The sequence below is a fragment of the Gastrolobium bilobum genome, unplaced genomic scaffold (genome assembly GCF_033153095.1).
Source record: "Gastrolobium bilobum isolate Gb01-03AN ecotype WA unplaced genomic scaffold, APGP_CSIRO_Gbil_v1 utg6009, whole genome shotgun sequence".
NCBI classification, from domain to species: Eukaryota; Viridiplantae; Streptophyta; class Magnoliopsida; order Fabales; family Fabaceae; genus Gastrolobium; species Gastrolobium bilobum.
Genome location: NW_026897914.1, coordinates 330,214 through 398,896, shown reverse-complemented (window position 1 = coordinate 398,896; position 68,683 = coordinate 330,214). Strand labels below are relative to the sequence as shown.

The 68,683-nt window shown below is 34.3% G+C and overlaps 5 protein-coding genes and 1 pseudogene across 7 annotated transcripts; 3 read left to right on the top strand and 3 right to left on the bottom strand.

Annotated features, from left to right (window-relative positions):
• Nucleotides 1-8,681: 8,681 nt before the first annotated feature.
• On the bottom strand, nucleotides 8,682-8,984 carry LOC133311394 (small ribosomal subunit protein uS11c-like). Its single transcript, XM_061512436.1, has one exon. The coding sequence runs from the start codon at nucleotides 8,982-8,984 to the stop codon at nucleotides 8,682-8,684; it is 303 nt and encodes a 100-aa protein (XP_061368420.1).
• A 3,434-nt stretch (nucleotides 8,985-12,418) lies between these two features.
• On the top strand, nucleotides 12,419-23,123 carry LOC133311393 (uncharacterized; annotated as a pseudogene).
• A 3,076-nt stretch (nucleotides 23,124-26,199) lies between these two features.
• LOC133311397 (uncharacterized) lies at nucleotides 26,200-30,026 on the top strand. Of its 2 annotated transcripts, none has more exons than XM_061512443.1 (5): nucleotides 26,200-26,421; nucleotides 26,524-26,866; nucleotides 27,656-27,924; nucleotides 28,003-28,199; nucleotides 29,447-30,026. In XM_061512443.1, exons 1-5 carry the CDS (start codon nucleotides 26,232-26,234, stop codon nucleotides 29,879-29,881), a joined length of 1,434 nt encoding a protein of 477 aa, XP_061368427.1. In that variant the 5' UTR covers nucleotides 26,200-26,231; the 3' UTR covers nucleotides 29,882-30,026. The 2 variants fall into 2 exon arrangements, with proteins under 2 accessions (XP_061368427.1, XP_061368426.1); XM_061512442.1 differs by having other exon boundaries at nucleotides 27,653-27,924.
• A 1,574-nt stretch (nucleotides 30,027-31,600) lies between these two features.
• Nucleotides 31,601-34,666, bottom strand: LOC133311400 (cyclin-dependent kinase B2-2). Its single transcript, XM_061512448.1, has 8 exons — nucleotides 34,437-34,666; nucleotides 34,126-34,267; nucleotides 33,953-34,014; nucleotides 33,251-33,362; nucleotides 32,971-33,064; nucleotides 32,207-32,276; nucleotides 31,987-32,125; nucleotides 31,601-31,901 (listed from the first exon to the last, which is right to left on the bottom strand). Exons 1-8 carry the CDS (start codon nucleotides 34,658-34,660, stop codon nucleotides 31,809-31,811), a joined length of 936 nt encoding a protein of 311 aa, XP_061368432.1. The 5' UTR covers nucleotides 34,661-34,666; the 3' UTR covers nucleotides 31,601-31,808.
• Nucleotides 34,667-48,516: 13,850 nt separating this feature from the next.
• LOC133311399 (chlorophyll a-b binding protein 7, chloroplastic) lies at nucleotides 48,517-52,215 on the top strand. 2 transcript variants are annotated; one of them, XM_061512446.1, is made up of 6 exons: nucleotides 48,517-48,716; nucleotides 48,811-48,977; nucleotides 49,681-49,827; nucleotides 50,149-50,281; nucleotides 51,136-51,228; nucleotides 51,680-52,215. In XM_061512446.1, exons 1-6 carry the CDS (start codon nucleotides 48,555-48,557, stop codon nucleotides 51,989-51,991), a joined length of 1,014 nt encoding a protein of 337 aa, XP_061368430.1. In that variant the 5' UTR covers nucleotides 48,517-48,554; the 3' UTR covers nucleotides 51,992-52,215. The 2 variants fall into 2 exon arrangements, with proteins under 2 accessions (XP_061368430.1, XP_061368431.1); XM_061512447.1 differs by having other exon boundaries at nucleotides 48,597-48,716; nucleotides 48,836-48,977.
• Nucleotides 52,216-56,083: 3,868 nt separating this feature from the next.
• Nucleotides 56,084-63,162, bottom strand: LOC133311404 (uncharacterized protein At1g76660). Its single transcript, XM_061512453.1, is given in 4 exon segments — nucleotides 56,084-56,482; nucleotides 56,484-56,668; nucleotides 57,431-58,589; nucleotides 62,999-63,162. Coding segments are annotated over 4 exon segments (1,407 nt in total). The 5' UTR covers nucleotides 63,038-63,162; the 3' UTR covers nucleotides 56,084-56,458.
• Between the last annotated feature and the right edge of the window lie 5,521 nt (nucleotides 63,163-68,683).

Genomic DNA, 68,683 nt, shown 5'->3' with positions numbered 1-68,683 from the left:
CATGAGCTAGGAAAATGAAAATGTAGAGAGAAATAATCATCCAATAGGTTCTCCAGATTTTCCTAGGAAAATTCTCTGGAAAACAAGTCGAGTAGATCGACAAGAGAAAAAAAAAAGAGTGAAGTGTTTGATCGGACAGAACAACAGATAAGGTAAACAAGAAAAACAACAAAGAGGGTTTCTTCTTTCTCTGTCTCTCTCACGTTGATGCGTTAGAACGATGGAAACTGAGGCGGTGGGAACCAATTAAAAGGCTAGATTTATAATTTTATAATAGGAAAAAAATTTAATTATTACATTTTAATTAAATAATTACGCATTTATTACAATTTTGGATTGTGATTTGATATAAGAAAATAAATGAAATTTGTGATTTGTGATTTGATTTTTTGCAGTTTTGGATTGTGAACCAATCTGCGTGTGTGAACCAATCTGCGTGTGTGATTTAATATAAAAAATAAATCAAGATTTGATGTGTGATTTAATTTAAAAAATAAATTTTTTTATTTTTATTATAAAAATTTTTTGTTTGTTATTTAAATTAAAAGTAACAATTATTATTAATAAGGAAAATAAAATAAAGATTTGATTTGTGATTTAAACTCAAAAATCAATATGAAAAATCTGTATTAATAAATGAAATAATTCAATAAATATTCTAAATCTCTAAGGAAGAAGGATTACCTAATTTAAATTTAAATTATGTTTGTGAGAAATAAAATATATCAAATGAGATGTCACTGCGTAGATCTCGAAAAGTTATGTGAAATCAAAAAAACAATTACCTGAATTGGATACCCGAGTCAAAAGTTATGGCCTTCAGAAGTTTTATGATTAAATTATTATTTTTTTTAGAAAAAAAATGACACGTGTCAACCTTAGGTGAGAGACGCCCCATTGGGGCGTCTTCCCTTAGGTGAGAGACCCCTAAATGAGGCGTCACATGTGATGCCCAAAAAAGGCGTCACATTGTGCAATAGATCCGTAATTATTTCCAAAACTGCCATAAATACGTAATTATTTAATTAAAATGTAATAATTAAATTTTTTTTGCCAATTTTATATATCTCAAAGATATGAATTAGTATTATTATATCTCCTTGGAGTGATGGATCAATCAACAAATTAATGACTCTACTAATTTAATTTAATATATTAATTATAATTTGATTTTAAATATATTAATTTATTTAAAATCAAATTAAATCTAATCATGCCAATTATTAAAAAAACTTTAAAATATATTTTGTTTTTAAAATAAAATAAAATAAAAACATAAATGAAATGATAATTAAAATTCATAAAATTTATATTTAATATATTTTAATTTTATTTGTCCTGATGATATAAGCATAGGTTGTGTCAAAATTTCTATATAAATACATAAAATACAAAATTTAAAAGTACACAATACGATAAAGTTTTGTTTCAAAATTTAAAAGTACATAATACAAAATTTAAAAGCACAAATTCTTTTAGTTTTAAAATAATCACTGTTTAAAGTTTTGTACAAAAATTAAATAATTCATTAAATTCTTTACGATTTAATGAAAATATAAGTTTATTTGATTATATTACACCTTCACTCTATTAAATCATTCTTATTCCAATAAGTAGAAATAAAAAAATAAAGTAGAGCTAAGAAAATAATATATTTTTATTTTTTAAAGTGACAAATAATTTAGAATAAATTATAACTTTTTAAATACAATTAGATACATAAAATGTGTCTATCATAGTAGAAAGCAAGTTAAATTCAACACCATATTATTTAAGTGGAAAGTGTTTGTCATTTTAAATGACATAAAGTTATGTCATTTGTAACGTCCGGTCGCTTCAAGAATCAATGATTATCCCACATACTAACACGAGACTTTTCAGTGTGCTTTTTCCTCACTCGCACACTTCTCGGGAAAACTTTCCAGGAGGTCACCCATCCCATAATTGCTCCTAGTCAAGCACACTTAACTATGGAGTTCTTCCGATCCGGGCTACCGAAGAGCAGATGCATCTTGTTAGTATAGGTAGTACCAATTAATTCTTATAAGCTATTCTCAAACTGTGCAGTCTCATACCTGCACAGTCTTTGGAATTCTTCTCTTTCCGGTGTCGATTCGATTCATTCATGCATGTAACCCCACGCTGGAAGCCTGTCAGGAGCCGCTCTTTGTCTGTGCCTCTTTGCACCGGCGATTACTCCCTGCCCTCGTCAGCGCTCTAGATGTTACATCATTTTAATAGAGAGATTGACACAAGAAATTATTTTTTTATTTAAAATTTAAATTAAAAAAATCACTCACTTTCTCTCCCATGATTTTCATTTCTTATGTCTATATCTCTCCAAAAATAATATAACCTATGTCATTTAAAATGACAAACATCAAACTCATTATTTAAACATGGTCCTATCACTTAATTTGTTTTTAGCTTCTTCTTTTTTTAAGAAAAAACCCAAGCAAGACCTGATTATCAAACTTGTGCAGGAAAACAAATTAGACAGGATTAGTTATCAAACTTCAAGACCTAATACGTCAAATGCTTTGACGGGATTAGCCAAAAAATTTAAGTCCATGTTTTTTAATAAATTAATTACGCATTTATTACAGTTTTGGAAATAATTACATATTTATTGCACAATATAACGCCCAATTTGGGCGTCACTCAAGACGCCTAAATTGGGCGTCACTCAAAAGGCAATCATGCTTAATTTAGGCGTCACTCATCAGATATTGACATGTGTCATATTTGTTTTCCAAAAAAATAATAATTTAATCATAAAACTTCTGAAGGCCATAACTTTTGACTCGGGTATCCAAATCAGGTAATTCTTTCTTTAATTCCACATAACTTTTCGAGATCTACGCAATGAGATCTCATTTGACATATTTTATTTCTCACAAACACAATTTAAATTTGCAAGAATGATATTATAAGAAACGTTAAACACCGAAGCCTCTGAGTTCTGGATTTGTGATTTAATATAAATAAATAAATAAATTTTTGATTTTTGATTTAATTTTTTTTTATAATTTTTTTATTATAAAAAAAATTTGGTTTGTGATTTAAATTAAAATTTAAAATTAAAATTATTATTAATAATGAAAACAAAATAAAGATTTGATTGTTATCAAAAAAAAAAATAAAGATTTGATTCGTGATTTAAACTAAAAAATCAATTTGAAAAATCTGTAGAAATAAAGGAAATAATTAAATAAATATTCTAAATCTCTAAGGAAAAAGAGTATTATTTTTGAAATTAATGATAAATGCTATAAGCTTCTGGGTTATTATTTATGGTCTGAAATTAATGATGGCTTATGAAAGTTTTTCAAAAATAAAATTACCTAAATTAGGCGTGATTGCCTCTTGATTGAAACTCAATTTAGACGTCATTGGTGATGTGTCAGGTGTTGACACGTGTTGACGTGTCATATTTTTAAAATCAGAAACTTCTGTGTTCTAGGTTTGTGATTTAATATAAAAAATAAATCAAGATTTGATATGTGATTTAAATTAAAAAAATAACAATTATTATTAATAAAGAAAAATAATAAAGAAGCCCAATTTATTAACAAGATTTGATGTGTGATTTAAGTTAATACTTTTTAATAAATTAATTACGCATTTATTATAGTTTTGAAAATAATTACATATTTATTGCACAATATAACGCCCAATTTGGGTGTCACTAAAGACGTTTAAATTGGGCGTCACTCAAGAGGCAATCATGCTTAATTTAGGCGTCACTCATCAGGTGTTGACACGTGTCATATTTTTTTAAAAAAACATAATAATTTAATCCTAAAACTTCTGAATGCCATAACTATTGACTCGAGTATCCAAATCAAGTAATTCCTTTTTTGATTTCACATAAATTTTCAAGATCTACGCAATGAGATCTCATTTGACATATTTTATTTCTCACAAACGGAATTTAAATTTTGCAAGAATGATATTATAAGAGTCGTTAAACCCGGAAGCATGTGAGTTCTGGATTTGTGATTTAATATAAATAAATAAAATTTTGATTTGTGATTTAAATTTTTTTTAATAATTTTTTTATTATAACAAAAATTTGGTTTGTAATTTATTTTAAAAATTAAAATTATTCTTATTATTAATAAGGAAAACAAAATAAAGATTTGATTTGTGACTTAAACTAAAAAATCATTTTGAAAAATCTGTAGAAATAAAGGAAATAAATAAATAAATATTCTAAATCTCTAAGGAAGAAGAATATTATTTTTGAAATTAATGATTAATGTTATAAGCTTCTAGGTTATTATTTATGGTCTGAAATTAATTATGGCTTATGAATTTTTTTCAAAAGTAAAATTACCTAAATTAGGCGTGATTGCATCTTGATTGAAACCCAATTTAGACGTCATTGGTGACGTGTCAGGTGTTGACACGTGTTGACACGTGTCACATTTTTAAACTCAGAAGCCTTTGTGTTTTGGGTTTGTGATTTAATATAAAAAATAAATCAAGATTTGATGTGTGATTTAAATTAAAAAATAACAATTATTATTAATAAGGAAAACAAAATAAAGATTTGATTTGTGATTTAAAATCAAAAATCAATTTGAAAAATCTGTATTAATAAAGGAAATAATTAAATAAATATTCTAAATCTTTAAGGAAGAAGGATTACCTGATTTAAATTTAAATTATGTTTGTGAGAAATAAAATATATCAAATAAGATGTCATTGCGTTGATCTGAAAAATTTATGTGGAATCAAAAAAAGAATTACCCAATTTGGATACCCGAGTCAAAAATTATGGCCTTCAGAAGTTTTATGATTAAATTATATTTTTTGGAAATAAAATATGACACATGTCAACACCTGATGAGTGACGCCTAAATTAGGCGTGATTGCCTCTTGAGTGACGTCCAATTTCAGCGTCTTTAGTGACGCCCAAATTGAGCGTCATAATTTGCAATAAATGTGTAATTATTTCTAAAACTGTATTAAATGCGTAATTAATTTATTAAAAATAATTAAATTAATTTTTTTGCCGACGGATTAATTTAATTTCATTAGTTGTGTTAGTTTGTCTGACTGGAGTGGTTGTGTCATCAATGTCTCTGAAGGGGCAGGGTGCAGTCAACTTCTTCTCTTATGGAACTGCTTGCACAATCTAACGCGAACCACTAGTTCGTAACAATAGTAACAATACATGAGGAACAGTGACCATTGTGCCATTGTTCCCACACAAATATACCAAAATGCCACGCGCGTGAACTAATTTCCCAAACTGCCATGCATGCAAGGTCGCTTGGAGCAGTAGTGAACTATGCATGATGAGGTGTCAACAAGCTGGTGGTGTCATAGTTCGCTTCTGATACAAGCGACCTCTGTTGCAATTAATGCCTCACCTGCCATGACACGTGGCTTGCATGCAACAGAGGTCGCCCCCCACCTGGGCGACCTGTGTGCAACGGCTAGTGCCACGTGGCTGACATGCGCCTAGGTTAGGTTGTGGGTGTTAACAGTATGAGCTTGGAAAATTTCACACGGCAAAATAATGTATCGATTATGTATAAATTATAATTTGTATATATTTGTTAGTTATGGTTATGATGACTGAAGTTACTGTTTAGACCTCATAATTACTTCTTCATGGATCATGTTATTCATTAATTAATTATAAGTTTTTCAAAAATATGTTTAGTGATATATTTTTATTTATTTTAAATAATTCATATTTCTATCGTCGATTCATACTCTCAATCAAAAACATATAATTGAAAATATTATATTCAATTGTCAAATTATTATTATTATTATTATTATTATTATTATTATTATTATTATTATGAGGTGAAAAGTTTTGGGCGACCTTTGGAGGACAGTAGCCTCATTAAACTATGATGAATATGTAAGTATTTTATTTGAAAATGGTAATTAGTGAAATGATTATAATGTTGATCATCTCAAAATAATTTTTTTTTTGGTGACGATCTCAAAATTATTTACTTCTTAAGAATAGTGTTGTAACAGAGTGCATGTCAAACAAATGGCATAACATATGCCGGAACAAAATTTTGACGTGCATAATTACACCAGATTGTTTTATTTACTCTAAAATCAACGGCAAATTGAGAAGACTAATTTTGTTAGGATGGAGAAAAAAAGATTATAGCGAATTGTGAAGCAGAGAAAGTTATATTTATTATCATTTTAGACTTATTATTGTTATTATCTGATTAGTTACCGTTATATTAATTTGAAATCAACAATAGAAAAATAGAAGAAAAAAATAACTGTTGTTGATTTTGAATTAATCCTTTGATAAATAGAAGAAAAATGCATGTATCTCCAAGAAACTCTCAAAGAAAACTAAAGCGCTCAAAATGTAAAAACTGATTACAACTAAAAACTGAATTCTCTCTTCAACACGAAAATCTGACTTCCACTAAGTCCTGAGCTCCACTCCTTTTTACAAAACAAAGACTACTTTTTTTTAAAAAAAAAAAAAAAAAATCTTCAAATTGATGTTGTCCCTCATATCAAACAAGCATCCAACGGCCTTCAAATTTCCATCTCATCTTCTTCTTTCATCTTTCATTGCCATGTGTCCTTTTCTGTGTATAAAAAGAAAAATAATTTGCAAAAAGTTAAAATTCTTTTTTTTACCTCTTTTTACCAACTTGGGCTTACTTCTTTAAATTTGGCCCAAATTTTACCTGCACTTTAATACAATTCATCCCATAAAACATAAGATAATTATCACTAAATTAAATAGAAATTAAGACTAACACTCGTCAGATTAGGTTTTGGCCTAAATCCGTTAAGTTTATATAAAATATTTTGAACTTGGTTTGACCTATTAATTTGGTGTACTCTACATTATAGGTTTGGTCTTGTCTATATTTAAAAATCAAAATATATGACCTAGGCATATTAGCATATTTAAGCCTACGAATCTTTAATAATTATCAATGTTAAATATATATATATATATATATATATGTGTGTGTGTGTGTGTATATATATATAAAATAAATTTTTATTAGTTAAAATTATATAAATAATTATTTATTTTATTTTAATTAAATTAAATAATACGATATACTGACGTATAGGTCAATCTTTGTAAAAGAAAATGTTTTCTAAACAAGTTTTTTTTTGAGGTCCAAGCCTATTTTATTTTACTAAATATATTAGCTAGGTCAAACCTAACCTACTTAGACCGAATTATAAACACTTAATAGACCATTTGATCCATTTAAATCCCTACATGGAAGTTATGTGTGAGGAAGAACTTGCACTTTGAAACTAATTGGAATCTACTGGTTTATTTTACTTGCCATGGTTAAGACTTAAGACAGCCACTACTATGAATTAAAAAAAAATAAAAATTCAACGTTGTGTTTTTTCTGTTGAGAAAAATTCTTACTATTCATATATGCAAATTATTCTAAGAATGAGTGGGGTTATATTTACAATCTCTTTCAATTTATTTTGCCACCATTAGATTAACTCCAAATCTATGGTTCCTAATTTTTCTTCTCTCTCTACTCTCACACCACCATGTTCCCTTATTTATAGGGATTTGACACAGCAACCTTCCTTCTCTTTCATCTCACCTTCTCACACTTTCTTCCCCCATGCAACATGTTAGAAAGAACATCGTATTTTTCAAATTTGGAGAGTATGGTATAAGCCCTTTTCCCATTAAAATGGATACAATAATGAAATCTGGATTCAATGGATTCAGTTCTTGCTAATGGCAACTAATTGTTATGTTGTATTATGTTATATATTTCTCCAAAGTTGGATTTTTTTTTTTTATCAGTTGGAAAATTGTAATGTTATTGAACTCCCAAAACGGCTTATGTTGAAGCAGTGGGTACAGAATAATTCCAATAGAATCAATAACTACTGGAGTATTGGGAAGATTTATTGAGAGAGATACGTGAATATGTGTATTGCGAACTACTTGCATTTTAAAGTTTAATAACTTTGTATTCCAAAAAAAAAAAAAAGTTTAATAACTTTAAAGAGGAATGTTATATTTACAAACTTTTTTTCTTACAAACTATATTAAGTATGACTGGTCAGACTTCAATCAAGAGTGTATGACCTATAAGACATAACATAATGTAATTTGTAAGAGTTTGTAAACAAAAAATTTGTAAATATAACATTCCCCAACTTTAAAATAGGTTTTAAGAGAAACTTTTTTGTTGTAAATATAAACCTCCTTTTTGGTTGTTGGCTTGTTGCCTTCTTCAGTAAGGGCTTTAACTTTGATAATCTTTGCTTAAATTTAGTTGGCTTTTGTCATAAGCATTTTGTCATGCGTAGAATACCAAGTATTAGCAACTTGAACATACTATGGATCCTACAATTGGGGCATAAGTGCATGGAATATATATTTTTTCTTCCTCTTTCAATATATGTCACTGCTTAATCACAATGCTATGAGGCAAAATGACGGAAGAAATTTGAGATAAACTTAGAAAAATTTGTAATTAGATACAATTTAATATATTTATTTCATAGTTAATGTGTAAAAATATTTGTAATTATGTATCTAATTACAAATATTTTTAGTTTTACACACGTCTTTTTTTTGGAGATCTACATCCATTATGTGGCATAGGGGTTACATCCCGTATAAAATTTAAGACTATACCACTTCTACGAATAGCTCTTAATGTCGCATCTCTTCAGAGACCGAAACCTTTTATCATGACTTCTGCCCGTTGCATGCCTTGATCCGCAACCATTCTAATAGCATTTCCTGCTGCGATTTGAGTTGCAAATGGCGTTCCCCTCCGAGTACCTTTGAACCCAAGAGTACCTGCGGAGGACCAAGAAATCACCTGACCCTGAACATCTGTAACAGTCACAGTGGTACTGATGAAACTAGCTTGAACATGAATAACCCCCTTTGGTATTTTACGAGCATGCTTACGCGAACCAATACGTCCATTTTTACGCGAACCAATTTTTGGTATAGGTTTAGCCATATTTTTTATGATTTCATATTGAAATTTATACTATTTTTTTCTTTAATCTAAATTTATTTTATTTGTGCATCTGGTTTTTAAAAATAAAAATTCCTCTTTTGTGGAAATATTATCCTTGTCTTTGTTTATGTCTCGGATTTGAACAAATTACTATAACGTGTCCCCGCCTGCGGATTAATCGACATTTTTCACAAATTTTACGAGCAAAGGCCCTTATTTTCATATTTATCATTCATTTACTTAATCGCAAATCTATTTATTGAAAGAAAATAAGGTTTATTTATTACATTTTTCCATTTTGAATTTCAAATTGTACCCCCCTCCTTAAAAAGTTGAATAGAAGGTTATCGTATAATTCGTATATCAGAAAAATTACCATATATAAAATAAAATTTCTCCGTCGATTCTTTCTAATCGAGCCTCTTGATCTGTCATTACACCCCTAGAAGTAGAAAAAGTTACAATCCCCATCCCTCCCAAAATTCTAGGAATTCGTTGATAATTCAAATAGATTCGTAGACCGGGTGTACTGATTCGTTTTAAATTTAAAATAATTTTATATGACCCTTTCCTATTTCTTCTATATCGTAGAGTTAAAACTAAAAAATATTTGTTGCTTTCCCTATGTTTTCTGACGTTTTCAACAAAACCCTCCCGTAAAAGTATTTTCATAGTGTTTTCGGTAATGTTAGTAAATGGTATTTGAACCGTTCCTTTTTTATTCATGTCAGCATTTCGTATAGAGGTTATTATGTCAGCGATGATATCCTTACCCATGATAAACGAAAATTATGGTTGCCCTTGACTTTTCATATAATCAACATGCTCTTTTCTCTATGTTTTTTTCTTATTCCATTTTTTTATTGGGTTTTTATGAAATATTAAATAATATTAATATAGATATATCTATCTATCATGGTCTCGTTTTTTTATAATACTTCGGGTGCTAGTGAAACTATTTTAGTGAAATTTAAATGTCTCAATTCACGGGTGATTGCACAAAAAATTCGAGTTCCTTTTGGATTTCCCTCTTGGTCAATAACAACCGCAACATTATCATTATAGTGTATTACTATACCGTTACTGCGTTTGAGTTCTTTACAAGTACGTACATTTACAGCTCTGATCACTTCTGATCTTTCTAAGGACGTATTTGGTACTGCTTCCTTTACTACAGCAACAACAATATCACCAATAGAAGCATATCGTTTATTATTAGCTCCTATAATTCGAATACACATCAATTCTCGGGCTCCACTATTATCCGCTACATTCGAACGGGTTTGAGGTTGAATAATATTATTTTTGGGTTTGTTCTATCCAGTTCAAAAGTTGAAGTGACAAAAATGATAGAACCCGGTACACCGAAGTGAAAAAGAACCAATTTTAATTATTATTATTTTAACCTTGAATAAAATTCATTAAACTAGTAATGAAAAAGAATTGAAGTGAGTAAACATAAACAGAAAAACCAAAATCATGGAGGATGTCAATTTCGCAAACTATGTAGTATACAGACCTGGAGTGGAATCTAGGTTGGTTCGGCTTATGCTGTATTTAGTGTTAAAAAAATATAAAATTATTAATATAAATCACCCAGTGCCTTATAGTTTTGGGTTAAAAAGATTTTTTACCATTAATGTTGCATTATGTAGGTTAGGTTGTGTGTTAACAATATTGAGCTTGGAAAATTTCACACGGCAAAATTTCAAGCCTGACCTAATATAGGCTAGGCCGAAGGCCCTTATAAGCCGGCGTAGTCCATTTACACTCCTACTATTATGGCATGAGCAAGCTAATTTTTTTTTTTCAGTAAAAAATGTGTTCCCCATTATATGCCAATTAAAGACAAGGCAAAGACATTTACCAAAAAAAAAATAAAAAGACAAGGCAAAGAACAAAATAATAAAACAGTGGTATTGCCAGCATATTCATAAGCCATGGAGGAGGAGCACCCTCAGCCATTGCAGGAGCCTTTTTTTTTTTTTAAATTCATTTGAAGTATTGCCTAAAATAAATATATATAAAATGTTGCTGGAGCATACCTCAGATGTCCATTTAATGGAAATAATGAAGGTCATTAAATTTAAAATTAAAAAAACAAACAAAAAGAATAAATACAATAATGAAGGTCAATGCAACCTTTTTATAAACATTTAATTTTCAATAAAGAAACCTAAAAGCGGTAATAATTGAAACGGTAATAAAAAAACAGAATAACGTTATGACGCAAATCAAATCAAATCAAAATCAAAATCAAATTTCAATCTTAGATTTAATAAATCCAGCTAATCAACGCAGAACAACAAGTGACTAAGTGAGGTGCAAATTCTATAAATTATACCACACCACTTCATCTCCTCACAAGTAAACTTTCTCTTCTCTTTCTGTCTGCATATCTCTCTCTCTCTCTCTCTCTGTACATCTATCTGTTTACAACCACAACATGCAGAACAATAATTAATGTAACAGATCAAATTAAGGGGTATAAGTAAACATACATAACGTACGCTAGCTGTTTTTTGCATTCTTGTACTTAGTTTCAGAGGTTGTGGCTAGCTATCTTGTCTCTTAATTTTTTGTATTGTATTGTTCTAGTTCAGTTACTTTTCTTTGTAGTAAGCTAGCTGTTTGGGATTTCTTGGAGACTGTTGCTCTGTCCCATGGATTTGTATGGTTTCCTTTTAATTAGCTTTAGAGGTTGTGGTTCTTGTAAATATTCTTGGTTTTTCTTTTGTCAAAATGCAGTGTAATTGCATCTTTCTTTGTAACATCCTTTTAATTAGTTTTAATCAAGATTTGCTTTCTTTCTTCTTCTTTTTCTTGTAATTAATGGCTGATATGAAGTAATTAATGGCTGATAATGTGATCATCGTAATGAGGTTTATGAATGATCTAAACCCGCTGCTACTGTACTAATGGCTCATGAATACTCTTTTTATAAAAAAAAAAAAAAAAAAATCTCATTCTCCTTTTTATAAAATATTTATATCACACGTACACACACTCATTTACTTAGGACAGTTGTGATTAGAAATTAGAAATTTTGGTTCATTACTTCATTTACATTTTGCTGTGGCATTATCAGGTTTTCTTGTATTGTCTCTTCTGTCTTGGGTCCCTGTCGTCTATGACCTTTTCTCATTTCATGAATTCATTGTTGGCCATCGCGGTTTGGTGTGCTGCTTACATTACTGTTGCAGTTCTTGCCTCTTTTCGAGCCGTCAATTGTCTTTGCACTATCTGAACTTGGGAGGAGGGAAAGGGAAACTGCTTGGAATCTTATAAGGCTATCATGGGTTATGCTCAACTTGTTATAGGTCCTGCTGGTAGTGGCAAGGTAATTTATTGTATTTGCCTCATTTGTTCTGTTAAACTAGATATGTACTTACTTTGTTTGCAATGCTGTTCCCCTTCCCCCTCTTGTTTAAATGATGAGTTTCCATGTTGTGAACCTTGATCCTGCTGCTGAAAATTTTGACTATCCCGTTGCCATGGGTAAACTGATTGTGTTGTTTAGTTATTGCTTTTGTGGGTTAAGATGTTTTGTTTCATGGAGCTTAGCTACTTTGGGTTATGATGCTTGCAGATATAAGGGAACTCATTTCCCTGGATAATGTTATGGAGGAACTTGGATTAGGTCCTAATGGTGGTCTTGTATACTGCATGGAGTATCCTTTTATTTTTATTTTTATCTTTTTAAAATTTTTCTGTTTCTATCTTCTTTACAAGCTTCATTGAAACAGTAATTCTACATCATTGATTATTTCAGGCTGCCTTGAGTAGAGATTCTGTTTAATAGTACAGATTATCTCTATCTATTTCTCTGTTTCTCTTTTTCCCCTTTATTTACTATTTTAGCTATTTGAAAATTTGATTTAAAATCTGTTGCCTTAATTATTTTATTTAGACACCTTGAAGATAACCTAGATGATTGGTTCACTGAGGAACTGGACAATTATTTGGATGATGATTACTTGGTTTTTGACTGCCCTGGTATATGTGCTTGTCTCTACCGTTTTGTATTTTATATATATGTATATTATTATCTAATGATTACAATTATGACAATTTTGTGATTGTGAGGTTATAATATCGTTATAAGATGCAGTCAAATGAGTGCGTAAGGCCACAAAATTAGAATGGGTAGTATAATGCAACTAATGCTTAGATTAAATATTGTCCTTTTAGAAGAAAACGGTTGCTTGGCCAATTTGCATGACCTAAAAGATTATTTTGTTTAATGTGGTTTATAAAGTTTTTTGGTTGCAAGTGACATGACAAATTGGAATCAATCAACTTAGCATTGGAATGTTTTGCAGGTCAGATTGAACTCTATTCACATGTGCCAATGCTTCGGAATTTTGTGGAACATTTGAAACTGAAAAACTTTAATGTCTGTGCTGTGTATTTACTTGATTCACAGGTTTGTGATAGTTTGCTTAAATCATGTTTCCTTTTTAAGCTATTGACTCTCTCATATTCCTTCTGACTTCCTATTATTGTATTCTTACTATTTCTGTTGACACTAATAATTTTAAAACATTTCCAGGTGATGACTGATGTGACCAAATTTATAAGTGGATGCATGGCATGCCTTTCTGCAGTGGTTCAACTTGAACTGCCTCATGTTAATATCCTTTCAAAAATGGACCTTGTGACTAACAAAAAGGATGTTGAAGAGTAATTACTGTTACTACATTTCTTTCCATAATGTTTTAACCAATTTATTCATTTAAATTCTGATGTATTTCTTTTTTATTTACGCTTAGATTCTTGGATCCAGAGCCCACCTTTTTACTGTCTGAATTGAATCAACGGATCATGGCTCCTGAGTTTGCTAAGCTGAATAAAGCTTTGATTGAACTGGTGGGTAATCTATGATTTTTAAAAAATGTTTTTTTTTTTTGTTTTTTTTGGCCAATACTTAGATAAAGTATAAACTGCATTGATTTAATTTGTTTTCAATGGTACACGATTGATTAAAATCTGGGTGATACCGTGATATGATGTGTCATATTGTAGAATGTGAGAGTACTATCAGGGAAAACAGATAACAATTTTATTAGCATTGCTTTAGACTGAAGTGCGGTTGATTTTTGTAGTCAATGATCAAGTAAGTATTCAAGTTGATTGTTATTTTTAAATAGAAAAATTACTTAGGTGATGTTTAGCATGCATGAAAGTGATTGCATTCCATGCGAAATTTCCAGGGAGACATTCTTTGTGTTGGTATGATATTTTGGCTGAGTGCATTCCTAGTTCCTACCCATGATTTTCACATATCTGGAGTGGGCCATTTATTAAAAAATTTATTCCAATTTCTCCAATATATTTCCTTCTTCTAGACTGAAATAACAAGTCATGTGTTCACTACACTGACCCATTGTGCTATAATATCCATGAAGCTCCTCTCCGTTAGTCACTGCACGCATCTTCATCAACTCTTCAAGATATATAATGCTTGCATCCCTTTAAATAATTATTAATTTTTCATACCTGCATTGCATGTTAATTTTAGTGCTTAATTTTTATGTCATTTATTTTGATAATGTATAAATCATGGTATATATATTAACTTTAATACTTAATAACAAGTAAATAATGAATGCAGATGTTTGTAGAACTGTATTGTGAACTATCCAAAATCTTTCTGATTTAATCTGCTATGTTTTTATCTTTTTTTTTATTGGTATTCTATGTTTTTATCTTAAATTTAGTATTTGATGTATTAACTTGGAGGATAATAAATGATTTAGTATAAAAGTAAAAACAGTGTGTTATGAATATGAATATCATATCCCAACTACCTAATAGAATATCTAATCAGATATAGAGTCACCAACATCTCAACAACTCTGAACAGAGCCAAAGGGCACAAGATGAGGATCACATCCCAACAGAAAGGAAGTTGAACCCTATTGCAATTGGGGGAGCTCAAAAGGCCCAAGCCTAGGAAGGTAATCCTATAAATAAGAGCTTAAAGACCCCAGGTAAACACTTTTAACCTATTTACTAATACTGCTCACACTGTGCACACACCCACCCCTTGGCTATAAGCCTATTGCTTGTGCGCAGTGATTGAGACCTCGGCTATAAGCCTAGTATACACTATCTCTGAGCGCATACCCTACGGTATAGCAATACGGTCTATCCAGGACCTAACATTGGCGCCGTCTGTGGGGAACGATAAATTTTGACCCCCATTCCACGATGACGAACACCCGTTCGACGTCTAGCACCGCCCAAATGCCACCGCATCAATCTCAGCCTCAGCCTTATGGCATGCCTCAACACCAATCTGCATTGGAACAGCTCCAATTGGACGCGAACCCGATGCTGGTAGAGGTACAGGTCGGCGAGGTCGGCACTCAGGGACCGACCCCTAGAACCCAGCTCAATACGACAACGGCCTCAGTTCACCCACCTCCACACAGTGAGCCACCGCGAGACGTGACCACGTTGGCCATGAATGCAATCCTTCAAAGGCTGCAAGAGATGGAGAATAGATTCCTGACTCAACAGCGACTAGATACCCAAAGAATGGCGACATTCGAGGCCGAACTAAGAAATCGCAACGTGGAAGGCCAACCCAGAGGAACCGGTCAGGTCGCAAACGACGGATCTCAGCATCAGAATGCTGAAGGCGCCCAACATCAGAATACTGAAGGCGTCCAACATCATAATGTTGAAGGCGTCCAACATCAGAATGCTGAAGACCTCCGACATCAAAATGCTGAAGGCCAACCTGGAAGAAATGGTCGTGCTGTTGATGGTGGCCCGCGACGTCAGAACGCGGCCACAGTTGAAGGACACGCACAGAATGTGCAGAACCCTAACTTCGGCAATGGCCGGAATGGCGGAGGCCCGAACGACAACCATGACGAGAACTACCCAGATGATGAGGAGGCTAATGATAGCCCATTCACTGAGAGGCTCATGAACCTGGCTATACCTCTGAGATTCAAGAGCACCAGGATACCTCCGTATGACGGAAGTCAGGACCCAGAAGCCCATTTAGCGGCTTTCAAGACCGAGATGTTGTTCAACGGGATCACTGGACCTATTAAGGCCAGAATCTTTGCGACAACATTGACTGGTCAGGCGATGACCTGGATAACCAGGCTCCCCAGGAACTCAATCGACTCGTTTGAGGACCTAGCCCGGACTTTCCGACTGAACTTTGCAACAAGCAAGGTGCATCCAATGCCGGCCTACGCTCTGGGAAGAATTCGGCAGAAAGAGAATGAATCGCTGAGGAAATACCTCGACCGGTTCAAGGACGCCGCTCTCAAGGTCCGAGGTTTAACTGAAGCGGGGCACCTCCACTTAACCATCTGGGGATTAGATGGTGACTCTCCACTTGCGAGATCAATCTATAAGAACCCGGTGAATGATCTGGAGGAGTTCCGACGAAGGTCGGATAAATACATTGATGTGGAAGATATGCAAAAGGTCTACGTCGAGTCTCGAGGACGAAGTCCGACACGTCGGAGCTCGAGTAAGAAAAATAACAAAGACCGGGACCAGAAAGGATCCAAAAAAGGGAAGGATTCTCACGATAAGAGGTCAGACGATCGATCTCCAAGAAGGAAGTATGACGATTACACACCCCTGAACATGTCCAGATCCAGGATATGGAAAGAGGTGGCCCAGACCGAGATGCGCAACGTCGAGAGACCTCGACCACTCAAAGCCAAGAGCGGGTTGGACAAAAACAAATACTGCGCTTTCCACGATCAAAACGGTCACATCACGGATGACTGCTGGGACCTTCGAGATACTATTGAAAAGCACGTCAGAGAGGGGAAGTTGAAGCAATATATCATCCAAACACAGGGAAAGAAAAATAATAAGCGAAGGCAAAGAAGCCGAAGCAGAAGTCGAAGCCCGAAGAGAGAAGATAGAAAGGATCAAAGACAAGACCGACCTGCCAAAGGCAAAGAGGTCGATGATAAGGACGAGGCCTTTCCCGAAGCCGAATTCGAATGCAACGTGATAAGTGGAGCTCTAGGCGGGGGAGGAGACTCGGCCAACGCCAGAAGAAAGTACCTGAAGGAGGTCATGTCCGTAAGAGACAGGCCGACCTTCAAAGGGAAAGCCAACAATCCTGCCCCCCCAAGACTGTTCTTCACTCAGGAGGAACTAGCAATGGTCGTACCTGGACACACTGACGGATTGGTAATCACTGGAGTGTTAGTCAACTGTCGGGTTAAGAGAATCTTCATTGACCACGGAAGCTCGGCAGACATAATTCTCTGGGATGCTTTTCAGAGGATGAACCTGGATGAGAAGGACTTAAAACCATGTGTCACCGAGCTGGTCGGGTTCAACGGAGCGGCGTCCCATCCGAAAGGCTACATCGACCTAAAATTGACCTTAGGCACGAAGGATTCGTTCCGAGCTGGAAGGGTTCGTTTCGTCGTAGTGGACACCTCGTCGTCCTACAACGTGATCATTGGCCGGCCTACAATCCATGAATGGGATATGCTGATCTCCACCAAACATCAAGCACTGAAAATGCCTGGATGAACAACGAGATTGTCACCATAATAGGTGATCAAGAAGAATCAAGAAAGTGCTATTATGAGACCCTGTGAGTCCATCAAGGAGGCCCATCATCTCCTCCTCGGCTTAAGGATGGAGGAGCCATGGAACAGTCCTTAAGGGTAGCAGGAAGCGAGATAAACTTGATCGAACTAGATATGAGAGAGGAGCTCCAAGCACCTCATCCAGAACCCCAAGGGGAGCTGGATGAAGTCGAGATCCGAAAGAACGGCGAAGGACGTACCAAGGTGGGGAAGACCCTAGAGGTCGAGTTCAAAAAAGAACTCATTTCCTTGTTAAAACATAATTCCGATGTATTTGCATGGAAGGCCTCGGAAATCCCGAGAATAGACCCAACTTTCTGTTGTCACAAGCTCTCCATGTACCCCGGATTGCAGCCAGTATCCCAAAAGAAAAGGAGGATAGGATCTGACCGACGTCAAGCTTTAAGTGAACACGTCGACGAGCTGCTAGAAGCCGGATTCATCAAGGAGATACAGTACACCACGTGGCTCTCTAACGTGGTGATGGTAAAGAAACCAAGTGGAAAGTGGAGGATCTGTGTGGATTACACCGACCTCAATAAGGTCTGCCCAAAAGACTCGTACCCAATGCCAAGCATTGACCAGCTAGTTGACAATTCGTCAGGATTTCAGCTGCTATCATTTATGGACGCATACTCTGGATACAATCAAATCCCATTGCATCCAGACGACCACCAAAAAACCGCCTTCATCTCGGAAAAGGGAAATTTTTGCTACAATGTTATGCCCTTTGGCCTCAAAAATGCAGGGGCGACCTATCAAAGGATGATGAACCGCGTGTTCCAAGCGCAAATTGGAAGAAACTTGGAGGTATACATCGACGACATGATCGTCAAATCAATGCAAATATCGGCACATATCGCCGACCTCAGGGAGACTTTTGAGCAGCTAAGAGCTCGCAAGATCAGGCTGAACCCGGCCAAATGTGCTTTTGAGCAAAAAAGAAATTCAACAGCTCACAGGTCGCCTTGCGGTCCTGACCAGATTTCTGCCTAGATCGGCAGAGAAGGCTTTGCCTTTCTTCAAGCTCCTCAAAAAAGAAGCAGAGTTCGGATGGGGGGAAGAATGCAAAAAGGCGTTCGAAAATATTAAGAATTTCCTAGCCACTCCCTCGTGTTGTCAAAACCAGAGCCCGGAGAAACGTTGATCTTGTACCTATCAGTAAGGGAAGAGGCCATCAGTGCCGCTCTGGTACGGGAAACCGACAAGTCACAACAGTTGATCTACTTTGTAGGTCGGACATTCCAAGGACCAGAACTTCGTTACCATAAGCTCGAAAAGGTCGTATTCGCCCTGCTTACCACGGCAAGGAAGCTCCGACCTTATTTCCAAGGTCACCAAATCATTGTGCGAACAAATCAGCCCATCAGGCAAGTACTTCACAAGCCGAACCTAGCAGGAAGGATGATCAACTGGGCTATCGAGCTTTTCGAGTTCGACATATCGTATAAGCCTCGACAGGCAATTAAGTCGCAAGCTTTGGTAGACTTAATCCTGGAGCTAACCCCGCCCAATGAAAAGGGAGAAGGGAATGAAGGTCTCTGGACAATTTATGTCGACGGATCCTCGAACTCTAAAGGGAGTGGAGCCGGGGTGATCGTTGAAAGCCCGGAAGGAGTGTCCATCGAACACTCCCTCCACTTAGCGTTTTCGACCTCGAACAACCAAGCTGAATATGAGGCATTCATTGCCGGGATCGTGCAGGCAAAGGAGCACGGAGCAAGGAAGATAAAAATAATGAGTGATTCACAACTGGTTACTTCACAAGTTGAAGGAAAATACCAAGCCAAGGGTCCTCTCATGATGAAGTACCTCTAACAGGTCAGGGAGCTATTAGCTGAGTTTGACGAGGTAACAATCCAGTTCATACCTCAGAATGAGAATAATAGGGCCGACATCCTATCTATACTCGCCAGCTCGAAAGGCTCAGGAAACCACCGCACTATAATACAACAGAGCATCCTGGAGCCGACCTGCGTCATGGTGATAACCGAGACTGAGGATTGGAGGAGGCCAATTGCGGCCTACCTGGAAAAGGAATCCTGCCAGACGAAACGCAAGAAGCCAGAAAACTCGTGAGGAACTCGGCCTGCTTCACCATAGTAGAGGGGCAACTTTACAAAAAGGGCTTCTATACACCCATGCTGAAATGCCTCAATAAGAATGAAGTGGAGTATGTACTGGCCGAGATACATGAGGGCATAAATGGACACCACATGAGAGGAAAAGCTTTAGCCAAAAAAGCACTAAGGGCAGGATACTACTGGCCCACCATGGAAGCAGATGCGAAGGACCACGTCAAAAGGTGCGAACAATGTCAAAAGCACGCGTTGATCCTTCGTGCACCCCCCGAAGAGCTGCAAACTATCACGGCACCATGGCCGTTCTTCAAATAGGGAATGGACCTACTAGGGCCTTTTACTGCGGCTGAAGGACAACTCAAGTGGTTGATAGTGGCTGTTGACTACTTCACCAAGTGGGTCGAGGCTGAACCCCTCACCACCATTACCTCGGCAAGGATACGAAGATTCTTTGAAAGAAACCTGATTAGCCGATTTGGAGAGTTTTCTAAACGGTTGAGTAGTGGGGGGCAAAGAGGGAATTTCACCCAAAGTGCATTAAAAGCACTCAATCATGACCTCTGCAATGCGCAATACGGCGCGCCCTGCACGAGGCACGAACCCCCAATAAGGGGAAGGCACCTGGAAACTTAGAACCGTCACAGCAGGCATGAAACGAAAGGTCAGGGGAATACGATAAGACCAAAACCCCGACCTTCGAGCCCAAACGTCGTCTCAAATATGGCAAGTCAGGCATGAGCTTGATCATAAGGTCGTAAATGAAAACGGTAACCCGGCCAAGACCTTCAGCTCGATCGCAGACACGATGAAGTTGAAGATCGGATCAAATAATGCTTGAAGGTAGGAAATGAGCTCAGGAAAAATCCGATACGCTAAAGCTCGATTTCACATGCAGAAACCAAGGAAGATCAAGAAGCGTTACGCGAATGGTCTCGGCAAAAGTAATTCCGAGCTAAAACGCAGACATCAAAACATCGAAAGCCCGAATCTGAGGCCAACAAACTCGGACAAATCACGTCCGAGGTAACACAGAATCACCTCGGCATTCCGAGATTCGGAACACCAAGCTGGGGGGCAACTGTTATGAATATGAATATCATATCCCAACTACCTACTAGAATATCTAATCAGATATAGAGTCACCAACATCTCAACAACTCTGAACAGCCAAAAGGCACAAGATGAGGATCACATCCCAACAGAAAGGAAGTTGAATCCTATTGTAATTGGGAGAGCTCAAAAGGCCCAAGCCTAAGAAGATAATCCTATAAATAAGAGCTTAAAGACCCCAAGTAAACACTTTTAACCTATTTACTAATACTGCCCACACTGTGCACACACCCACCCCTTGGCTATAAGCCTATTGCTTGTGCGCAGTGATTGGGACCTCGGCTATAAGCCTAGTATACACTTGATATACACTATCTCTGAGCGCATACTCTACGGTATAACAATACGGTCTATCCAGGACCTAACACGGTGCTTAACAGTATTTAGGATGTTGTCCTTGCATGTACAAAGTGAAAACGTCTAATCTAGTAAAATTCAATTATAATTAGAAAAGTCCAAAACATAAAATTTCTTTCAACTTCGAAATCTATTGACATAAATCTGTTATCTAGTAAAAAAAATTATAATTAAAAATCCAATATAAATTAAAATTTCTTTTAACTAAGAAATCTGTTAAGTTTGGTTTGGAACGAAATCACCTGTTTATAGACATCAGGCAAATCGAATGTTCCTTCCTCTAGATTTTATTTAGGTTATCTTTGTTCTTCTGATTTCATAATTCACTTCAATTTAGTGTCTTTATTGCCAGATAAGTGGCACCAATCAGCAAGTGTGATTTTAGTTTTGCAATCTATCATTCGGAAATCTGTGGAAGTTATGAATTTCTTAGGGGTTTTTGTTTCCATGTGGACATGATTCTCATTCCATTTATCTGTAAATATCATGGGAATGGAGTGATGGTACCATCACTTGCATATTCCAAATCTTAAAAAGGAATGAAGGTTACATATTCCACCTCATTCCCATATCACTTACATTTTGGAACAGTCATTCGGGATTTATTTTCTTATCGCTGAAGCTACATTGATTAAATTCTGCAATATTTTGGATCCATCATCTGGTTTATTTTTTTTATTTATTCTATTTATTCATTCCTTCTGCAACAGGTGAATAATTATAGCATGGTTAGTTTTGTAAAGAACCAATTCAACCCAAAAGATTAAGCTATTGGGTGAGATCACATTAATGGTTTTATATATCTCAACACACCCTCTCACACGAGAGTCCGATACTATGTAAAAATTCAATTCAACCCAAAAACTTAAGCTATTGGGTGAGATCACATTAATGATTTTATATACGTGAACAAGTTTTATACCTCTGGACTTGATGAAGGACAAAAGGTATAGCCTCTCTATCTTTTTCCTGCTTGTCCTTGCTGCCTTCTCTTTTTTTGAAGGATCTTACCTTGTTTGCATATAAGGGATTTGATTTTGCTCCGGTGGCCGTATCATAGATTGGCGTTGAGTAAATGTCATTGATGATGCTGAAATATTAAAATTGAAGGGTATACTCTGGTAGAAATTATTTGTATTGAAGAAAGAAAAAACTGTGGCGTGAACTAAGATGAACTCAAATTGTGGATCTTGTGGCTTGTGTTTACAGTGCTGCTGATAGATTTGTTTGTCTTCACGATCATTCTATCAAAATATTTTGGTACATCAATTATGCTGTGCTCGTGAATTAAAATGCCAAATCTGCTGTTGTGAGTTTGAATTCAAACTTAAATAATTGTTCAAGAACCTGGATTTCATTGTATTTTGGCTATTCTGGAGAACATGTTACTCACCCTGAACTCTGTAATATGCTACACTTTTGATTATTTCCAAACTTTTACTACTAGATAAACAGGTTTTGGGTATATTGGATGATTGGGGGATTTTTAACTATATGTTTAAACTTGAATACAGCTTGTGTGTATGCTTCCTTATATTGATGATGGAATGACTTTAAAGCACTGATTCTTGAATTATTTTCACTAGCCTATAAAGTGGGGTTATGTTCATTAATTTCGAAACTCATGACTTTTAGGAAGTTTATTTTAATTTTATCAGTGAAGTCCAGCTCATAGATAATCAGTGTGATCTTTTGGTAAACTACAGGAATGACCTCCTCTTCTAGTTATCTTCCATGCTTGTTTCATGTTAGTTCTGTATTCATGTTCTACTAACCTTTTCAAAGGGTAGTGCAAGTCATTGAACTTTACATTTCACATCCTTTGCTTCATTAGTTCAGCCCTACCCCAAAAATGAAGCCATTTTTATTTTATACTTACTATTGGATTGTTCTCATTTACAGTATACAATATGTATTGGCCCAAATTGACAACTGCTTCCAGTATGGAGAAGATGCTGATGTGAAGATTAAAGGATTTTGACCCGGACGATGATGAGTAGCTTATTCCCTTTTGCAGCACTGCTTGGTGTGTTTGAAAGTTTAGTCTTCCCATCCACAAAATTGTCTATCAAGCTTACATTGTTAATATATAATATCTCATTAGATTGTTTCAATATGAATCGGGGACTTTGATATTTGTACAATTTAGCTTCCAAATGGGGAGTAAAATTGGGACGGATGCTTGGTCAATCTCTTATCACTACTTGCCTGGTTAGGACATGAAAAATGTTTTTAGACCCTTGAACCTTGGTTACTAATTCTGATAGCATTCCAAAAATTTGAACTTATATTAAAAAGTTTGATAAGGCAAGAACACACGAGGTTTCTTTTTTATCTCTCTGGTGGTTTGTTGAACTGTGTTTTGAAAATCTTGTTTTCTCTTGCAAATCCAAATTCTAGTTCAACTTATTCTCTGAGATTAAGATTTGGAGTTGAGTATGTTTGACGCCACCACAAACAGTGGTTAAGTAGCTAGATTCACTTAAGAATCAGTCAATGATAGAAAATTGTAAACCAGAGAGAATTTTCAAATATATTTTTTTAATATAAGAAACTATCTGAAATAAAAGTCACAGTTCACACGCCTTTTAAAAGAAAAGGTTCTTGAAAGAATTTCATGAATGTCAACTTTGAAAAGCCTTTTGAAGCTTCTCAACACTTTGATTTTATCAGACTAAATAGAAACCTAAATAAGAAGACATGGAAAAACATATTAATATGATGATTTATCTGGTGCACTCAGTATCTTTCTTTTCCGGTTAGGTTGATTGATCATTTTGCAAATTTTAAAATGGGAATAAAATGGTCAATTAGCTCTTGCCAGTTACGTATAGTCTTCAGCAAACAACTAGTTTTTTTAATATTTTCATTTTGATTAAAACTATAGTAACCTGAATCGTAAAACTAAGGATTCTTGGAGGATTCTCTCATCTCAAAATTCACTTCACGTGTAAAAGCAACAACAAAAATAATGCAACATATATATATATATATCTCACCCCACGTTTCGGGGATCCCCCTTTCAAGAACTGATGGTGCAAGAGCATTTGTTAGCAGGAGGCCATTGTAGATTATCTTTCACTGCATGTTGATGTTGTGGCTATTTTGTAGTTTATACATTTTGAGAGCATAGAAGATTTCTATGCCTTTTGGAAATGTGTATGTTATGTGTTTAGAGAACATGTATAGGGTATCACATATGACGTATGTATTTATTTTACTTGACGTTATGTTGTACATTTGGTTTCGTCGTTGGAGACAAGATTTGTATATATATATTGTATGTGTATTTAGTTGATGTAAAGGATACATGGATGAATTTTTATGTGATATGCATGCTGGTGTAGCTGAAGTTGGTTCATAGATGAATCAATGGATCAAGCCTTGAATTGGCAAGATAATGTATGTTCATGTTATCAAATTGTCAATTAGGTAAGAAAACATTAAGACATAAAAGCAAAGAAGTGCTGTCAAAATTTTGTATACTTGTGAGTACAGATTTTGAAATGGCATATCTCACTTAGGGTGTGAGGTATCAAATTAAATCTTAGGGTGTCTAATTTCTTGTTCTAAAAGATAAGATGTTTTTGGGTGTCATAACGCGACCAGTTTTGGCAAGAGTGAACGCTGCCCAAAACTGCCCTATGTTGAGTATCATGTATGCCTGATCCATACACATAAGAAGTCATGCAATCTCATACCACCATGGAGCCACACGACTAGAAAATCGTTATGATATTACATCTTTCAGGCATACGAAATCTTTTCCATTCTATAAATACTTGTTACCTCTTACAAATTATAACCGAGTCATTCACCTCTGCCTTTATTCTCACCTTCCATGAAACTTGAATGGTGACATTCCTAAGCTATACTTCATATGGCTGCTTCTTACTAGTCGATATAGACTATATAGTTAAAATTAGGAGTGTCAAAACGGGTTGACACGACACGAATTCGACATGATACGAATACATCAACACTAACACGACACGAATTTTTATTCGTGTCAAAATCTTCAACACTGACACGACATGAATTTTTTGCAGGTTGACACAACACGACACGAATAACACGCAAAATAGGGGTCAAAACGGTAATTGACAAAAAATTTAAAAAAATGGATCGAAATTAAAAAATATTAATAAAAAATTAAAAATAAAATAATTTAAAAAAAATACGGATCGACACGAACACGAATACATCAACACGAACACGACACGAATTTTTTACGTGTCATTTTTCTCAACACGAACACGACACGAATTTTTTTGCGGGTCAACCCGAACATGAATTTTCGTGTCGTGTCACGGGTCGACCCGCGTGTCAAAACCTATATTGACACCCCTAGTTAAAATTCAAATATTATCATAAATTAAAATCGGGATAAATGAATCTGTTATCCTGTAGAGACAGAAAAAAAATATGTATGACCCGCTAGGTAAAAAATAATAATAATAAAAGGCATAATTTTGTATGAGTCAGCAGGATGTATGTTTTTCTCCGCAACCATTAAAATAATTTAAGGGTTCATTTTTTCTACACTCATTGCAAATAAGTTATCTGCAGTAAGTTCAATACGACGTCGTTTTAGGACGGAAATCATGGTGTTTTTGTAATTTTAATTTATTTCAGGGCTATTATAATCTTTATAATTATAATTTTTTAATCATTCAATCTCAAAACGATGTCGTTTTGAGAATAAATACAGATAACTTATCTATAACAATTGCAGAAATATTTTTCTGATAATTCAAATATCAAACAATTGCTAAAAGAGAAAAGTGTGTATCATTGTAAAAGAGATAAAATTATGTCATTTTTTTATCAAAAAAAAAAAATTATGTCATTTTAAATGAGAAATGAGAAAAAGAGATAGATAAAAGAGGAGAGAGTGAACAAAAAAAATATAAAGACGTGAGTCCCACTTCTTTTTGTGAGACATTTAAGGCTAAAATAGTAAAACTAATAAATGCAATAAAATATGAAGCTAGCTCCCTTTTTTTATTTCTTTTCTTAATATTTTTTGGGGGGAGCAATGGTATATCTCGGGTGTATACGATAAGAATGGGAATCTATATGAAATTGAAGAAGTCAGATCAAGAACAATGCACTTGAGCGAGAACGAAGGGATAGAAGACAAGACCTTCGTGGTCACTGGTGGACTCGGATTCGTAGGATCCGCTCTATGCTTAGAACTTATCCGAAGAGGTGCTGCTGAGGTACGAGCCTTCGATCTCCGCACCTCTTCTCCTTGGTCTCATGTTCTGAATGACAAGGGCGTCCGTTGCATCCAAGGTTCCATTTTCAGATCCATCTTATTTTTATTATTATTATTTATTTATTTAACTCACTCTTGGATACTGATACTGTTACTGTCACTGATACCTAACTATTAAGGGGATGTTGTGCGGAAAGAAGATGTTGAAAGGGCACTTCGTGGTGCCGATTGTGTGTTCCATCTTGCAGCGTATGGAATGTCAGGGAAAGAGATGCTTCAATTTGGTCGTGTTGATGAAGTTAACATAAATGGGACTTGTCATGTTCTTGACGCTTGCCTTGACCTTGGCATCCAAAGGCTTGTCTATTGTAGCACTTATAATGTTGTCTTTGGCGGTCAACGGATCATTAACGGAAATGAGACTTTGCCTTATTTCCCAATTGATAACCATGTCGATCCTTATGGTCGCAGTAAATCCATTGCTGAACAGTTTGTTCTCAAGAATAATAACCGCCCTTTCAAGTAATCTTTTTTTTACATTCCATCTCATCTCACTGTTATTAGTATTGGTAACTTTTCTATGCTGGATTTTACTAACCATTCAACTACTGCTGTATGTGATTAGCGGTAACTTGGATGTTACTAATGGAACAGTTAGTTACCTGTATCAGTTTGGGAAGTTAGGAGGTTATAACTGTATTGTTGTTGTTGTTGTTGATGTCTTAAGTTACTAAAAGTTAGAGCATTTGTTTGTTGCTGAAGTTGGTTGCACATGTAGCAATTCCGGTTAATGCAACAAGACTAGACACGACACGACACAAATTTAACGAAAACACAAATACACTCAACTATCAACACGATCACGATACGGATATAAAACCAGGTCAAAATCTCTTTCACGAATACAACTCGTTTATTTTGTGGGTTGACATGCAACACGACACAAATTTTTTCCTTTTAGTTTTTGCCAATATAAACTCAACACGAGTTTGAAAATGAGTCAACTCAAACATGAATTTCTCATGTCGTGTCAAATGTGGTTGTGTTGAAAATTGTCATCTCTAGTGGCAATAGCATGATAAATAGGAATGCGTGTATGGAATCAAGTAAGTAATGAATCATTTAAAGAATTTCATCTCGTTTTCCTTTTCTGTTATGTGAATTGTGAATCCAGGAGCTTGCTCCTAATGTTGGACCCAAATAAAACTAATTATTGTTGATAAATTTGTCATTTACAAATTGAATGATAGTCATTGTTTCTTTCCTACATATGATTACTACTTTGCATACTGTTTTCATCTTCTCAAGGAGCAAAAGCGAGAATCGTCTTTACACTTGCGCTGTTCGTCCAGCTGCAATCTATGGACCAGGTGAAGACAGGCACCTTCCAAGGATCATAACCACGGCAAGGTTGGGTTTGCTTCTGTTCAGAATTGGGGACCAAACTGTGAAGTCAGATTGGGTTTTTGTGGATAACCTTGTCCTTGCTCTTATATTGGCAAGTATGGGACTTTTGGATCACAATCCTGGCAAGGGAAAACAACCTATAGCTGCTGGCCAGGCATACTTTATATGTGATGGTAATGGTTACTTTATTAATGTTTCTATCTATGTTGGAATTTTTAGGAACAACTGCTGAGTCTTCTTTTTATTTCCAGGTTCTCCGGTTAATACTTTTGAGTTCCTCCAACCTCTGCTCAGGAGTTTGGATTCTGAAGTACCAAAGACTTCCTTATCTGTCGATCACGCTCTTATTCTTGGGAGGATTTGCTGGGGTGTATATACAATCTTATATCCATGGCTCAATCGGTGGTGGCTCCCTCAGCCATTCATCCTTCCCTCTGAAGTACACAAGGTCAGTGCTTTTCTTTCATTCTAGCTGAATAGTTGGAGACTTATATGCACTTCTCATGTTGCATGCTTGAAAAAAAAAAAAAAACTTGGAACATGTTGTGCAGATTATCAAAGTTCAACTCCATTCAAGAAAATCCTTCCTTTTCTTTATGTTAACTTAGTCAGCCTACATGTTTTACACGAAGACACAGAGAGAAACTATCATGATTTGTAAATACTATATGTTAGTAACAACAATCATAACCCCATAATTGGAGAGTTTATGTAAGGCTGAAAAATAGGAGTATCAGATTGGAGAGTCAGCAACAGCTAATATGAATTAAAGCTGGAGCAAATACCAGCAAATGTCAATGGATTATTGTGTCTGGAAATTGCCTGGGAATTTATCTAAAAAATGCGTGATGAGACCTGTGTTGTAAAAACGTAGTGTCGAAACGTAGAAACGTACCGTTTCTACGTTTGTATGACAAAAAACGTGTCGAAACGGTAGTTGAAACGGGTTTTGGGTCGAAATGGTTGAAACGTAGTGTCAACTCGTAAACTCGGTTGAAACGTAGTGTCAACTCGGTATTCATTTAACCATTTTTTTTTTAAATTTGAAACTAATGACTGAGTGTCTGAATGGAATTAGGTTTTTATCTTGGGCCTAAGCTATCGCATAATTTGTGTTGTTGTCATCTGCAATCGCAACTTGAAGTCTAAATCATTTTTTTAATTTGGCTTTAAACACACTTTAACTTAATTAATCGAAGCATTGTAGATTTTCTTTTTTTCATAATATCTGTTAATTGCAATTGCTGTAATAATTAACAGATTAGATTTAAATTATCCTACTTCCACCATTTTTTATTTTATTTTCTTTAGTGTTTAAACTTAAATTTGTGATGACTTATGTATTCATGTATTTTGGATATATATATATATATATATATATATATATGTTGGATATATTTTTTAGTAAGTAATAAACTCTTACGTTTCTTTTACGTTTCACGATTTTACGTTTTTGCTCACCCCTACCGTTTCTACGTAGACTCTATGTTTTAACAACATTGGATGAGACCTACATCTCTCTGGTTGTTCATTGTTTCCATTTTGTAGTGTGTTGTTGTCTGGTGTGTTATATGTAATAACGGAATTCCTCTCTCTCCATTATATGTTATTCTATTCAATAAAGCAATATCATTCAGAGTGAAACTCTTGAATCCTAACACTATAGTATGTACTTCCATACTTGTTCTTTGTCAGGTGGGGGTGACCCATTATTTTTCTTATCTTAAAGCCAAAGAGGAAATTGGTTATGTCCCTGTGGTGACCCCGCGAGAGGGGATGGCCGCAACCATATCTTACTGGCAAGAGAGGAAAAGGAAAACTCTGGATGGGCCTACAATCTACCCGTGGCTGTTTTCTATCATTGGGATGATCTCACTGTTTTGTGCTGCTTTTTTGCCTGACATTGGGATTGTGTTCCTTCTCAGAGCAATTTCTCTGTTCATCTTTCGGTCAATGTGGATGACAAGGATGGTGTTTTGTCTAGCTACACTTGCACATATCTTTGAGGCCGTTTATGCTTGGTTCCTGGCTAAAAGGGTTGATCCTGCGAATGCAAGAGGCTGGTTTTGGCAAACTTTTCTTCTTGGTTATTTTTCGTTGCGTTTTCTGTTGAAAAGAGCAAGGAAATGACTTGTACAATAGTTACATTTTGGGGAATGAATTCTCTTGCTTTTGATTGCATGATAAAATGGAAACCACCTGTATATTTGAATAACTACTCGCTAAGGTAAAGTTATCGATAACAAAAGATTTTTATTGCAGAAATAAAGACTGGATGAGAAGAAAATATATCAATTCTTTGTTTTTGCTTCAAAGTGTTCTTTTTCTTTCTTTCCTTTTCGTAAAAGCTTTAAGGTTACCGAAGTTTGAGTGAAAAAAAAAAAAAAAAAACTGAAAATAGGCTTCGAAAAGAATGGAGTAGAGAAATGAAGTGTTGTTGTTCTATTTCTTTTTTTCTTTTCTTTTTTACTAAAACTTATTTTAATTAGAAGCAGAGTTCATGGAAGAAAAGCGATCTCAGAAAGATTTGTATCTGGATCAATTAGTCCTTTAGGAGATATGGACAAAGTATAATAATTTATGGCACAATGAGTTTCCTGACTTTTTTGTGTCTTACCATTATTAGAATGGGGTGTGAATCTTTTTATATGACTATATCAAGCGAGAATAGCCAATCAACCGTGATAAAAAAAATTATCTCTTTCTTATAACCATTGATTTGCCCATATATAATTAAAGATCATTTCACATACTATCGTCATCTTAAATAATTAACATCAAAAGATTTACTACAGTGAGAATGCTAGGTAAGAGTTTTGGTAACAAGACCATAATGGTGATCCACATATTCCGAAAATACGCACGGCCGTGAATCTAGTGTGATTTTTCTTGCATCCTTGCAAGAAAATGTGAGAAATGAAATCAATTGTAGGAGTCCCCGAAGTATATAATGCTTATTGTTAGAGTAAATCTCCTAGTTCCGAAAAATTTGGAAGTGGACACTTCAGTTTGTTGAGAATACAAAAACTTCATTGATCCCTCCCTCAACAACAAATAGTAGCCATGTTGATATTTGTCTGGAACTAATGTATTTGATTTGATATCCTAAAAATCATAAGACTAATACTTGAGATTTTTTTATACTGGTCCCTGAATTTTGTACAGGAGAGAATGAATTCGGTTATCCTGAAGCTATTCATTGTATCCAACTGCCATGAATGGGGGTTGAAAAGGCTTTTCGATATAAAAACTTGATAATATCATATCATTTGTTTTCAACTTGAGAAGGTTTAACACGAAAGAGGAGGTCAATCCGATCTATCTACATAGCTTTAGATAAGTCTGGCTGGTCTTCAGGATCGGACAGAAAAAGGACTAGTTCTATTAAAATGTTTAATAATATAGGTGTTTGGATTTTGTATAGGTGTGAACTTATCTTGTGCCATGAACGCAGGTGTCTCTGAATAAATGACTTAAGAGGTGTTCCAACAGGTGTCTCTGAATAAAAGAGGTATTCCAACTGCCGTGAACTGGGAAACATGCTCAAGTCATTCTGCTCTATTTTAGTATAATCAAAAAACACTCGATAACGTAATTTGATTATAAATTTTACATCAGGCATTTTTTAGTCACTGCAAATATCGCATAGACAACGAGGATAAGGATAACGACCATAATGGATCCAATAATACAGGGCAAACAGGTAAAATTATCCTACAACAAATCTTGATATCGCTCGAGAAGCATAGTAAATCGGTAATCATAAATTCCTAAATCCAAATTATAACGAGGACAATGACAATAATGACAAGAGAGGTTGTTGCTAAGGAAACTTTAACATTGGGCATCTTGTAGACATTGTAAATTTCGAATAACCAACGAGGATAATGACAGTAATGGATCCAAATCCAGGGTAATCCATCCATAATTCCACAAATATTAAAAACAAAATGACAAAAGTTAATCATCCTAAAACAGATTTTGACATGCGCTCGAGAGAAGCTTAAGTAAATCGGTAATCATAAATTCCTACATCCCAAATTTCAACTTATTTTTCCTACAGATTGGTCTTGTCCAGGTCATCGAAGTAAGGATGTTCCATAGCTTTCTTTGCAGAAATCCGCTTCGAAGGTTCATATTGCAACATTTTCTGAAAACCAAAGAGAGAAATAAGATGAAGATTGAAGTAAAATCAACACCAGCAGTACTAGAGGGAATATCAAGGGCCAACTTACTAATAATAGATCCAGTCCAAGCTCATCCAAATTTGGAACTGCAGTTGACAGTTTTTTAGGGCTCCACTGAGGGTACTCATGCCAATTCATTAGTTTACTAACCCCAGGCCACACCTCTTCATTAGGAGTACCTAATAGCCTGCACAAAGAAGGTAAAGTTATATACTGACTCATACACAAATGAAGCAACAGCAGGTTACATACTTTCTAAATGTGTCACCTGAAAATATGAAGGAGTTGTTGCAACTCAGAATCACCAGGAAAGAGTGCTTGTTTGGTGACAAGTTCAGCTACAATTGAGAATGAAAATATTAAAATGAATAATTTAACCTATAATTAGGATAAAACTATGACAAATACCTACACTTATGCTGTAATGGAGTGTTTCTTCCTGACTATCAAATAATATCTTTCAAGGCAAATGCCATCCTTATTTTTTAGTGTACAGAAGTGTAGCACTTGTATGCTGGTAGGTAAACGTAATGTTCAAACATTTCTATTGTAGTTGACTTTCTGACAATAGAAAGTCTGAGACATTTTTTTATTATGTTCTGTCTAGTTCTTTCTTGAAACAACAGTGATGAAGAAATATTCCGAAGCTTAAGGGGTATCAATGAGCTAATTAAAGAAATGTTAGAACTAAAGGCTCAATTGTTATCGAGACAGAATTGAATTATTGAAAGAGATGCATGACTCTGAACTCCTACAGGCTCATTTTGCTTACAATAAGTCTTCAATTTGCAGAGGTTGAAGGTGAGAAGGGAGAAAAACTCATGGCGACTCTTAACTCCAAATACATCAACCTACTTGTTTTTTTTTTTTTTTTTTTTGGGGGGAGGGGGGGGTGCATTCCTTATAGCCACAGTAAGGCAGCTTTTTTTAACCCCCTTGCGCAGACTAATAATTCATTTTTTACTCCAAATACAAAGTGTTTCCAGACACACATATAGGAAAATATAGCACTTGATTCAACAAGATTCTTACCAAATATACAGCCAACAGACCACACATCCACCGCCATTGAGTAATGTGTAGCTCCCAAAAGAACTTCCGGTGCTCTGTACCACAGGGTTAGTATCTGAAAAAAGGGACACAACACAAAAGTAATGTTAATGACATACAAAGGTATAAAAACAGAGGAAAACTAGAGAACAAAAAGGCTTATCTGAAAAAAGGGACACAACACAAAAGTAATGTTAATGACATACAAAGGTATAAAAACAGAGGAAAACTAGAGAACAAAAAGGCATATCTATGTTTTTACCTCGTGAGTGTATTTCTTAATGGGCACAGTAAATGCTCGAGCAAGTCCAAGATCAGCTATTTTAAGCATCATTGTTTTTCGATCCATCAAGAGATTGTGAGGCTTCAAGTCCCTTGATAAAGATCAAATCTTGAGTAGATAAGTTTCCAGTTGAATGAAGTATGACTACAATATGTTTATGTGAGAGAGAAAAGCAAAAATTTGGTATAGACACTTTATGAAAATACTAAATTTACACCAAGACAGATTTTTCGGTAACAAGGCTATATATAATGGCAATCCACACAATTCTGGAAATCACTCATGGCTGTCAGTCTAGTGTGATTTTTCTTATATCCTTGTACACAAATGCGAGAAATGAATGTTTATATACTTGTGAAAAATCAAGCATTCTTGCCATCAATTGTAAGAGTCCCCTGAAGTTTAAGCTTTTTGTCAGAGCAAATCTCCAAGTATGTTCCGAAAATTTTGGAAGTGGGGGACTTTAGTTGATGAGAATACAAAAATCTCATTGGTCCCTCAAAAAAAATAACATTTGTGTAGAACTAATGTATTTAATGCCTAAAAATTATGACTGACATTTGTGGTTATCAGGAACTACCGTGGGATATTTTCAAGCAAATCTTCACCGGATAAATTTTCATTAGAATGATATATGATTACGTGAGAGATAAATGAAGAAGGCAGGAAGTTCAGTTATACCTGTGCAAGATTCCATGACAGTGGCAGAAAGCAACACCCTTGCAAAGCTGGTACATCAAGCTCTGCAATCAAATCCACAAAATCAATGAAAAATTCACTAACAAGAAGCTCATAGTCCGTTAAATAATAATAATAACAAAAAGAACACAAATAAAACAGATAGGCATATATACTTTGACGGTTTTGGGTGCGATATTTTCTCCAGTTTGCCTGAAACTACGAATAAACTTCTTGAGATCGGTATCCATGTACTCAAACACCAAGTACAGCACTGTCTTCCCCTCCTTGTTCTGACCTTGTTTTACATCCAGTAACCTGTAGAGTCAAAAAAAACAAAAACCAAAATAAATAAACAAAATTAATTCTTAATCAAATCATAATAATAACGCACATTAAACATTGAAAGAAACTTAGAAAAAGCGACAGTAAATCGATGAAAACCCTAAAAATTAAACAAAAATGAATCAAAGTGAAAAGAATATACCTGACGACATGAGGATCGCGAGAAAGCATTCGCAAAATGGAAACCTCGCGGAGTGTGGTGGGAGGAACACCTTCTTCGTCTTCGTGTAAGCGTGTCTTCTTGAGTGCAACGATCTTTCCAGTAGCTTTCTCTCTTGCTCTATATACCTTACCATACGTTCCTTCTCCAACCTTCTCTAGCTTCTCGAATGCTTCCTTCGCCGATAACACTCCTGTCTTCTCCATTTCTCTCTCTCTCTCTCTCTCCCTAACTTTCTCTCTCTATCTTCTGAAACTGAAATGAATCGATACCGTTGCGACTCTTAGGAATATATATATATATATATATATAAATCCGAAATTGAATCGTTGAGCAACGGATACTTGTTTTTTGAATTTGAAATCCCGCTCCACTCTCTCTTCTCGTCCCGATTCAATTCGGTATATTTATTTTTCTTCTTATTTTTCAAAGGAAATATATTCATTCCTATTATAATATATTCATTCAATTTAATATAATTATTTTATAATATTCTTCGTTTAAGAGATAGTCATTTTAGTTAAAATTATTATATTTTATTTAATATTTAAATTAAAAAATCTCTTGCTTTCTTCAAATACGATTTCTGTTTTTTTCATTTTAAAATACAATAATTTTGAATAAAATAATACAATTATATATTTTTCTAAAAGAACAAATACTAATCCTTTTATTTTATTTTATTATTATTATTATTATTTATTTACTAAATTTTAATTCCGGTTATGTTAGGCTAATAACGTTTTATTTTATCTATAAAACATAGAAGATATATAAATCAAGTTATCCCAAAGAAAAACTTATCTATTTATTTTCGGAGAAGCTTATACTTATCAGTTTCGTTTACAACTTCTTACAACTATATCTTAACCATTGATTTTCGTCAATTAATGGTTAAAATTTTTGCAAATCAAATTTATTAATTAATTATTAATTTACAATAAATGACAATCGTTAATGAGCAAAAATTATCAATTAAGATAAAATTATAAAAATTTGTAAATTATTTGAATTATAAATATAAGCGTGTCTTTTTTTTTTCTTTTGGTTGAAAGTTTGTGACGCGGCCATAAAAACTGTATCCCATGCGCCCAACGTGAATTAAGGGGAATCAACTTCAGACTTTCAAATTACTTCTTGAAGTTGAAAGTAATATTTGTATTTTTACGTGTATTTAAAATTTAGATAAATTATGAAATTAAAATATTTAAATAAAAAATACTTAAGAGATAAATATTTAAAATTATATAAATATAATATTAATTTAATTAAAATTTTAAAAGTGTAAACTAAAATAAAAATATTAAAATTATAAAGAATATATGAATAATTAATTGAAAACTTAAATTTAAGTTTTAAATTTTTAAAAATAAGAAATAAGAATAACATGTGTAATTCTTAACAAATGAATTAAAATATATGAGGATGTTGAGATCAGTGCTTCTGCGTGACTTTGTGGCATAAGGATGTTGAGCATGATAAACATGAAAATATGTGAAGTCATTCGGATTAAGTAAGTAGTTACTAGTTAGTTACTACATGTGTGTAGTTGTTGATTAGTTACAAGCAAACGTTTTGTATAAATGGGTATGTTGTACCATTTGAAGAATCATATGAATGAAAATATAGTTCCTTCTTCGTTTTCCAGTTTTTCTCTCTTTCTTGGGCTTGTAATAACCCGAAAACATAATATGATATAACTGTGTCTTAAATAAAATAAGAGAAAACTATGTATTATTTTAAAGGATATAAAGTTGTGTCATTTTAAGTGAGAGAAAGAGATAGATAAAGTAAGAGAGAGTGGACAAAAAAATATAAATATGTGAGTTCCACCTCTTTGTGAGAGTGAAAGGATATAAGTTATGTCATTTAAAAGAACAAAAAATTTTCTCATAAAATAATTGCGAAAGACTTCACAAAGTATCACCATAGTTCTGAAATTACATGACTAAACTTTTTCTATAATTCCTTTATGTACCCAAACTATTTCCACCAATTACAAAACTGTACAATTTCATAATTGCACAGAATCCATACTTAACGAAATACTGACGGCATAACTTCTGTATATTGTACAAACTAAAAACATCAAACCTGTAATCCAGAATATATCCATCTAATAGAGAATATCCATACCTTCAGAATATATCCATAGATTCCTACTTCATTTATATAAACTCAGAGTATATAGACATGTAACTGCATATCTCACATACATATATGTTTCCAAACATAAGCATAACATATATGTTATACATTCCCAGATATCTCATACCAAATATATACAGATGTACCAACTACATCTATCTCTTAGGAAACAACTCAATTTCTTAGACAACTTCATCCCAAAGAAATCCCTATCGGGTTCCAAGTAAAATGACTTAACATAAATTTATCTACTGTTCAGAGATCCTCTCAACATACATTACATCATAATATAAGTCTTCATATCATAATTCATGTGCATATTTCAAATGCTTAATCCATGATGCATGTCACTATATCATGATACTACATGCACATTCCTCATTCAAACCATCATTCCCCAAGGTTCATGGCGGAACACATAAGGGGATTAACCTCAAGGTCCAGAAATTTACTTGATAGTAGACTCTCGTTCCTAGCTTGTTCAACCTCAATGAACATAAATTACCAATTTCTTACTCAATGCAACCTATGGCAAAATGTGCAAAGGTGATCATTAACTTAAACAACACACAATTCTAAGTCAAATGGCTACAACTCATTACAACTACTCAGATATCAGTTTGAATCTCACATTACATCATAATCACAACTTACCCCTTTGTAAAAACTCAAGAATATCTATTTACAAAAAAATAAAAAAACTCAAGAATATCCAACTTAAGCAATGGTTGATTCCAATCGGTGGGAATTGTTACAATGAAACAATGTCAACATCTCTCCAATATTTTGAATTTTCTTAGTACTATTCACCACAAAATCCCAAAATTATAAATATTCTCAAAACCATAAAATAAGGTGATTTTTCTTACCTTAGAACACTACACAGTCAAGGGTGATTCCCAAGCTCTTATGGTGTGAAATGCTCTAAAACTCCACAAATCTTCAAGAAACTCAAAATCTTTCAGGGGAAGGATCCCTCTCTACCAAGCCTTTTCACATGAAAATGAGTGTAGAAATGGGTTCCTAGTGAGATGCTATGCAAGTTAGGATTTGGAACCGTTTGATTTCATCCACTATGGTGAAAGCTAGGTTTTCTTCAAATCAACAATGGTGTTTTGCTATCTCGTGAGGAAGAAGAAGTCAATGGCTAATTTGGGGAAAAGGAGAAAATGAAGTGTTTTTACCTATTCACTTATGTTAGCATTAACTAATGGGTCCCCACTTGGTCTATTACCCATTCATGATAACTTTCTCATTTACTTCACTTTCTCACTTAATTTTTAATAACCATGACTTAATATAGAATGTGTAATTTAACTCAAAATTCACAATTTAATCATCTATCATGAATTTTGACATTAACTAAACTCGTGAGATATTTTCTCACTAACTCATTATAAATTTTTCTATAACTTTTAAGATACTGTATTTTACCAAAAAAAATTATTGTATTACACTTTTATCTAAAATATGATTTAATTTTATTAATTAGATTTATTCTCTAATTAATCTTTTATCATCATGCCAAATATCCCATATTATTCATTATGCAGTATTATAAAGAGTCAATTGGAGATACCATTATGAAATAGGAGAAGGCTAAAAATGAAACGCATCCTTTTGAGGCATGGATGGTTGTTAAGAGGAAACCCAGAGTCAAAAAATCATTTTGGTACCGAAAATCTCGTATGAGAAGATGCCAGAGAAAGCAGCGGTAGCCCATGCTAGAAGTCAATGAGGAAGTCAACGAGGAGGAGAGAAACCTGTGAAGGGGGACCTCGAGAAGGGTGGTGCGGCTCAGAGCAAGGACATCTGCCTAGTGGCTCAGGAACACATAACCCAACTGATGGTGGTGCATAATAATTCTCAGAACAGGAATTATCAGAGTTCGACTTTAAAAGAAAGAGCAAGGGTTAATCATCAGAGGGGTAATTCCTTGGACTCTACTAACCTTAAAAGAGGTGATGGAAAGGTAGCCAATAGAAAAGCTGAGACGGTGGACCAGGGTGTCACGAACCAAATAAGTATCAGGAGGAAGGAAGAAGAGGTGAAACTTAATGAATGTAACATGCAGGTTATTGCTCTAAATAAAGAATCAAACTTAGGTACTAGTGCAATGGGCAATGTGTTAGAAGAGGCTAATATACCTATACAAAATCTTTGGATGTTGTGGAGTTGATGCGATGTTTCGAACAAACAAACCCAAAAGCAGTGTGTTTGGCTAATGAAGCGTTATTGAATTGAACTATCATGCTACAGTAAAAAGACCATGTGTCCTCAATCTTGTTATTATTTTTTATTTGTTTCCCAAAATATGACATAACTTATCTTTGAAATTGTCAAAGAGGGGCAAACTGACTTGCAAGATTTGGAGAAGAAAAACTTCAATGCATCGGGAGCACCGAACTCGGTGCTCCCTTTTACTAAAATGGAATTTTTCCCCCATTTTACCCATGATTTTCTTTTTATATTTCACAAGTCCTAAAAAAATTTCAATTTTAGTAAAAAGGAGCATCGAGTTTGGTGCTCCTGGTGCATTGAAATTTTTCTCGATTTGGAGAAGGGAGCAACATGTTCTCCTGCAGAAAAAGTTGAGAAGAGGATAAAATTTAACTCTTGGTGTCATGCATTTTTCTAATTAATATTAATGGATTGCATACTATCATTTTCATATATTTCTCTAAATTTTTTAAAAGTATTTTCGATTTATTTATCTATTTTTGAATATTTTATAATTAAAAGCATTCTTCTAAAAATTTAAAATATTTCAATAAGATGTTTTTAAAAGGTAAATGTATAAAGAAAAATGGATTTGATATTTTTAAAAAAATTCAGAAAGAATAACTTTTTCAAAAATTATAAATAAACCATAATAACTTCTGAATTTTTTTTAACAAAAAACATATTTTATATAAAAAAATTTAAAGTTCATCCAATCACATCCTTATTCATTCATTTTCTTTCACTTGTTAATTTATTTTTCCAAGGTCAGAGGTTGTCTTGTGTTGTTTCAAAAGCTTAGCACGGTTGATAGAAATTACTAATTAGGGACATGCAATACCATTAGTGGCTTTATTCTTCTTTTAGGGCGAGCTTAAGGTTGTTTGTTATGATTGAGGTTTACATTCAAGTTTTTTGAAAATAGTATCTTTGCAAAAATGTTGGTTTCTATTTCCATTATCTTCATTCCTATTCTGGCCCATTTGGATGAGTTTATAAAAAAAATATTTTTTATGCCTTACTTATTTTAGAAGGGTTTTTTTGTTTACAAAAGCGAAAGATATTTAGATTTAAAAAAATATATTTGGATTTTGACTTTTGCTTTTTTTAGAAGCTAACACTTTTAATTTCCAAATAAATCAAGTTTTTGGCTTTTTTTTTTTTACTTTTGCTTTTTTTAAAAGCAGACATCCAAATGAACTTTGTAGTAGATTGCTTTTTTTTTTTCTAAAATAAAAGTAGTTTTTGGCTAAAAAAAAGCCCATTCAAAAACGGGCCCTAATAAGTTAGGTAGTTTTGTGTGTCTCGAAATTTACCCTTTTTATTATTATTCTCTATCCTTTTTTTGGGATCCTATTAGCGATTTACTCTAGATTATGAATAGAAATTTCTTGTCGGGCCTAAAAAACACAGACACACACGTTAAAATAAATGAGAGTGTTCAATACATGTCAGACACTAACACATTCCTTATATGTGTACGACAAGTGGTTAATGATTTTTGACACGGATCATTTTGATACATGAGTAAAGAGGCGGTAAAACGGGCCCGGCTCGGCGGGCCAACCATCCCACCCGCTAAACAGGGCGGGGCGGACTGAGTTTTTCAACCCATCTCAAAAACGGGGTAGACTCATTTTTTGGCTGGTTGATGGCGGGCATAAGCAGGCCGAGACATGTCAGTGTAAAATAGTCTCGGGTTGACGAACCGAGTTTTTCAGTCCACTTTCAAAAGCGGGGCAGGGCGAGCTAGTTCATTTTTTGGTTGTTAATGGCGGAGTGGGCCGCCCACTTTGCCACCTCTATGTGTTTGACCGTACTAGAAGAGAATTTGTTACTGATTTCATTCTGGAAAAATCTCATTTGTATGTGTACATGGAGCAAGGCTCTTATATCACTCACTGTAATAGAAAAGAAAGAGAAGAAATAACAAACTACACTAAAAGGTGTGTGTGGTGTGTATGGCACATGGGCCCAATAACAAAACACCTATACATCAGCAACTAACTATTAAAAATAATAAAATTGTATATTCTAATACTCCCCCTCAAGATGGAGAGTGGATATTGTGCACTCCCATCTTGGAAAGCAGATAAGAAAACTGAGCAGGATGCAATGCTTTAGCGAGAATGTCAGCCAACTGTTATGCAGAAGCAATTGGAAAGGTTTGAAGGCAGCCTTGAACAATTTGTTGTCGAACCAAGTGGCAGTCAATTTCAATGTGCTTTGTTCTTTCATGAAACACAGGATTAGCAGCTATATGGAGGGCAGCAACATTATCATAAAATAGATTAGCAGTAGTAGAATGATTAATGTGAAAATCTTTAAGCAAGGAGAATAACCAAATGAGTTCACATGTTGCAGCAGCCATGGACATATATTCAGATTCAGCTGATGATTTGGACACAGTAGCTTGTTTTTTTGATTTCCAGTTGATGAGTGAATTGCCTAAGAAAAAACAAAAACCAAAGACAGATATTCTGGTATTAGGGCAAGAAGCCTAATCTGAATCAGAGAAGGCATTTAACTGAATTTTTGAAGAAGAAGAAGAAGAAGAAAATAGTAAGCGTTGACCTGGAGTACCCTTTAAATAGGTCAATACTCTGTTAACAGCATCAAGGTGAGGAGCTCTAGGTGCAGACATGGATTGACTTAGATGATTAACCGTGTAACAAATATCAGGTCGAGTTATTGTTAAGTACAATAAGCGATCAATCAGTCTTCTGTATTGAGATGGATCAGGAAGAAGATCACCATTGGTGGATGAGAGCTTGAGGTTAGGCTCTATGGACTTTGGTTTGCAGCCAAGGTAGCCAGCATCAGAGAGAATTTGTAATGTGCAATGACGTTGGCAAATGGATATACCAACATAGGATCGAGCAACTTCAATGCCAAGGAAGTATTTCAAGGAGCCCAGATTTTTTAATTTGAATTTTCTGTTTAGAAAAGATGTAAGATGATGGACCTGATCAGAATTGTTGAAGGCTACTAGTATGTCATCAACATAGACTAAAACAGCAAGAAAGAAGTCATTTGAATGTTTGGTGAATAAAGAATGATCAGTCTATGAATGAGAAAAACCAGGGGATAAAAGGATGGAAGCAAACTTAGCAAACCATTGGCGAGAAGCCTGTTTTAAACCATACAGTGACTTGTGAAGCTTGCAAACAACATTGGAAGATAGTTGTAAGAACCCGCACCGTTAATTAAGGAATTTAATTAATAAATTATGAGAAAATAAGAAATGATTCCATAATTGACCCTAATAATTATTATGAGGCTTTAATAATTATAGTAAGTGAGTAATAATGCTGAAAGTCGATTTTCGGAAGAAAAGTACAGATACCGGTTCTGCTAGTCGGTATAAATGTGTACCTAAAAAGTATCCCGGAAAATTATAATAAGTGCATGATAATTACTAGAATGATATGTAGGACTTGTAAAACGAGTTTCAAGTCCAAATAATGAGAACTGGTGCTAGAAACCGGTACTGACTTTGAAAAACGCGTACCAGAAAGGTGCTCAGAAAATTAGAAGAAAAATATGATAATTCTTGGAAAAATATGTAGTTTCAGATTCCAAAGTTTGGGATTAAAATGTTAAGCGTAGCAATTAAAGTTAATATTGTGTGTTTAATTGTTAAACCACTATATATAGCCTTATGATTGGCACATAACCCTAGGACCTCAGTTTTTGTGCGTGAGAGTGGCTGACCTGAACCTTGAAACACTGTTCCATAGGCTTCTCTTCTCCTTTCTTGAGGCTTGAAGCCATTTTCTTCACACTTTCTTCTTGTAGACACCTTGAGTGAGTGGGAAACACTATGGTGAGTGTGTTGGGAACATCATTCTGAGTTTTTACCTCTGTTGGAGGGTCCTTGTTGCTGACTTTGGGGGTTGAGAGTGTTGAGCCATTGTGGTGGCATTTTGGAGCTCAAAGGAGCTTCCTTGTGGTGTAAAAGAACCACCTTTGTGCACTATTTTCGTGTACAGTGAGAGACAGAACCTTGGAGCTGTTGTGTGAGCTCCAAGAGCACCCTTTTTCTGAGTTTGAGCTTGGTAAGCTTCACCACCTTTGATCTTGAGTTTTTGAGCTTAAAAATGGAACCTTGATGCAAGTAAAGGTTAAAAGATGATAACTTAATGTTGGGGTTGGTCAAACACACCTAGAAATGCATGTTTAGGTGTTCAAAATCGGTAAAAACCCAACCTTGGAAGGATATCTTCACGAAATGCAGTTTCTGCATTCTGTCGTGAAATATCCGGATATCTGCCCGAAAAATATCCGGATATGTGATATCCGGATATGGGATTTGGACATCCGGATATGGGATTCTGGATATCCGGATATTGCATATTCGGATATGTCCAGTGAGATATCCGGATATTGCATATCTGGATATGGTCCCGAGGAATATCTGGATATTCTGGGATTTCGTAAAACAGTAGTTGTGTTGTGTGTACAGTAGGCTATTGGGGGTTTGTGGACCTTAGATTGATGAAGTTGAACTTCTGTAATTAATGAACTAAGTCAGAATCGTTGTGATTAAGGGCTTATGGCTTGGTATGGAGCCTTAAGACGTAAAACGTAAGGAAAGACGTTGTCTTTAAGTTATATGCTTGTGTTGCATTATTATTGATATAGTATTGGTCCATAACAGATTGTGAATCTGCTGTGTTTGGACTTTGAGCTGTGGACTCTTGGCCTTGGGTGTTAGCTTGCAAGGTAAGCTTTCGTGTCCTCGGTTTAGCCATGTTGTGGTTCCACCATGTCCCATGGGGGTATGGTTATATGCATGCGGTGTTACATGCTTTGGATATTTGAAATGCTGTTGAGCTTTTTGTGTAATGGCTTTTAATATGCATGTGTTGTTTCATCTTGACGGTAAGCCTGAGTATGTGGCGTCATACGATATGGTGATCCGGGGTGAATGCAAGTAGCGTCTTGCACTAGTGTGGGTATTTGGCGTATGTAAATCCTGCATTTCTCTGGCCAGTAGAATAGAATTGACACACATGACATGATTATCTGCTGCATTGCACTATTTTAGAACTGATGATGATATCTGCTTTTAAACTTATATTGCACATGTAAGTGAGCTTGGGGTGGAAGATCCTTGAGGACCCCTTGTCTTACTGAGATTTCTTATTTAGAGATCTCACCCCACGTTTGGGGAATGCTTATTTCAGGTTCCGTTAGTTTGGTGACTGATGCCTCTGGCGGCAGGAGGCCAGAGCTTAGTTGATGATATTATGCTGTATTGCTGCCATGACTGGATATGGATGTTGTTTATATTTTTCGCTATTTATGCTTAGGTTGCTGTTGAGACTGATGTTGGGCGTGTTGCCTTATTTGAGTGAGCATGGGGATTGTCCATGACACTTTATGTTAGTACTTTAGATTGAAGTTGTATAAACTGTTAGATGGTCCGGTCTACGTTGTTGTAGTTCCGTGACTAGAGCCACACTTTTATTATCTATGTTATGAGGTATATTCAGATAGTTGTTTTATTGCAATTACATACAGGCGTTGTTTTATTAATTGATTAATAAGCAAGTTGGTAATGATAATGACATCATAATTGAAAAGAAAAAGATATTTCGCATTTTTATTAAGCGCTGCTTAATACGATAGTATGATAACATTGTCGGATATACACGGGGTGTTACAGTAGTAACTCCCCTTGTGTAGGATAGCCTGGTGGCAGAGACATATAGACTTCTTCATCAAGCTCCGCATGTAAAAAAGAATTATTGACATCTAGTTGAATTAGATGCCAATTATGTATGGCAGCAAGAGCAAGGAGAAGGCGGACTATGGTAATTTTTACAACAGGAGAATAAGTCTCCATGTAATCTAGGCCTTCTAGTTGAGTGAATCCTTTAGCAACCAAACGAGCTTTATACTGCTCAAGAGATCCATCAGAATTGTACTTGACTGGATACACCCACTTACAACCAACAAGATATTTTCCTGCAGGGAGAGAGACAATGGACCAGGTCTGATTATCTTTGAGAGCAGTGGTGGAGGCCGTTGGGTGCGAGATGGTCTAGTGGAATGATGATCAGAGGCTTCAGTGGAAATATTTGAAGGATCCGAATTTGACACATGAGGTAAAGAAGTTAAAGGAGTGGAAAAAAATTGGATGAGACAAAGGGAAAAATTAATTCATGAAACACAACATCCGTAGAGATGACAATTCGATTGGTAGACAAATCAAGAAGTTTGTAAGGCTTGTATCCAGGGGGATATCCCAGGAAGACAGCAGAAGAAGAGCGAGGAGAAAACTTGTGTCTGACCCGAGACAAAGTGGAATAAAAACATAAACACCCAAAGTTACGAAGATGAGTAAAAGAGGGAGGTTTGTGGGAGAGAAGTTCAAAAGGAGTTTTGTTATGAAGAAGTGGGGATGGAATACGGTTAATCAGATAAACCGTAGTGAGAACGCAATCGGACCAGTATGCTAGAGGAATATGGGATTGGAAATGCAGGGCACGGGCAACATTAAGAATATGTTGATGTTTGCGCTCAACAACAGAGTTTTGTTGAGGCCTTTCAACACAAGAATGAAATATTTGAATGCCTTTAGAAGAATAAAATTCAGGAAGATTGAACTCAGGGGCATTATCACGTCGAATGGACTTTATAGGAGATGAGTACTGAGTAAAAATCAAATTATAGAAAGAAGGACAAAATGTTGAAAATTTAGAATTATTTTTCAAGAAATGAACCCATGTAAACCGTGTAGCATCATCAATGATGGTTGGAAAATATTTATCACCAGAAACAGAAACGAGGTTAAATTATCACAGTGTATTAAACTAAAAGCATTTGAAGACATTTGAGGATTTAAAATGAGTGGTAACTTTTTTTGCTTATATAAAGGACAAACAGAACATGGTGTATGTGATAAAGTATCTGTAAAATGCAAGGTATTTTTCATTGATTGTAAAAGGGAAGGGGATGGATGGCCCAAACGAGTGTGCCATAATACAGAAGAAGGAAAATTAGCAGAAAAGCAAAGGGGATGGGGAACATCTGAAATGGGGTAAAAGTTCGAAGAATCAAAAAAATATAAGTCACCTGTGAGCCTAGCAATCCCAATTGTCTTGTGAGTTGTAGCATCTTGGAGAAGACAAAAAGAACCGGAAAAAAGAGCAACAATGTTAGAATCCCTTATAAGAGCACTAATAGAGATGAGATTTAGTGTAAAGGACGGAACCAGAAGAACATGATGCAAAATCAACGATGAAGAAAGAGGGGCATCTCCAATAGAAGAAATCGAGATGCTAGAACCATTAGGAGGAGAAATTGAAGCAGCAGAAGAAGGAAAGGAAGGATGAGAAAGAAGAGAGGAAAGGTAGGTGACATGGTGTGTGGCACCAGTATCAAGTACCCAAAAATTCGATGAAATGGAGGAGGAAATCTTACCACTGAAGCTTGCGATCATGGGATTTGCAGTAGATGAGGTTGCAGATGGCAAATCGGACGAGGATGTAGCGGTGGTGGGATCAGGATATTTTGTGAGAAGGGAAAGTAGTTGGTTGTACTGAGTGGGAGTGAGGGGATCGTGTGGTGGAGAAGGATTGGGTTGGGATGTGGTCATATGAATTTGGGCCTGGTGTTGGGATGGGTCAGATGGGGGTCTAGGGCTTCTGGGTTTATAACCCAGAGGAAAACCATGGAGCTTGAAACATTTATCACGCACATGGCCCAATTGCTGGCAGTGGGTGCAATAAGGACGAGAACGTCGTGGGGCTAAGACGGTGGAAGTGACCGGCGATGAAGCCATAACAGAGCTTGCAGGAGCATTAGATGTTGTATTCACCATCAGAGTATCAAGAGATGGTTGGAAAATGGGTGTGATTTGTCGCTAACGTTCCTCTTGTATGACCAAGGAGAAGACGCGAGACAATGGAGGCAGTGGTTCCATGAGTAAGATCTGTGCTTTGATTGAAGAGAATGAGTCATTTAACCCCATTAAAAATTGCATTGCATAATCTTGTTGTTGGAAGGTTGATAAAAGCCGAAAGCATCGCAAGTGCAATTGAAATTAGGGGAATAATCTTGGAGTTCATCCCAGAGAATTTTCAGCTTTGTGTAATAAGTGTTGACATCAAGACTCCCCTGATGCAACGAAGAGATTAGCTGCTTTAATTGAAATATTCGTGGTCCGTTGGCTTGATGAAATCTCACACGAAGATCCTCTCATAAATCATATGCGGTGGAAAAATACATAAGGCTGTCAGCAATCTCTTTTGAGACAGATTTGAGAAGCCATGATGTTACCATAGAGTTGCATTGGTTCCAAGCTGCAAATAGAAGGTCAGAAGCTTCAAGTCGAAGAAGGCTGCCATCAACGAAACACACTTTGTTCTTGGCAGTAAGAGCAATAAGCATTGCTCGATTCCAGGAGTTAAAATTGGGACCAGTAAGGGAGTGGGTAACCAGAATAAGACCAGGATGATCACCATTCTGGAGGTAGTAAGGGCTTGCAGAATCCTCCACGGGAGCAGAGGAAGGAGTGGCATTAGTAGCTGAAGAATTGGATGAAGTAGGGATGGTGTTTTTGCCACCACGAGCCATGGATAGAGGCTCAGAGGTCAAATAAATTCATCTGATACCATATTAGAAGAGAAGATTGAGGGAATTTGTTACTGATTTCATTTTGGAAAAATCTCATCTGTATGTGTACATGGAGCAAGGCTCTTATATCACTCACTGTAACAGAAAAGAAAGAGAAGAAATAACAAACTGCACTAAAAGGTGTGTGTGGTGTGTATGACACATGGGCCCAATAACAGAATACCTATACATCAACAACTAACTATTAAAAATAATAAAATTATATATTCTAATAAACCGAGTCCGATACAATCAAATGATAATTTTTATAAATAAAATCATAATTTTTCAAAAACTTATATGCATATAATAAAAAATTAAAATAAAGAGTTAAATTACAAATAATTTCTACAAACTCAGAACAAAAGAAGTTGTTACATCAATTCAAAAGGAAAATACTCTTTCTTCATTCGCTCCAAATTAAATGCTTAAATTTATTCAAATTGAAACAAACACACAAATAATTTAGTCACCAAATAATCAATTTTGTTTCATTTTTTTAAGTTATTGAATATAAAATATAATATATACTATATATATATATATATATATATATATATATATATATATATATATAAAAAAACATTACTTAATATTAAAATGTACCACATGTATCGAAATCTAATTTTTGTTTTAGAATTAAAATATCAAAGTGTACTGAGGTGTCATTATTACTTATAGCAGGTCACACAAGTTGAATCTTTGATTTTATAGAAATTGCAAACTTAAATAATTTTATAATATATTACTCTACATGACAGGAAAATAACCATTACACATGAAATTTCTTATATTATTTTACACTAATTAACCATGTATACATTTTATCTGTTAATAACATTTATTATTGAAAAAAATATTAATTCTTTTAAAGAACATATAATTATATCATTTAAGTAAAAAAAAAATATAAATTAATATTTTTTATTTAAATTTATAATTAAAAAAATTCTCATTTTCTCGTTTATAAATTTTATTAGTTGTGTCTTTCTCTTAGTTAATATAACACATCGTTTTATTAACAAACTAGTTGGTCATTACGATATAATTGGTTATCTAATAAGAAGTACAAAGCGCTAAGGCATAGTGAGCGGTGAGGGGCGGGCCATGGTTTCGCTTCATCCAGTAGCGTCTCCTTTCTCTGTTTCCTCTTCTTCATCCTCTTTTCTTAGCGACTCTATTCAGTTTCGTCGTTTTTCCCCAAAACCGAGAAGCAGCTTCGTAACTAAAGGTCGTTTTTTCTTCTTCTGCAATGCTTCATGGCAAGAGGTACGTTGCTGTTATTTTCCTTTCGTAGTTTCTATTTTCCAATTGTTACTGTTTCCATTAGATGATTCAAGAAAAAAAAATGTTCCGATTGAAGCTTGCTGGAGTTTTACTATTCTCAGCGATTCCTTTCACCGCCGTGAAAGCCATAGCTAATAGTTCGTTGGGAGAATCGCTTCAGCGGAAAATGGAGGAGACAAAGAAATTTTCTGTTGAAAACTCTTCCAAATTCAAGGCCTTCGCAGAGAAGGCCAGAAAGGAGAGGTAATTCCTGGTAAGCAAGTGTATACATCGTGTTTCAACTATACGGTTCGGTTCGGTTTTTGTATGAAAAAAACCGAACCGGTAAAGCGAGTTTATCCTCTGAACCAAATGCTCAGGTTCTTAAACCGAATTTAAAAATAGTTTTCTTAAACCGGTTCAGTTTTTCGGTTCGGTTCGGTTCACATTATATTTTACACTAGGTATGGTTCGAAAAATCAGTTGAACAGTTTATTGTATTTGTGAGATGTGATGAATGTTATCAATTTCATATACGTGAGATATAAACCAAAACCGAAGCACTCTTTTTTTTTTTTTTTTTAAATTCAGTCTTAAATAAATTTTCAGCTTTAATGGTGTATTCTTTTGTTCAAGGTATGGTTTTGATTTTAGCAAAACTAATTGGTGAAAATTTTTCAAGTGGTGCAGATAACATTTGCTCTTGCTGGCTATTATAATAAGAATATGAGTAGCATTGCGTATCCCCAACCCAACCACAGTGAAATTCACAAGCTATGCTGTTGTGAATCTTGACATGTTACTTCATGTCTTACATTGATACAAATAATTTTTGTGTATTCAATTCTTTAGAATATCCAAGAGATAAAAAAATTTGGAATTATCATTTCTAACATGATTATTATTCTCATTGTTGTTTGTGTCTAAAATTTGTGCTCATTCCATTGAACATTCACTAAATTTTCAGTTTTTGGTATGGAGAAGATAGACCTCGTTGGCTTGGTCCTATTTCATATAGCTACCCATCATATCTTACTGGGGAACTGCCTGGGGATTATGGCTTTGACATTGCTGGGCTTGGCAAGGATCCTGTGGCACTGAAGAAATACTTCAAGTATGACATATTTTGATTTTTTTTTGTCTCCGTGGAAGTCATTATACATGTGTTATTGCTGCTTGTCTAGTATGATTTTTCTCATATGATGACATGTTTGATTTTTAGTTACTCATGTTTATTCCACACCAGTAGCAAATATAAAGTGTATTTAATTGTTATGATGTACTATGGGCATCAAGCTCATGTAATGTGAGGAATATCTTTTAAATAGTTTATGAATCATCGAAAAAATATTTATTAATGATATCTTTGTATTGTGTGAATTTTTGTTGAGTTTTAGATAGCCAAATGATCATTTTAACCTAGTTTATCATTAAGCTTTGAGATATTGCATGCTCGGTGGGCTATGCTTGCATCTGTCGGTGCTCTAGTTCCTGAAATATTAGACCTATTGGGAGCCTTTCACTTTGTAGAACCTGTCTGGTGGCGTGTTGGTTATTCAAAGCTCAAGGTTAGCATGTCCTGTCTCTTTTACCATCTTTTGTACAGTTTTGCTTATCAATTTTGTTGATATTTATCATACACAAGTTTGTACAATCAAATATATAGCTATTATCCATTACACACTCCTTGAATCTATTAATTAAAAGGGAAAATTATGTTTTCTTGAAAATGTTCTCAACAATTTGTTCTCCATAAAGCTGCAGACGCTCTAGACATGTTTATTGTAGCTTTTGACATCTTTTGTATCTTGTAATGGTTGGTTTGATCATATTGTTGTTTTCCTCCCTCATCTCATTGACAATATGGATAGCTGACATTGTTATAATAAATAATTTATTGGGAAAAATATGTGATTCGTGCACATGCAAATGAATGTTTACAAGTGTGAACAAGGATCTTCATCATCTCTGCTTTTTTTAATGAATAGGAGAGGGTCTTGTAATGCGAGAAAAAGACATAACATGATCATTTTCGTCTCTCATAACATGATCACCTGCTGCTCTTGAGGAAAATGAGAATCCATATACTAAGAAGCGCAAAGAACAGTCACTAGAAAAAAAAAAAACGGATACTAATTTTTTCATGGGAGGCCTCAAATGAAGGGAAAACCTTAGGACAAATTCTATCTAAAAACTTAAGCTATTACATGGAGGCTCAAGATTTGTTTTATATCCATTATTTTGTTAATTGGAACCAGTTGATCAGTTTTTACTTGTTGCATGAGAATAAATTCAGTTGCATATTCATACACTGTTGGGCTTACTTTATGATTTTGTATACTTCTATGCTGAGTGAACTCGTAAAGATAATTATAATGATGTAATTGACATTCCTCTCTCTTGAGTCTTTCAATCTTGACAGGGAGATACTCTGGATTACCTTGGCATACAAGGTCTTCACTTAGCTGGAAGCCAGGGAGTGGTTGTGATTGCTATTTGCCAAGCACTCCTTATGGTAATGCTCGTCATATCCATTATCCACCTTACTTCTAGTGACATTTGTCTTCCAATATTAGAGTGTTTTTTAGCCCATGAGATGTGAGTGGTGACTTGGTGTACCATATGATTTCAGATTTTCAACTATGTTGTATTGGATGAAGCAGTCCATTTTAATAGTACAAATGAAACCAGTTAAAAAACCTTTCCAGGCATTTCGCCCGTGATCCTTCATAGGTGTTCTCTTGAAATACCTGAATGCAACTATAAATTTGAAAGTTAAATTACTATCCCACCCAAAATTAAAGAAACTATACTGACATTCGTAACCAAATCTTATATGGGCCAAAATCAAAAGTTTCTATAATTGGAGCTACTTAACTACAAGACTTGTTCTTTTTTGGATAGTCATCTGCATCTGCATATGGCTGTGCCAGGAATACTAATTAGAGATTCTTATTATTAAACAGGTTGGACCAGAATACGCTAGATATTGTGGGATTGAGGCATTGGAGCCTCTAGGGATATATCTTCCTGGTGATATAAATTATCCTGGAGGAGCATTGTTTGATCCCTTAAATCTGTCCAAAGATCCTGAAGCTTTTGAGGAGCTGAAGGTGAAAGAAATAAAAAATGGACGCTTAGCAATGATTGCCTGGTTAGGTTTTTACATGCAAGCAGCTGTGACGGGTAAAGGTCCTGTGCAGAACCTTGTTGAGCACATCTCCGATCCTTTTCACAATAACTTGCTGGGCTCACTCAACTTCATGAAAGTAGTCTAGTAATATTAGAAAGGAATTTCACATACATTCGGTTGCTCTTTTCTATAAATTTTGCGTAGGGAATTCAGGTCAAAATGGTATAGCCGCGATGATTATGTGGTTCTCTACATTGAATAGTTAAATCTAAGTATAAAAGAGAATTCAATTCTCATATTGTGACCTTTCAATTTGCGTGCAAAGTTTTTTTTTTCGCTTTTTAACAAATGTAGTGTCCACCACTAGTTGAGTCACAACATGAGAATTCAATTCTCATGCAAAATGAGAAAATAAACTCCATAAAAGAAGCATTGTTTTTCCTTTTGTGAAAGGTACTAATTAGTTTTGGACAAATTTTTGAAGAGATATTCTTGAGCACGGATGATGTTAGACAACCTTTATAACATACATGGGATGTGTGTTATGTGGGTAATGAGTAGCATTAAAATAGTCAACGTCACATTTACTTAAAGGTTTACAGTGTAACCTTGTGATTATTTTTTTATCTTTCGCAATAGAGTGTGATCTTATTATTATCCATGCACTAACAATGTTTAGCATTAAGAGGGTATTTGGAGGTGAATCTCATAGGTTGAATTTGTTGCATACTGAGAGGCAATGTCAATAGAATAGTACAAATTGTGTTTGTTATTTGTTGGATTACTAGTAAAATTTGTCATTTTCATTGGTAGGGTTGGGGGAAAATAAATAAAACAGCCTATGGCTTAGTTCATTCTTTTTAGCCCATTTTAACATAATGTATTTAGTAAACAAAATAAGTTTAAACTTTTATCAAGGTATAACTTGTTCTCAAGGGTCACATTGACTGAGTTTGAACTTTGAACTATCATGTAGCCAACCCACAACAGTGCCTCTAGAACTCTTAGTCCAAATTCTAAACAATTTCAAATCATTCTTGTTTAACATTCCCTTTTATAGGATGGTTTTTATTGGACCCAATTTGGGCTCGGCCCTTAACATTTACCAAAAGACAAAAGTCATCTTTACTCCTTATTCCCTCACTTCCTCATGCATGTGTCCCTCTCACGTGAGGGGTTACACAAGCTCACACCAGAGTAGGGCTCATAGAAAACCATCACATTGATATTCATCCCATCCTAATACTTTACTTGAGCATCCTCATACATCCAGAACTAGGCCCTAGCACAACACTTCCCGCATTCTCAGCCCTTGCCTGAGACGTTTCATCACATATTTAACAATAGAGCTCGTATTTTTTATATTCATGCCTCTCTAGATCTCTTTATATTGATCCTTGTAAGTTGTACCCCATTTGTGGGTTGACAAGTCATCTCTACTGTCGCAACCGGGGTCATGATGGGACGACGAAAGAAACATGAAATGCATGGAGTCGCCGCCATCAAGACTTATTTAATTGGAGATTAATGTTTGTGGAGATAATTTTATGACACATAGATTGATTTAATTGATTTAACACACGCGCCCACAACGATTAATGTTTTTCCTGTTACACAAGATAATGTTATCTCTAGCAAGCCTAAAACGATATCCGGAGCAAGAAGATTAAATACCAACTCGGGATTAGTCCTATAGCCAATTCAAAGAATTAATGCTTGTGGGGAAACAAGGTGGCCGACTCACTTCAAACAGATATTTTAGGATTAGTATGCCAAATATATATATGGGAAAAGTATTTCTACAGCCATAAGGTTATCTACCGCCACCATTTTTAACTATGTTCTCCCGAGAAAACATAGTTATAACATTAAATTTTCTTTTTTTTCTCTCTCCACGTTAGCAAACAGGTTCTGAAAAGTAACTGAGGAGAGAGAAAAAAAAAACAATTATAGCTATGTTCTCCCGGAGAACATAGTTAAAAATGCTGGCTGGCTGCAGAAATGTTTACCCGTATATATATATATATATATATATATATATATATATATATATATATATATAATTTAATGTTTCTAAAGTGAATGTAGATAAGTTATCTACATTCACTCCCAAAACGACGTCGTTTTGGATTTAAAAATAAAAAAAATATAATGAAAAAAGCTATTATAACTCTGAAATAAATTATAATTACAAAAATAACTTAATTTTCGCCTTAAAACGACATCGTTTTGGGCTCACTGTAGATAAGTTATCTACATTGACTATAGAAAAAGAGAACTCATATATATATAATTTAAAAATAAAAAGTATACCTTATAATAAAAAATTCAATTCACGCGTTAATAGAAAATATAAATAAGTCAAATTTATAGTTTGAGCATAATTAAATTGATCCCGTGTAAAAATATAGGCAGAACTTTTTAATTTCAATTTGAAAATTTTTCGAGTATAAATAAGTTCCAACTGATAATACCAAAAATAAACATAAGGATATTCACTCTCCATATATTGGAATGGAGTTTTATAATTAGCTCATTCCTAATGATTTTAGTTAGATTTAACATATCTGACATCATAATTATCTGGTTTCTAACTAGTTTAGATAGATTTCATTTATCTGATGTCAGTTATATGTAACTGTGAATGTATATCTTTCCCAATTTCACTGTAATATGATAATACTTTTTACTGATACTTTTTATTAGTAAAAAAATTTGAATATAAAGATGATCTTTTTAAAGCTTGTAGATCATCAAAACTCAAAGTACACAAATGTTCTTTGACAACCCCTTTTTTTATACCAAATTTATCACTTAATTAATCAACTTAAAAAAATTTGAACAAAAGTGGTGCTCATCATGTCGTATATGGTTAAGTTATTTTATCATAAAACCGTTATTTTTTTCTCACTATCATAAAATTTTAATAAAACCAAACTTAAATTAAAGAAAATTAAGTTTATGAAATAATTTAATTTAATTAGTCTATAAATATTTTACCAAAAAAAATAGTCTATAAATACATCTTTAAAGATTTTAAAGACTTTCTTACTTTAGGCATTTTTTACCAGTGTTGATATACCTGAATCGGCCTGGCTAGTCGACCTAGGAAACGGGAAATCGGTCATATAATCGATCCGGATGAAACAGCGGAACGGTCAAGCATTGGAACCGGTGCGTCCCGACTGATTTTGGTGAAAATCGGTGACTCCACCCTATTCATAAAAAAAAATGTTTTCCAAAAAAAAAATCATAAAGGATATTATTTTTTTAAATTCACAAATAGTTTTTTTTTTTTGAAATATTTGGATGATTTGTTGCTTATTGACTTACATAGATTACATACCTACAACACTAATATTATCTTTGTTATGCAATATATAAGAAATTTTGATTTAATTTATAGAGATGTCGTCTACTGAACCTGAAGTACCAGTATCACAAGTATTATGTATTTGTTTAATCCTTTTGTTGGATAATGATATGTGATTTATTATTTTTTATATTAAAATATTTAAAATTAATATTTTTTTTTACAAGTATTTAAGTATGTTTATAGGTTTTTTAACATAAATTATAAATTTGCATATAGTTACGGATCATGTAGTTAAACAAGTAATTCAGTAACTCAATCGAGTCAATCAGCAGGCTTAATAACATTGTTTCTAACCTTTTTTTTGTATGTATCGGTTGGATTTCTTATCCGGGCTCTCAAAAGTTGTCCATTTTGAAAACAAGAAAAAGTTTCCCCAAACACCAAATAAAATTCCAAATAATACACTACAAAAATAATTTTTTCCATATTTGCGCTGACACTCTTATTTTGTGAAGAATTGTGTTACTTGAACAACTTTTTGTTTTTAATAAATTACTTGAAAAACTTTAGTATACACAATAACGCGTAATTACAAAAAATGCTCTATAAATTTAAGTAAAAATACAAGAGTATGTACGTCGTTTGTACACTATTCTCTCTTGTGCAACTATGGAAATAAGCTAATCTACAAAAATATTAACAACCACTAAATTAATTGAAGTCTCTCTTAGTTAGTTAATATCTTTATCTTGTCTCTGGCCGATTTTTCAAATTCACTCCCCAATTTTCTGTAGATATTTCAAATTCATATTTACTTGAAAGAAAATGTTAGTTACTTAAAGTTTTTATACAAATTATCCACAAACTTATGCACAACTTGTATGTATAAGCAGCTCAGTTTTCTTAAAGGGGCAGCTAGTACACCAGGTTATAGATCACCAATGGACTGTAAAAAATACAGAGGTTTGCATAAGTGCACAAGCCCTAAAATCGGAACAAAAGCTGGTGATCCACTAGCCCTTAGTTAAAATCAAACTTCATTCACTCAAAACATTAATCTGGACTCGCTTGAAGAAAATAAGAGACTACATTCATTGATCAGTAAGATCTGGTCAAACATGAGGGATAGAATCGGTTAGATCTAGGTTAGATCATTCCATCAATTAGCGAACCCCAAGTAGACTTTCTTTTCTTTTCTTTTCTTTTCTTTTTTTTTTTGGTTGTTTTTTAAAGGAAGCCGCAAATTAATACACAGATAACAGATAATCTGTTCTGGATTGATTAACTAATTCTTAGTCATGCCAAATCACATTCTCTTTCCTTCTCGTAAGCTTCTTCCCCTCCTATAGTCAACCTCTGCATCAGAGCACGATAACCCCATCTGATATTTCCTGCTGATTCTGGATGACCCCATTTTTGAGAATATATCCTCATCATCCATGAGAGTATGTCTATCTGGTGTACTTAATCCAGAGCCGTTGCTACAATTCCCTTGTGATTTATGATCTGACGTGCAAGAAAGGAACATATTTGCTTAGACACATAAAGAAAACGGTATGAAAAAGTTGAAGTAAAGGCAAGACATCCTACTCAGCTAAATGCATACAACCATTCAAACACAAAATTACCCTCCATCTTTTTCAGTCTACTATGATAATCCATATTTAATACTTTATCACCTTAATATATGTAAAGAACCAATTCAATTCAAAAGCTTAAGCTGATGGGTGAGGCTACATTAATAGTTTTATATATCTCTAACACATCCCCCCAGACGAGAGTCCATTGGACTTGAAGGATGGATGATGCATTAAGCCCAACATACCTATACTAAAAAATTCCACAAGAGAAAGTGGGGTGGTGAGAATTGAACCTATGACACCGAGGCTCTGATATCATGTAAAGAACTAATTCAACTCAAAAGCTTAAGCTGATGGCTGAGGCTACACTAATGGTTTTATATATCTCTAACAATATACAAAGAAGACCAATATACCTTAAATCTTACCAGAGGAAAAAAAATGTTATAACTTTCTAAACCCATTAAAAGAAAGTACAGCAGACTCCAGTTATTAAAGTCATATCATATATAACAAAACCACTTCCCATTAAACCACAACTAACAAGGGTAGGGTGATATCATATATAATATTGACACAAAATCATAATTCATTTATAAGTGAGCTTCTCTATTTTCTTTTTCTATTTCCATTGTTTCTAAAGATGTAATGAAACAAATCATATTTAGATCAAGTATTTACAACAAACCTTCATATCCTTGACATATTGAGACCTGATTGCGTGCTTCCTTGCCAACAGGAGCTGGATCTAATCTAAGGCTTTTCAAACTCTGCAATGCCACCTGTGTCTCCTGAGCTTTGAATCCTTTCATTAATGATGGTTCTATGCTTTCTTCCATTGTTGACTTGCCTGCTGAGAAGGGCATCATCGTAAATGAGTCCTCCATTACATCAGAAATCTCCACGTATTGAGAGGTAGTTATAATCTCATCTGCACTGAAACCAAAGGATGCTCGGTAAGCTTCTATTTCTTCCACATCTTGTTTAGGACTCCTAGCATGCCTACTCTGATGTCCATTTCCACCAGTAGATTGAACATCAGAATCTTTCGAAACGCTTAGTCTCCCACCATTATGAGGAAATGGAGGATTTTGGTCTAAATAGAATTGTGCATAGGTAGCAGGGCAGAAGAAATTTGTATCTAGACCATTTGCGTCATACCCAGACTGCCTCCCACAGTCAATTCTCGGATATTTTCCACTTTCAGGAGATAGAGATGGATCCCACTGTGGGCGGAACTCCCGTTCAGGAAAAGAGGATGATAAACAGTCACCAGAGTTCCTTGATATTGGAGATTTAAGGCTACTGGCAGGACTTCCAGGGTAAAGTGCTTGAAGATCATTTGCAGTGATGTAGTTACTCTTGTCACTGTTTTTGAGATCCACTGAAGATGATAGAAAATGCGCAAAAGGTACATCTGGGGAAGAGGGAGTTGTTAAGTGAGCCAATTCTGGAGGAGGAGTGAAAGGAGCAGTAGACGGCTCAGTAGTGAAATTTGAGAAGACTGGAGGAGACACCAGTTGTGTTTCGTGAGCATATGGCCCAGTGGCATACATTGTAGATGAAGGACCTCCAGGTGAGTTGGCAGATAATGACATGAAACAACTAGGTGATTGCGCAGTAGAAGGTAGGGCAGAATGCGTAAAGGAAGCCGGTGAAGAAGGTGGGGCTAAGAGAGAAGGAGCTAGCCCTGTAGCTTGATTGGTCAAACCAACTACTTGAGGCCCATTTGGCTGAGTAGCTGATCCATTGTTCTCAGGAATGCGAGATGCAGGTACAATACGCTTCCCACCTTTCTGTGAACCAAAACAAGAAAATGCACCCAAACATCCACCCCATCTCTTTCGCTGCAATGCAAGTCAAGCAATATAGACTTACTCAAAGGAAAAAGGTGATTAATAACAGGTAGAAATGAAAAGAAACAATAAATCTTGAGAATTCTTTTGATATTTAAGTTTTTAACAAGAATTGAACCTCCCAAACATCGTTACTTCTTTTAACTCTTCAACACAAATATCAATAAATGGGAGAGATCAACTTACAACAGTGTAGGTCTAAAAACTCTTATTCCACTTATTAACCGTTGATTTTACTTGTATCTAACAGTTTTAATTTATTGAAGATGAACATCGTTAAATGCAAGTAGAATCAATGGTTAATAAAGGGTGAAAGAGATTTGGACTTGTATGGGTGTTAAGTTGACCTTCCCCTGATAAATATTAAGTACTCCCCGTTAAACCCGACTAGCAAGTGTGGAGTGGAGAAAATCCTTGTATGCAGCCTTACCCTTGCATAATTGCAAAGAGGCTGTTTCCTGGATTCGAACCCATGACCTTTCAGTCATGAAGGAACAGTTTTACCACTGCTCCAGTTCGTCCCCTTTCCCCTGATAAATATTATATTATTAAATTGTTACCACAATTTTAGGAACTAGGAGATAAAAGCTTACACTTTGTATTCACAAAGTATGTTTTAGGATCTAAGTTTATATGTGGACAAAACTTTATGAAAACTGTCAAAGAGATTACTAAATTAACACATTATACATAGCAAGGTTTAATGATCTAGTGTCCCTTCAGCTCCTTGATTCTAGTATTCTCACCCTTAATCTATCCAGGACAATATGGCCTTCAGATTGTTTTTTATGTAATTTTGCCCCAGTTTTTAACCCACTCTCCTAATCACCAGCAGTTTCTCCTTGACAAACCCATTTGTAAATTTAAAACTCCCTACGGTTAAGTCTTTCATTTCAAAATTGTATTTAACAGAACTAACACAAATGACATGTTCCACTTCCGAGATTCTTAGATTTCACACAGCTCTTTCTCCTAATACACATCATGTAGCACATTTATTTTTGCATCATAAGGGATCAACTTTATTATGGAATAATCTGTTTGGGATTTTTGGTGAACATAGGGTGCATCCTCTCACCTTGGAGTGATTTCTCATGATACATTTTAAAGGTTTTGGCAGGAAAAAGGAGGCTACGATTATATGGAAGGGGAAGTTTATGCAGTTCTTTGGTGCATCTGGTCGGAGAGGAATGCCATACTCTCAATGGTCTCTCTCTATCCTTACTTTCATCATGGGATAGGATTATGTTGTTGGCTTCTCTTTGGAACTAACATGCAGTGATTGGAAAGCCTTACTGGTTTTCCGAACCACTTATCATTTTGGTTCATTACTTCGCTGTTTTCTTTTCTCTTTTCAAGAGAATATTTTTGTCCCTTCATGGATGTATATTCTCTCCTTTGTTTCAATTAATGCCTTCTTTTATCAACAAGAAAAAGAGGGCATAAGATTGATGGAGTCCATCCTGCATTCATCTTGAAAACATGAAGATCACTGAAATTCTGGCAATTAAAATGTTATCAATGAAGAAATGAGATCATAAATATCGGAAGGAAACAAAACAAACAACTGAAAGTTGCAGGCCTGTAAAAGCTAGAATAGTTTTACTACCCAAATATATTTGTGTAATATAATCACTTTTCTACATAAATAGAATGGATATTCGAAACAAGAACTTTAAATCATTGGAAAAGGTTCACTTTTGGTTTTATGTAATTTCTACCAATTGCAGCGCTGTTTTGTGTTCACAAGGACATTGAGCAAAAGGAGGCTAAGTTGAACTAGATTCGGCTTCCGAATTTTAAGTGTTAACATATAATACCCCAAGGCTGGTTTGTTCTCATAATGTTTCATCTCGGGAAGCAAAGAGATATTCGCTTAATGATATTTTATTCCTCAACCAATACAATCCTATGCAAAGCATCAAGCTATTTTGTTTCCATGAAATGATCAATCCGAGTAAGATAATGTTTACAGTGTCAAATGGCATAACTAAATTTGGAGCACCGAAGGAAATCTTTTAACTTTTTAAGTTAATCTATGGGTTGAGAGAAAAGAAAAGAAAAGAAAAAGAGGCACAGAAGAGGAGCAGGACAGAACAGGGTTTCTTATTGAGAAGAATAATTGACCACTTTTTAATAAATATTTGACAACTGTACTAAATCAATTCAGGAGAAATGATAGAAACAAAAATGTGACAAGCTCAAGATAGGGAATGGAAAACAAAACAACACACTACAAGGAACAAGAAACTTATCTGAACCCTGAACGGGAAAATACGGTACTAATATATCCATGTGCATTTTATCTTAGTCCCTTCAATTTCTTTTCATGTTTCCTTTTCAAGCAAACATTTTTGAGATACTTTCTTTGAGATTTTTTTCCTACCCTTTTTTGACATAAAATATTATTAGAGAGAAGGAAGAAAGATTTCAGAATAGTGGAGGATAAGTTATCCTCTGAAACAAAGGTGCAAAGAAAAATCATGGAAAAGACAAAGAAAACCTTCAATAAAATCAAGCCATCCAAATTTCTTTATGTATCTGTTAGGAAGGCTCCCTCATAGGCAGTAATTTCAGGGAGTTATGACTTCTTCCTTAATCTTATAATTCCCCTTGCCCCACTCTTTCCATCCTCATCACATAACAGTTAAAGTGTTGAATGATCTTGGATTCGGAAGTCAAGACAGAAAAAACCATATAAGTTTTCAATCTCGTTTTGTTTGTCAATTTGCACAACTTTTTGAAATTATAAATCCTTTTATTGGACAACTCTCAGAAAATCTGAGATAAGGTTTGCATTTACAAATAAATTTAAGCTGCTAAATAAAAATTATTAAAAAATATAAGACTCGTTGCCTTCTCACCCCACATGTCCTTAAATAATGATTGCAATTACAATAATTTAGAGCTACCCATAAATTTATAGTTATGTATGACTCATTCTGCAAAATTTCAATTTCATTTTCAGGGGGCAATATTTTTTCTACATTTTGTGCCTTTGTTTTCCCCGTGTGAATGACAATATCAAAAGTATGTTGATATTTTATACCAGCAGTAATTAACTAATTGCTAGTAAGCTTTAAAGTGTAAGATTCTTCTAGCTTCAATCTACAAGATATATTCTTGTTTTTTATGATCAAATATATACAAAACAATATAACATTATTAGCCCACCATTCCATGCCTAAAGTAAATTAAGCATTCGGTTGACATACACATTCCATCCATCTCTTACACAACCCACCCACACAACACACACGAAGAAAAAGAGAAAGGAAAAAGGTCTATTTGGTTAGTAAAAGTGTTAGAAAAGTATAAAACCATTAGCATAGCCTCACTCAACAGCTTAAGTTTTTGAATTGAATTGATGCTTTACATGGTATCAGAGCCTCGGTGTCACGGGTTCGATACTCACTGCCCCTCATTTAATTAATAATTAATTAAGTCTTTTGGAGTGTCTTAACACGGGTAAGTGGGCCTGTGCATTGTCCACCCTTCAAATCCAGTGAGCTCTCGTATGAGAGGGCGTGTTAGAGAAGTATAAAACCATTAATATAACCTTACTTAACAACTTAAACTTTTAGGTTGAAGTGAAGCTTTACAAAAAGAAAGAAAATGAAGTAAAAAATCTATTGTTTATATAAGTGGCATGTTTTCTTTCCATGCATACCCAAAAATAGAAAAAGCTCGATTAGTTATTAACAGAAGTGGTTTGCTATCTTATTTTTATTGCATATTGGACACGAGACCCTGATATTCACAAGACTAATGGCAGTAGCCGAGGCTTCAACATAGAGGATTCTCAATGGCATTTCAAAATCAAGGTTAACCTAACACAACATAGCATGAAGACAAGTGTGGATGTACTACTATGGACATAGAGTTTAACTAAAACATCGAAATTAAACAGAAAAAAAAAAAATATCAATTGCACCAAAGGAATTAAAGTAGATCACTCTTCACTCTAATTTACGGGAAGAATATAATTTCTATAAAAACTAAGAATTCAGCCATCAGATCCATCCAAGTTTAGCTCAGACAACAACAAATACAAAAAGAAGAAGATCAAATCATGAAAATTCGACTAATAGAAGCAAGTTCAACCGTAACACGAAACAGAAAAGCAATGGTGCACAATCAGTAATCATCACAGTTATAAATGCAATTACCGCGAGATCTGAGAAAGACATGTGCTCATAAGAGTAAAAACAGCAATGAACAATCGAAAACAAACAAAATTGGAGTTAGGTTACGTGCTAGGTACCTCAGATCTAACCCCAAAAAACCTTCTTTGAGTCGCAAATAATGTATAAAGCATAATTTCGAGTAATTTAGAAATGAAATTTGCAAAGAGAGTAAATAGAAGGATGGGAGAGAGAGAGAGAGAGAGAGAGAGATACCCTTTCATGCTGAGGAAATCGATTTTGTTCGGAACCCATTAGATTAAGTAGGTGTGTTGTTACACTCTACTAGAACTGTCACGTTGTTGCAATAAGCTTAAACAAAACCAAGATCGTTCTCACATTTCTCTTCTTCAGAAGCTGACACTACTTGAACTTTTGATGTGAAGAGAGAGAGAGAGAGAGAGAGAGAGAATATTAAATAATTTATGATAACAATCAAAGGATGAAGAGAGACAAAAGCGAAAAAGACTCGAGTGTGATGAAGATAGAGAAAAAGCGATCGTGTGAGACCGTGACAATGGCGATGCTTTTTTTTTTTTTTGTTAAAATTATTATTATTACTGAAAAAACACGCATACTAGTTGAGAAAAAATAATGAAAAATAAGAATACGTATATAATGCTATCCCAAAAAAAAAAAAAAATACGTATATAATATGTTACTGAAAAAAAAAATTCATTTAAGACAAAAAGAAAGAGTGAAAAAAATAAGAGCCTCATTGGATTTTTTTTTTTAAGTTAGAAGTTATTTATAAGTTAAAGCTGAAAAAAGAGATAAAAATTATTTGGTAATTACATAAAATATTCAGCTTAAAAGTTACTTTAAAGCACATATTTCAAAAAGACTATATCTCTGTTTCTATCTCTATAACTCTTCATTAAAAAAAGGAAAAGTTTACTGATATTCCTGTGATTTGCTTCAGAATCACTTATGTCCTTGTGGTTTTTTTATCACATATGCTCCTGTGTTTTGTAAAAAATAAAAAATCACAGGAACATACGTGATAAAAAACATCTTTTACAAATCACAGGAGTATATGTGATAAAAAAAAATTACAGAGACATAGATGATTCTGAAGCAAACCACAGGGGCATTGGTGAAGTTTTTCCTTAAAAAAAGCACACAATTCAAATAAAAGGGCTTTTAGCTTTTAGTTTTTTTCATTATAAAAAAAGAGATTTTCATTATAATTTTTTTTTTCAAAACCTATTTGGCATAACTTAGCTTTTAGCTTAAAAAAAATGATCCAAACAGGCATTAAGAGAAGTTTTTTTTATTCAAATATGTATGCAATTAATATATAATTAAATTGAATATATTTTTTTGAACTCAAAAGGAAGGAAGGTTAATTCTTATTCGAATTAAGAAAATTATCCATTCGTACAAATTCTTTGTTGCAAATCCAATCTTTAACATTACTAAAGTACCTCAATTTCTGATCTCCATATAGTTATAACTTGAATTTTTTTATGGGCTAAGATAATTTGTTTTATTTTTTTTAGAAAAATTAAGAACTTGCATTAAGGTTATCATATATTATCTTAATTAATTGTTGATTGTTTCTATATGAAATTTGTAAGTTTTAAGGCCCATTTTTTTTTAAAAAAAAGTTTGGTTTAAATTTAAAGTGTTACAAGGTACTAATGAACTTACGTTCTTTATATGCAGTAAATTAATGTTCATATGTTAGGTTTGTAGAATAATAGAAAGAGGCTTTCACAAGAAAAGAGAAAATTTAACAAAATCATGGGGCATAAACACCCTTGATATTATCAAAAGTTATTCACTAAATCACATAAAGGTGCTAGTTTGTACTTTGTAGGAATGCACTAAGACAACTTTTTCTTTTTGAATACATCTTTAAACTTTAAAAAGATTTCCTGTTCAGCTATCTAATTTTATTTTTCTGTCTCAAATTTTTTTGAAAAGCCTATTTGTCATGACAAGAATTATTCCTTTTTCCGTTCAATGGTACGATGATAATTTTTCATAAACAAATAAAATATAAGTGTAACAGAACTGTATAAAAAATAAAAACTCATTTATACTTATTAGTACCCTTGTCTAAAAATTACACTCATATTACATGTTTTATATTATGAATAAAGTACAACATGTATGGTAGAGGTACAAAATAATATAAGGAGGAGCGAAATTGCAGGTGTATTTTTTCTTATAAATTACATCTGTTTATATGATAAAAAAATATAATTAATGCTCACAAGCAGTGGGGAACCCAAGAATTGTTATGAGGGATGAAAATAAAACAAATATTATATTATAAATAAAAATATTTATAATACAATACAGACCTAAAATAAATAAATTTGAAAGAAATTTATTACAAAGATTAAGATGACTTCAGTTAACTCTTACTCTACTTGTTTTCATATTGTTAAAATTTTTTATAATTCAATTTGTGCTAAAACTCAAAATAATTTTTTTTTCAATGTATGTAATCAAAGAATCATTAAGAAATTGGTCTTCCATTCTATATCGATGCTTGCTCTTGAGTATCTTCATAGTTGAGAAAGCTCTTTAAGTAGTTATAACACCTCACATGTTTGAAATACAATATTAAAAGGTTTAATTGAGAATTAAAGGGTTTATTTAGTGAAAATTTAGAAATTCAGGTAAAAATACACTTGAAGGGCAAAATGATAATTTGACAAAATACATAACCCTAACTAGTGAAATGATATAATTAGACATTATTTGGTGACAATATGTTGAATTTGGATTCAAAACGAAATTTGAAAGTGGATAGACACTTTTCAGAAAAATTGATAAGTAATAATTTTTAACGGATAAAATATTGCAGTATAATTTTATTGGGAAACTCAAATGAGATTATTGTTCTAGGATTGAATTATGTAAAAATATCTAAGTCATGAATTATAAGAGAAATTTCAAGAAGGATAATTATGTAAATTAAATTTTAGATATTTTATAACTTTATACAAAAGTCAAATTTGGTGGCTTAACTTAGAAAATATCTTCTAAGTCATCTAATTAGCCATTTAGGCTTGTCTTTTTCTTGTTTCTTCCTCACTTGGCTGAACCTCCATGGAAGTATAGCTTGGATTTGCAACTTTTAATTTATTCATCAAATCAAGAAACTTTGGTAATCAAAACTCTATAAAGAAATCCTTGAGAAAGTGAGTGTGTGAAGAGAAAACTCACCTTGAAGGAGGCTGTTTTCATGGTGTCTTGAAGCACGGAGAAGTATTTTATTCCATTGGAAGCTTAAAATTCATTTTTTAGGTCATTTTGAAGACTTTTGTGGTGAGAAAACCTTACTTTCATCTTGTTTTAAGATGACTTAATATTTAGGTTTTCATGAAAGTTATAAGCTTGAATAGAGATGTTCAAGTGATTTTTGGACTTGGTAGTTGTTGGAAAGAATGATAAGGATTAAAAATTAGCAATGAAAATGTGTTCAAAATGTCATTTTGACAACCTTTAGAATTTTCGAAATTTTTTAGGACATAATGGATGTCTATGTTGGTGGGGTTGGTTGGAGAGGTTTAACGACTATGTCCCTTTGGAATTTAATGTTTGTATAGATAAATAATCGGTAGAAATCTAATAAAGATTTAAGTGATTTTGGTGAGAACACTTAGACAAATTTTCAAGGTGAAAGATTGATGACTTTTGAATGAAATGATGGATGGTGTAAATGGATTGGTGATTGTTTGAATCATAAATAATGAAGTTTAATAAGAGTTTTAAGCATGTGAATTGGTTGGAAATTTTTTGGTTCCTTGATGTTGCACCTTCGGCCATATAATAATTTTTAGGTGAAAATAGTGCAATTTGTGTTGTGACTTGATGGAGGGTGTATGAATGTATTGGTGATTTAAACTATTGCTAGAATAATTGAATTCATGCCAAATCTTCCTTGGACTCTTTAAGGATACCCTTGGCCATGTATATAACACCTCACATTTCTAAAACATATATTAATATATTAAATATGGATTAAATGGTAGGATTAGTGAAAATCCTGAAATTAAGACCAAAATACAAAGGAGGGGTAAAACGGTAATTAGTCAAACAAGTAACCCTAGGAAGGTAAAATTGAGTAGGAGGTCTCAAATGGAAAAACTAACCCTGGAAATGGATTCAGAACAAAAAATAGATTGGTTAGGCAAGTTTCTGAAAATTTGGTGAATAGTGTTTTTACCGGGTAAAAATAATGCGGTACAGTTGCACCGTAAAACGTGCCGAATGAATTTTAAGCTCTAAATTTGGATATAAGTTATAAATGGTACATAGGACTAGAAAATATGATTTCTGGTAAAAATTGATGGAAATTAGTGTGTTTGGGGACAGCGGCGGAGCCAGCAAGGCAGGTTAGCAAGTGGCAAAAATTTAGCTAGTGCCCAAATAACTACGGTTCTATGGCTACGACCAAAACGTGGCTAATTTTCAAAAAAATTGAAACAGGATTTGCTACGTTTCAAGTGTAGCTAAATGAACGTGGTTAAATAAGCCAGTGCCAAGGCCACTGTTGGCTCTAACGTGGCTCCGTCACTGTTTGGCAAAGCGTGCTTACAGCGCGCGTAACAGCTTAAAACTGCTATTTTTCCGAACGACCAACAAACTTCAGATTCATCTGATCAAGTGCAATTAAAGAACAATGGTTAATGTTAACAATTAGAGTTTCTAAATAGTTTATGAAATTATGGACGTTTAGCGGAATAGGCGGGAGATTTGAATTCATTTGAAATCGCGTGAGGTGGCGGTGGGGCCCACCTCACTTAAGTGACTTATGCCATTTGTCCCCCATCACTATTCACTCACCTCCCTCCCTTTTCTCTCTCAAAACCGTGCTTCTCCTCCCACCATAGCCATTTCCTTCTAAAAACTTCATCCCCTCATAACTCACTCAATACTCACTCAAATCCAACAAAGTTTGTCACCAAAGTTGAAGGAAATCATCATCCAAATACAACCATGGTAGTCTTGAGCCTTGAAACTCGCTATATTGGGAGAAAATCCACACTTTCAGCCGCGACCTTTGGAGGATTTTTGAGGTTTTTGAGTTGTGTGTTCAAGTCATTGCTTGAGTATCACTTAAAGGAGTCTTAGGCCAAGCTTGTGAGTAAGTTTCAACACATTTCATTGGTTGAATCATGGATTAGAAATTTTGTGACCTAGAGCTATTTTGCATGAATTGATGTAGTTAGAGAGCTCAAATTGAAATTGTGTATTAGATGAAAGTGGCTTAGAATAATGTTTTAGAGTGATTGATGTCATAAAAATTATTGATGAAATTGGATGATAACTTAGGAAAATTTTGTGTTGAAATGTCATGACTTTGTGAAATTGATGTGTTGAATGATTGTGTAATTGAGTTGTAGAGTAGTTGTATGAGTTAATTATAAGATTATAAGGTGTGTGGAATTGTGAAATTGGATTGAATACCCTTTGGTTAGTAGGCTTGATGAATTCGGCCATGTGTGAGAAATTGGGGTTTGATGTTGTAAAAAATTATATGATTGGTGTGGTGTGGTTGTGTATGGCATTAAATGAGTGGTAAGTTGGTTGGATACATGAGACTTAAGGTTGGAACCATTGGATATGCATAAGTGTAGAAATTGGCCTAGAAGGGAATAATTGGAAAAATGGTGTTGTGATGGAGTTGGATGAAAAATGGGACTTGAAATGGTGTTGTAGTAGCCTTAGAATGCTAATGGTAAATTAAAATAAAATTAAGAAAATTATTTTGTAAATTTGGCCTAAAGAGGCCGAACCTATGTTGTGGAGAGGGTTAATTTTGGTGCTTTGTAATCTTGATAATTTGCACCGTGTGTTGATGATCCTCGTGTGATCACTGTAGGTTGCCTCCCATGGAATTGAACCAGGATTTTGATAAGTCGTCTTGAATCTATGCAT

Coding starts and splice junctions, on each gene's coding strand:
- LOC133311400 (XM_061512448.1), bottom strand. CDS start 34,660: ATGGAGAAGACAGGAGTGTTATCGGCGAAGGAAGCATTCGAGAAGCTA. Junction 34,015..34,125: donor TCGCACCCAAAACCGTCAAA/GTATATATGCCT, acceptor ATTTGATTGCAG/AGCTTGATGTACCAGCTTTG. Junction 33,065..33,250: donor TTAAGAAATACACTCACGAG/GTAAAAACATAG, acceptor CCCTTTTTTCAG/ATACTAACCCTGTGGTACAG.
- LOC133311397 (XM_061512442.1), top strand. CDS start 26,232: ATGCACTTGAGCGAGAACGAAGGGATAGAAGACAAGACCTTCGTGGTC. Junction 26,867..27,652: donor AATAATAACCGCCCTTTCAA/GTAATCTTTTTT, acceptor CATCTTCTCAAG/GAGCAAAAGCGAGAATCGTC. Junction 27,925..28,002: donor GGCATACTTTATATGTGATG/GTAATGGTTACT, acceptor TTTTATTTCCAG/GTTCTCCGGTTAATACTTTT.
- LOC133311399 (XM_061512446.1), top strand. CDS start 48,555: ATGGTTTCGCTTCATCCAGTAGCGTCTCCTTTCTCTGTTTCCTCTTCT. Junction 50,282..51,135: donor TTGGTTATTCAAAGCTCAAG/GTTAGCATGTCC, acceptor CAATCTTGACAG/GGAGATACTCTGGATTACCT. Junction 51,229..51,679: donor TTTGCCAAGCACTCCTTATG/GTAATGCTCGTC, acceptor ATTATTAAACAG/GTTGGACCAGAATACGCTAG.
- LOC133311394 (XM_061512436.1), bottom strand. CDS start 8,984: ATGGCTAAACCTATACCAAAAATTGGTTCGCGTAAAAATGGACGTATT.